General features: G+C 37.9%; 1 long non-coding RNA gene across 1 annotated transcript; it reads left to right on the top strand.

Moving 5' to 3' along the window:
* Window positions 1-31736: 31736 nt before the first annotated feature.
* LOC123379194 lies at window positions 31737-61893 on the top strand. The gene is made up of 3 exons (XR_006583375.1): window positions 31737-31919; window positions 59698-59896; window positions 61407-61893. It is a non-coding gene; the product is annotated as an uncharacterized LOC123379194 (long non-coding RNA).
* The last annotated feature ends 10196 nt before the right edge of the window (window positions 61894-72089 follow it).

Raw genomic sequence — 72089 nt, 5'->3', positions numbered from 1 at the left:
TATACATTTATTTTTAAAAAAAGGTTCTAACAAGTCAATAAAATATGAAGGATCACTTAAGAGATAAAAGTCTCTCATATTCTTTGCTTTGTGTGTGGTGGGATGGATATGTGAAAGAAAACTTGTACTTCAGTCTAGTAAAGAAATATTAACTCCAACTATTATTCACCTTATATTACATTAGACAGCTTCGCATAAGACAACCTCAATTTCTCAGCCTTTCCCAAACATAACCTCATTCCTATGGCTCATAGAATTCCAATCAAGTCAAAAGAAGAAAGTGGGGACAGAAAAGGCCCCTTTTACATAGAATGACTCTGAGTGGCTGAGAGTTCATGAGTTCTGGTCATGGTCTGAAGATTGGCCAGGAATACAAAATTCTCAGGTCCCCCTGGAGCCACCCCTGATGGCCACATTGGGACAATCACACTGTGAGACTACAGAAAATTGCTTCAAGTAAAAGTAGAATTGGAATATACATTACAGTCAGAGGGCCAAGGAACATTTGCTTTAACCACATGACAGAATATCAATTATAGTCACACTCTCATGTTTTCAATTTCCAAATGTGAAAGAAAGATAATGATTGCGCAAAAGCTTTTGCTTCCCAGAGAGTCTGACACTTACTGAAAAGCACAATGAAATATTGGAGACACTGTATAGCGATAAAGACAAACCAAAAATAATTTAACAAATTAACATAATTTTTTAAGAGGTGGAAAGAAATACATACATATTCAAGCCATATTCAAAATCTATAAACTTTTTAAGATCATGGTTTGTTTTTTCCTCCAATGAGTGCAAGAAATTACAAAGCTTCAGGACCCAGTTTCCAAAATAAGCCTAAGAGATGGAAGAAGTCTATTGTAAAGTTGTAGTGGTCTTCATTTGCATTCACAGACTGTTGTCTTAATCCACTCTAGCTGCTATAACAAAACACAAGAGACTGAGTAACTTACAATCCATAGGTTTATTTCTTACAGTTCTAAAGGCTGGGAAATCTAAGATCAAGTTGCCAGCATGGCTGCATTCTAGTGAAGACCTGCTTCCTAGTTCATAGCCTGTGCTGTCTCATGCCGTTCTCACATGGAAGAAGGACTAGAGATCTCCCTGGAGCCACTTTTATAAGGCATGAATCCCATGCATGAGGGTTCCACCTTTCTGGCTTGAGAACCTTTCAAAGGTACCACCTTCGAACATCATCATCGCGGTGGGCATTAGGATTTCAACACGGAGATATGGCAGAGACACAAACATTTAGACTATAGTAACTATATTCCTATTATATTTTTCTTCAACATTCTAGTATTTTCAGAAAAGGTGGATGTTGAAATTTGCATTTTTTACCACTGGACAAACTGAGTCAAAGAGAATCATGGCTTTCCAAAAGCCACAAGGGGGGTTAGCGCCACAAAGAAACCAAGAAGTCACATCTCCCAAATCTTACTGGCCTGCAGTTGGGCAAACTTCTTTCTGTTTCTCTTGTGCTAAATAAGTGAAAAACAAATCAACAACAACAATGAAAACAAGTATAATTCCAATAGTACATCAACTCAAAGCTTCTTTAAAAAAAAAGAGCTATAAAAGTACCATGTGATCAGCCATTTTAATTCTGTGTATATATAATCTATAAAAAGCTTATGAAACTAGTTACCAGTCACCTCAACCCTTTCTGTGTGTCCTTATGAAAAAATTCCCAGATGTCACAATTGTCACACCTACTTGTTAAATTGGAGAAATTCTTGAACCACAATAAGCAGATGCTAGAACAGATGGAAAATTTCTTTTTGGGCTGAGAAAAAGAAATTTCCAATTAAGAAATGCCTGGACACTATTTTATCTCCCTTCTAGTTGACTGAACTATGAGATTTCCTTATGTCACCATTTAGAATTTTAAAAAAACTTTCTATTTCCTCCAATATTCTTTATTTCTTCATTATATCCATAAGCATTAGCTTAACATCTGCTCATTTTTATGTCCCCCTCATAAAACTGCTACGGTGCTTTCCAAAAAAGTAGGAAATTAATAAAATATTTTCATGTGATGTTTATATTTAATGCTTTTATCCTTATGCACGTTGTATCAAGTTTGCCTCATACATTTTCTCTCTGTTCGTGTACAACTGTATACAGTATCTATTAAGTGCCTAACACTTGTTTCATCAGTATGTTATCCCCAAGCTACCCCAAAAGAAGCATTACAAAAAGCAAAATATTTTCCTTGAACAAATAAGGAAGCAGAGGTCAGCTTTTCTACCAACTATCATCCCAGCCCCCCAGATGCAATCTCCAACCAACAGTTACCTTCCTTAGTATCTTTCTGGAGGAGAAGTGAGCTGGTTGACTCCTGAACCAACCACCTGGCAACTGCTTCTCTGACAGGTACTCTCGCCATGCCCTGATTCTTCTTGTGAGGCCTTTCATGCTTCACTGCTGGCACAACCCGAAGCTCTTTCCTCCCCCAATTTACCACTAATCAGAGGATACAGAGAGCAGCCTTCCTAGAAGGTCTGTGGCATTTAAATGTCCCCAGCCATTTCAATGTGCTTAATTTTGTAGTGCAGTTTTACTTTCACAGCAAAACTGAGCAGAAAATAGGGAGAGTCCTCCTATACCCCCACTCCCACACACGCTTGTTCCACTACCAACACCAGCACCACAGTGGTATGTTTGTTAAAAATCAATGGACCTACAATGACACATTACTCCGAATATATGATTTACATTACGCTTCACTCTTGGTGTTACGCATTCAATGGACTTTGACAAACACATAAGGACATGTATCCACCATTGTAATATCACACAGAATAGTTTCACTGCCCTAAAAATCCCTTGTACTCTGCCTATCCGTCCCTCCCTCTGCCTACCCCTGGAAACCACTGATCTTTTTACCATCTCCATAGTTTTTTCTTTTCCAGAATGTCATATAGTTAAAATCATACAGTATGTAGCCTTTTCAGTTTGGTTTTATTTTCACCTAGTAATATAAATTTAAGGTATTTTCATGGCTTGATAGTTCATTTCTTCTTAGCATTGAAGATTATTCTACTCTCTGGGTGTACCACAGTTTATGTATCCATTTACCTCCCAAAGGGCAACTTGGCTGCTTCCATGTTTTGTCCAGTGTTTGGTGTTGCTGGTGTTTTGAATTTGAGCCATTCTAATAGGTATGCAGTGGTATCTCACTGTTGTTTTCATTTCTAATTACCTAATGACATATGATGTTGAACATCTTTTTGTATGTTTATTTGCTATCTGTATATCTTATTTGGTGAGGTGTCTATTCAGGTCTCTTGCTCATTTTTTAATCGGGTTGTTTGTTTTATTGTTTTATTGTTTTCAGAGTTCTTTGTATGTTTTGGATACCAGTCTTTTATGAGATGTGCCTTTTGCAAATATTTTCTCCTGGTCTGTCTTCTTGTTCTCTTGACATGGTCTTTTCAGGAAAATTTTTCATTTTAATGAAGTCCAGTTTATCAATTATTTCTTTTATGGATCCTGCCTTTGGAGTTGTATCTAAAAAGTCGTCACCACACTCGAGGTTGTATAGATTTTCTCCTATGTCATCTTCTAGGAGTTTTATAGTTTTACATTTTACATTTAGGTCTAGGATTAATTTTCAGTTAACTTTTGTGAAGGATGTAAGGTCTGTGTCTAGATTCATTTTTCTGCATTTGGATGTCCAGCACCCTCAGTCATTTTTTCAGTGACTGCACTTCCAGATTCCCTGTGCTTCCCAAATTCCTGTTTTTTTTAATTGTAAAATAGTTTTCCTATTTTTCATCTCCTCAGTTCTTCCAGAGGGTTTCATTTTTATAACCAAACACACTGATCCAAAGAAGCAAGACACTCCCTTACGACATGTCCTCCATTAGCATGTTAGGGAACATGTGGGTAGGAGGGATGTGCTCACTGACTTTGCCATAATTTTGTTCCAACTACAGATAAAACAGATCCAATGATATCATATAAAAAAATAAGAAATTATTGTGCTGGCATATTTCCAATTTTCATCTTGTGCTTTTTCATTCTTATCTTTCTTTCTCCTCTTTTTCAATGTTTTGTGAAATAAAACCACAAAGAGCCTTGATAATTAAATCCCGATTAAAGAATTTAAGAAATGATGGGGCACCTGAGTAGCTCAGTCAGTTGAGCATCTGACTCTTGATTTCAGATCAGGTCGTGATCTCATGGGTTCATGAATTTGAGCCTCAAATTGAGCTCCACACTGATGGTGTGCGGCCTGCTTGGGATTGTCCCACTCTCTCTCTCTCTCTCTCTCTCTCTGCCCCTCCCCCACTCTTTCTCTCTCTCTCTCTCTCTAAATAAATAAATAAACTTTAAAAAAAGAATTTGAGAAATGAGATTACTTGCTGTGTTTTACTTACATATATGGTCTCTATATTTTATATTTTATGTATCTGTTTGCCAATATTTAATAAACCCTCTTAATTATCAACTTTCAAATGTTTACTCTTGTGTCAGGATTCTGGCATTTCTTAGCATCATGTTTTCTAAGATATATTTTTTATATTATTTTATTTGAGAAAGAGAGAGAGAGAGAGATGGCAAGTGGGGGAGAGGGGCAGAGGGAAAGAGAAAGAGAATCTTACCCAGGCTCCATGTTCAGCACAGAGCTTGTTACGGGGCTTGATCCCACGACCTTGGGATCACGACCTGAGCCGAAATCAAGAATCACATGCTCAACCAACTGAGCCACCCAGGCGCACCCTAAGATATATTTGAAATAAGTCAACACACTGTAGGAAATCTTTTAGTAAGTGATAAAGCACCTTCTTCCCACTTGCTTTCCAACTTCAAGAGAGCCACTGTAAAGAACAATTATTACATTTCTTATACAATTCGAGAAAAGATTTGAGGTGCCAACTATTGTGATTCATTTGCAAGGTATAGTAGAAAAGTTTCTTAAGAAATTATATGTCATTCCTATCCCTGATGACGTCATAAAACATATGAGGAAAAATAAAGTAGTGAGCGAGAGTAAGAAGTGCCCACCACACAGGAAGTGAACGCTGGGAAATGTGAGGGAGCGTTACAACAAAGTATCTGTGTAAATAAGGAGTTGACGATCAGACAGCGGGAGGCGTTTTCCTGGGGTTCCACCTGTGTCCGAGCCCATTAATTTTGGGTAAATGAAGTTCCGCTCAAGTTCCTTAGAGTCTTCAGCTTTGAGCTTCTATAAAAATATGCCTTAATTGATTTTGAAGAGTTAGGAATATTTCACAGACACTAACACTTATTATTCATTTGTGTTTCAGCCTTTACTTTCACAGGCCTTATAACAACTTATTGAATAAGTTGTTATAAATATTTATAAAGACACTTCTCATATCCTGGAGTAAATTTGGTGTTCTCCTGCCTTCTATGAAAGCAGGTAAACAGAAACAGAGAGGAATTAAATGAATTTTTTTTAAAAGATAAGAGAAGCTTGAAGATACACAGGCAATCATTCTAAACTATCTTCCCTAGAAACTATTTCCTTTCTACCAAACTTCTGAAAATGAAAGGATTTTCCAGTTAAAAAGGAGGAAATGTCTAAAATCCAACGAGGGTCACATATAAGCATCAACACATAATTTTCCTCTAACAATTTAAACATTAATTGCCAAGGATCTATAAGACTGGTGATAAATTAAGATTTAATACCAAAGAAAAAGTTAAAAAATAAAACTTTAACCTCATTACAGAGTTAGGCTTTATATATTTATCCTTTTTCCTCTTTAAATTCTGTTTAATTTTATATCTAATTTGTAGGTTCTCTGCTATTTTTCAATAATGCCTTTGTTTTCCCAAATAAAAGATGTAATGATCTCATGAATTCGCTCTAAATGAAAGTTTTACAGAGACGCCTAGTTGGCTCAGTGAGCATCCAACTTTGGCTCAGATCATGATCTTGCAGTCTGTGAGTTCAAGCCCCGCGTCGGGCCCTGTGCTGACAGTTCAGGGCCTGGAGCCTGCTTCTGATTCTGTGTCTCCCTCTTTCTCTGCCCCACCCCCACTCATGCTCTGTCTCTCTCTCTCTCTCTCTCTCTCTCTCTCTCTCTCTTAAAAATAAATATTAAAAAATAATAATAAAAATAAATAAAGCTTTACAGTAAAACTCGTTACCTCTTTATGTTGTTCGTTGCTTTTCTTCAGAAAACAAGTTTGAAAGTTAAATACCTCCATCACAAGCCAACAAAATATGATCAATTTTTTTTTTTTTAACTACTGCCCAATGCTGCATTTGGGGCCTCTTTCGCAAATGTGTGATTACATTTTTATGCAATTGAAGCAATAACAATTTCTCCTCCAAATTACTTTGTATCCCCCAACCAAGTGGGCTTTAGTGTATAAAAAACAAAAGTGTACTGAGGTTTGAGAAGACTGTCCGAGACTGTCCTACTCAGAGACTTGGCTGATTTAATCTGAAATGAGTGCATCTCCATTTTTTACTCACTGCAAACAAAGAGCTCCCAGCTTTTTGGTAGCAACAATGAGAAACAATTAAAGACTGGTGAGTCACTGTTCAAATCATCAGCCCAGCTGAGGAATTGGCCATTGACAGCTGGACTGACGGAATATTATGAGTCGTCAAAGGAAGCCCATAAGAACCATATGGAGTGACATACCAACACTTTTAATGTGCCCATCAGAAACTCCCACAGCTGATGGCGTTCACACAGCTGTAGGTTATTAGGAAGGAGCCTTAAATGAACGAGGGAGCCCTCTTTAGGGTCATTCGCTATCATAATAATGTTAACTAAAACCTGCTGGTGGCAAAGCAACTTCATAGAGAGGAACCATATATCACAGTTTTTTGACACCTGACATAAGCTATAGGGAGTTCTATCTTTTGTGTGTTTTGAGAAATTAATTTTATGTCGGAGTTTTATAGCGATCTCCTAGGGCTAATAAATGTAGCTTTTTTACCTGACTTGCAGAGCTCTTAAAATTTCAAAATATGCCTTTATCAAATACATAAAATTTTACTTAAACTACACGTAAAAAAAAAAAGAGCTAAAAAAAAAAACACAAAGAGCCTCTAAATAATTTCTTGAATATCTCAAGTAAATAGCCAAATAAATTTTTTGGTCTACAACCAACATGAAAGTTTTGAAATATTATTCTGAATAGCCAAGGCTCCATTTGAAGGGAAGATATAGGAGTAGGTGCACTTCTCTGAAAATTATTTCTATAATGTTACTGATAACAGGTTAAGGATATATTACTTATTAGTAAAATCAATCACTAAGTAAAGAGTAGTTTTAGGATAAACCCAACCTGTAACTGTCATTCTACAGTGGAGAAGCCAGGTTCTTTGCCCATTTGAATTTCAAGTATGCCAGAGTTTAGAAAATTATGGTAAAATAAGTCTCACATATCATAGTCCAAAAACATTCTGTGACTCTCTCTACCGTTCTTTCAACAAACACTTAGTAAGTACCTGTTATGTGTAGGATCCCAAGATCCCCATAATTAATAACTCTGACTCAATTTAAGAGCTTCTGTTTCTGGACATGGCCAAGAGAAATGAAGTCAAGAATTAGGCTAAACATATTGGCCTCTGCCAATAAGGAAAGCCAGAGAACCACTCATGGCTCATTATAAGATAATGATGAGATTTTTCTCATATGTATAGATGCTTTACTCAACAAGGTTAATATGGTTGAATCAATAAAGCACTTAATCAAAAAGCACCACCAAGAAACCTATTAACCTAAAGAAAAAGAAAGTTTTTAAGGTTTCCTTTTCCATTATAAGGCTTCTCTATAGACGAACAGCACCTGAATTAGGACCAAGGCTAACAGAAAGCGTTACTTTGATGCAATACCATTTTTTCTCTTTCCTATGCACAGCTGTCACTTCATCCACACACCACCGCATGTGGCATTCACGTAGATGAGAAGCTGCAGCCTCAAGCAGGTTTAGCTGCTGACAATCCAACGAGCAAATGTCTAAGAAGCACATTCAGGAGAGGCTTGGTGGAAAGTGATTCCCAACTCCAGGACATTCCCTTGATTCCCCTCTTGATTTTTAAGTTTTTCCGTTCTCAAATTTCTGTTTTGTATTATTTTATGACGTGGTCAGGGATGGCCACAGGAGGAGACAGAGGAGGGACTCGGGAAAACAACATTCACTGTACTCACAGGTGGTAGAGACAGGAGGCACGGCAGGGCAGGGCACGGTGTGCAGAGCCACAGGGAAGCTCACCAGGTGGCCAGGAGGCAGAAGACAGGAATGAGGGCAGAGCTTGGGGCTCAGCATTTACTGGGGTTTCTGCAGAAAAAGCAAGCCAGGGCAGATAAACGGTTTGGGATTGGCTTGTTTGAATAATTTCAGCAGTCTGTGGACTATGGAGATGCTTCTCCAGCTGTTCAGGACCCGGCCCTGGGATGAGTAAGGCAAAGAACTGTTATTCCCGGGGTGTAGGAGCCAGATAGAGATGTGGCTCTGGGTTGGATGGTTTGCATATAAAGGCATGCTCTGACTGGGCCCTCCGCTATGCTCTCTCTTAAGAATTCTCTAGTCCCAAGAGGAACAGAGTCTCCCCAGCCAGAAAGATTTTTGTTAAGATGTCAAAACATCATAATATACAGAAGATATATATATATATATATATGTATATATGTATATACATAGATATATATATCCACAGACACACACACACAACACATTGCCTTAGAATGAACTCAAATAAGGAAGAAAACCCTTACATTAATTTATCTTTACACAAAAACAGTAAATGATGGCCATTTATACATTAGGCTTTTCGGGGTGCTTTAATCAGACTGATATTGATTTCTTTCCCATCCACCTTTTTTAAGCAGCAATTTTTTTTCATAATTAAGCAGCAATTATATCATAATTCAGCAGGGGGCGCCTGGGTGGTGCCAGTTGGGTGTCAGGCCCTTGATTTCAGCTCAGGTCATGATCTCATAGTTTGTGGTATGGAGCCACCCATTGGGCTCTGCGCTGATAGCAGACTCTCTCCCTCTCTCTCTGCCCCCCAAAATAAATAAACATTTTTAAAAATAATAATCAGCAGAAAAACCAAATACTCAGAAGTCCCATGGTCTTAACCTCACTTGTTCTCTCACCTTTGAGCTGTGTTTCCAAACCCCATTTTTCTTTCCTTCCTCGTACACTACATGAAGACTTGGATACGTAATGTTTGTTTCTACCTAAAACGGAGCACAGCATAACAACCAACTCTTTTGACACACACAGGTTGAGCACAAAGTGTTCTCTGGCTGAGACTCAGACTTTGATGGAGAAGACAAGCAAGGAATTTTTGAGGCCCACTTTGGCGAGGCTCCAGGCTCTGGGGAAAATGTGTGAATAAGTGCTCAAGGCTGAAGAGAAAGGGACTAGCTGAAAATGTTCACATCAAAGGATGTAAAGACCCACAAGAAATAGATGATGTCCGTTATTTCTGAAGTGATAAAGACTCTGGGAAGATTTGCCTTCTCTATGCTGCATGGCTAGGTGGTCACATATCTTGCTGGCCCCTTTCCCTGCCGGTTTACACCTGTTGTTCCCGGGGAGTTTGAATAAACACTCTTTTATTTTCGAAAGTGTCCTGATGCTTTTAATTTAGACTCTAGCTCCACTGTTTTCTAGGAAAACTGGAGCAAGTTTCTTGATGTCCGTTTTATCATGTGTAAGTGGTAACAGTGGTACCTCCCTCATAGGAGGCTTATGAGAACTATATGAATGCCTGTGAGGTGTTCACAATAGTGTCTTGTACTTAGCAAGTACTAAATAATAGTTATGATTTTCTGTCGTGGCATTTTTTTTTTATGAATCAAGAACTATTATGTGGTGGTTTCTTACATTTTGGAGTGAATCATCATGGGTTATCTGCCTGTAAATGTGAAATAAATATCAGATTTGGTTTCTAGAAAGAATACACATTCCCATGGTATATAATGTGTAATTTTTTGGCCAGAGGTAAATAAAAATATATATATTAGTTGATTCTTTTTTTTTCAAGTTTTTATTTAAATTCTAGTTGGTTAACATGTTAGTTTCTCTGATTCATCACTTACATACAACCCTCAGTGCTCGTCATATGAGGTGCCCTCCTTAATACCCATCACCCATTTAGCCCATCCCCCACCCACCTCCCTCCATCAACACTCAGTGTGTTCTCCATAGTTAAGAGTCTGTTTTATGTTTTGCCTTTTTTTTTCACTATGTTCATTTATTTTGCTTCTTAAATTCCATTTATGAGTGAGATCATATGGTATTTGTCTTTGACTTTTTTCACTTAGCATAGTACTCTCTGACTCCATCTACATCATTGCAAACAGCAAGATTTTATTCTTCTTTGTAGCTGAGTAATATTCCAGTGTGTGTGTGTGTGTGTGTAGGTTGATTTTTTTAAATTGGAGTTTTTGTATATAAGTAAATGTAGAGTATGCTATTCAATATGAAGATGTATTTTTCTTTCAATAACTCTCAATTCAGAAAATAGCTTGCAATCAATGTATATAAAAGTGTGGTATTCCCTATTCCATAAATTTGTTTTATAATCATGATATTTAGAATCATGAAAATAATGATATTTGGAAATATATACACACACTTATATATATGTATATATTTATATTATATGTGTGTACATATATCAAATATCACCTTCTCATATGTGTGTGGATATGTGTGTGTAAAGTGGCTTAATTAATAAAGATACTGACACATTTGACCATATTAAAATTAAACGACATTTTAAGAAAGTGATAAAACTAGCCACAAAATGGGAGAAGGTGCTTGTAACACATATAACTGAAGGTGATAGTATCAAGAATATATAAAAGGCATACATATCAACAAGAAAAAAAAAACAGAAAAAACAGGGGAAAGTCAGGAATAAGTATATCATACACAAGAAATACATTTGGCCAACAAACAGATGAAGTTGGTCGCTGTCATGAAACACCTTGACAATGTATATTAGACCACAATACAACATCATCTTTCAAAATATGCAGCCAAAATTAAGAAGTCTGACAATACTTGGGGCGCCTGGGTGGCTCAGTCGGTTAGGTGTCCCACTTCAGCTCAGGTCATGAACTCATGGTTTGTGAGTTCGAGTCCCACATCCAGCTCTGTACTGACAGCTCAGAGCCTGGAGCCTGCTTCAGATTCTGTGTCTCCCTCTCTCTCTCTGCCTCTCTCCCTCTCATCTGTCTCCCTCTCTCTCAAAAATAAACATTAAAAAAAAAGTCTGGCAATACCAAGTGTTCGAAAATGAAACTATCTCAGCAGTCTTATGAAAACAACTTGTAAAGTTGTAGGTCTTGTAGATTTGAACATTTGTATCCCCAAGGCCAGCAAGTGACTTCCAAGGCGCACATGCAGGGTAAATGTTTGCATGTGTGGACCAGGCACCAACACGAGAGAGCTCCTACACCGCACTTCAGGGTGGCAAAAGCTTTGAAGATGCCAAATGTCCATTTGCAGGAAAATGGGCTCATTGTGGTGCATGTTCATGTGGTGTATGTTTGTTATAGACTAATTTAAAAGTGAATGAATTACGAATACGACAACATGGATGAATCCTAGTTACATACATGTTGAAAAGAAGCAAAAGTAAACAGAATCAAACAATGCGTTGTATAGATATATGCAGATCTTCATGCTTATGTATTTATGATGAAACTATTTGCTAAAGGGGATAAGTTGGGGTGCCTGGGTGGTGAAGCATCTGGCTCTTGATTTTGGCTCAGGTCATGATCTCATGGTTACTGAGATCAAGCCTTACGTTGGGCTCTGTGCTGACAGGGCAAACCCTACTTGGGATTCTCTCTCTCCTTCTCTCTTCCCTTACCCCGCTTATGTGTGCATGTGTGCATACTCACTCTCAAAAATAAATAAATTTTAAAAATAAAGGGATAATAAATAAATATGGGATATTGGTTTCCTCTGAGGCAAGCGACGAGTGTCGGAAAAGAGTGTACGAATTAACTTAAGATAAACATAATATTCCAGTTTTGGGCTTAGGTTGTAGGCTCATGGGCATCTTTACATTATAAAACAAACAAAAGAAGGTCATGCTTATTCAAATGATGATGGTATATCCTGGAGCAAAAAGTATGACTAACTCAATTCCAAGCATTTTTTTGTCATACTGAGTATCTTATGAGGGTCACTCCACATGTCATTACTTTGCCTTTTTGTAACCAAGGTCAAAAGTTAGAGTTTTACAGAATAGGAAAACATGTGCTTTGACATTTTACAGTATCTACTATGGTGATCACTGCTTGACAGGGTGTGGAGAGCAGAGGTGATGACTTCAAAACTGTTTGGGTAGCATAAAATAAGACAGAACAAGCAAACAGACTAAAAATAATCTAGAAAAGTCTTTATTTTTCTTCATTTTTCTTGCCAGTCACATTTATTTGGCAGATCTTTGGGTGCTGCGGCTGCCATGTTTCCGTGTTCCCAGTGAGAAGCACAGATTAGGTGGAGGTGAATAACGTCCATTGTCAAATTTGAAAATATGAACGTGAGGGGTACCTGCGTGGCTTGGTCAGTGAAGCAACCGGCCCTTGATCTCAGCTCAGGTTGTGATTTCACGGTTCGTGAGACTGAGCCCCATGATTGGTTCTGTGGTGACAGTGTAGAGCCAGCCTGCTTGGGATTCTCAGTCTCTCTCTCTGCCCCTCCCTGGCTCTCTCTCTCTCTCTCTCTCTCAAAATAAATAAATAACCATTTAAGATACAGGTTTATATTTTCTTCCCCCCCCCCCCCCACGTTTTGGTTTAAATTCCAGTTAGTTAACATAGAGTATAACATTAGTTTCTGGTACAAAATTTAGTGATCTATCACTTAACATAGAACAACCAGGGCTCGTTACGAAAAGTGCACTCCTTAATACCCATATGTAGGTACAATCGGAGAGAAAAATGTATGGCACAAAATGGTTCTAAAAAGACTCAAGGAGAAAGAGCTTTTGAAATTCATTAATCTTCTAATTATTACTCCCTACATTCAGAATAAGATGTTACAGAAAAGCACAGCTTTAGACACATTATGTTTTGTACTTGGTCATTTAAAGTTTAAAATTAAAATTCGCTACTGTGATCAACTGAACTCCTGGCAACAGAACAAAGAATACATAATTTCGAGGTGTCCTAAATGTAATAAAATATCGTAGGCAGATCAATGTACTGAAGATAAGAACGTAAAACCCTGAATTCGAGCCAACCTAACAAAACCCATTCATAAACACCTAATTATTTACTCTACATAGAATAATCTTGACTAATTCCAGAAATGAAAAGGCAGCACTTTTCTCAGAACTTTAAGACTATGACAACAGACTTGGCGTTTGATCAAAATCTCCAAATTGGTGATGTCAAAAAGTTCAGCTGAGGAGCACATGTGCATCTGTTTCCTCACATGGTCGCTTCCGCGGCCACGCTTCACGAGTCATCTGTGCTTAGCCAGAGAGCTTTCTAGTTCAAGAGGAGTTGGGAGTGGGGATATAATGAGCAAGAAGGGGGGAAAGACCTGTGTGGCATTCCTTCATTTGTGCAATAAATATTTATTCTGTGTCTTCCACGTGCCACATGCTGTGCCGGTTGCTAGCAACACCGGCTGAGCAAAAACAGCAAGCCCCCTCCCCCCCCCTCCGCCCTGCAGCTTACCATGGGGGGGGGGGGGGGCTGCAGCCCAGAGAAGGGAGATGCAGACTTCGGAGACACGTGGGCTGTGACAGAAGCACCGGGGGCTATAATGCTTGCAGCAGTCTGAACTTTAACAGTCCACAAACACAGGGGTGCCTGGGTGCCTCAGTCGGTTTAGCATCTGACTCTTGATTTGGGTTCAGGTCATGATCTCATGGACATGAGATGGAGCCCCACATAGGATTGATTCTCTCTGTGTCTCTCTCTTTCTCCCCCTCAGCATCTCCCTCTCTTTCTCTCCAAAAAAAAAAAAAAAAAAAAAAAAAAAGAAAGAAAAGAAAAGAAAAAGAAAGAAAGAAGAAAGGAACCCACAAACATAGTCTCAAATCCAAGTGTTCTTGTGTAAGAGTAAACCAATGTCTGCACATTAGGATCACCTAGGATTGTTTATTTATTTATCTATTTATTTATTTGAGAGAGAGAGAGACTGTGTGAGCTAGCGGGGTCTGGGGGTGGGGCAGAGAGAGGAGGACAGAGGATCTGAAGCAGGCTCCACACTGACAGCAGCTGTCAGCACAGAGCCCGATGTGGGGCTTGAACTCACGAACCTCAAGATCGTGACCTGAGCTGAAGTCGGAGGCTCAAGTGACTGAGACACCAAGGTGCCCTATCTCCTAGGACCTTTTTAAAATTGCAAAAGCCAGGGTCACCCTCCAGATTCACCTAAATGATAAGCTCTGAGGATGGAACACAGGCATTGGCAAATTGTTAAGTCCCCCAAGGGATACTAATGTGTCCACAAGTTTGGGAATCGCCAATCTAAAAACAGGAAGATAAACAAAAGCCAACTGGAAATGAGCTCTGCATAATGGACTTGGTGTCATTTTCAGACTACGAACTACAAACTCTGTGTAAATGACTGCAACTTCTCTTTTAAGGCCCCAATTGCACAAGGTGGCTGAAGTTTCTCTTACATCTTCCCTTTGTTCTCAATTCACTAGGGCTGGGGGTGGGGAGAACGATGAAATACCAAAGCAGCAGAGAGGAGTTGGCAGTGATGAGGTTCCATCTCACCTCCAGCTAACCTCCACCCATGTTGACTCCACTGGGTCCCCTCAACACACATCTTCTCCAGTGTCACTTTCTGAGACCCTCGTGCGGCTGCTAGGGTCATGCCATCCACAGGGATTCTGGGGCCCCTAGGTCTGCCGCTCCCAGCCTCACTGCTCCTGGCCAAGGCCCAGACATTCTGCTCCATCCCACTTTATACTGATGTTCAAGGGGGCAGGGTCGCCTTTAAAAACAGTGTAGGAAGGAATTACTGGGAATGAAAAGCACTGTTTAATAATATATCAAAATAAATCTTGATTCTTGTTTCTCCCTATCCTCCATTGATTAGGCAAAGAAACTTTTACATTAAAATATGCTTTGTCTGTATTATCAATATTATCTTCAACCCTCTGCTTCTTGCCTGAACTGTTTTTTAAGCCACTTGTCCATTTGGTCAGGGTTGATTTTTTTTAAATTAAAAATACAATCCATAAACCTCCTTAATTGAATGCACAAAGCTGCAATACTGTGCAATATACTGAAAGTTACCAAGCTGGGAGGATGGTGCTATCAGACTGTCCACTTCAGAGAACTCCCAGGATGCCCTCCAGAAACCTCCTGAATCCCAGGTGACTCAGACCTGGTTAATAAGGCAACAGTGTCAATTCCTTGTTAAGAGCAAATTTTTCATAAATGCAGGTTAAGCCCATGTAAAGATGAATACTGGCCAGTTCCCGTCTCACAGTACTTTAGTTCCTGTGTGAATCTCTATTTTGCAAACTCGTATCAGGATTGTGTTTCCAGCATCAGCAAATAATAAATGATTGAAGTGAGAGCCTGTGTCTGGTTGGCAAAATTATTGTTGATTTGTGATTTTGTGCTATTTAAGCTTTTAATTTCATTAAAAGAGGCAACAATCCACTGGAATATACCAGGATCGTTTTTGTTAGGTGAGGAAATATTTAACATGAAACATAATAGCAGTTCAGCAAAACTTTTACCAAGTATGCTTACCACTAGGTAAAAGGTGTCTGCAGATTTGGAAAAATACTAGAAGGAAACAAGAAATCAAATTAGTGATTATGTATAAGGTAGCGGGGAAATGGGCATTTTTCTTTGAGGTGTCCTTGAATCCTTTAGTGATTATGATAACACTCCATATTTTTAATAGTGTCTTGATGCTTATTATGCTAGATATAAACACAACTACAACTCTGCTCACTAGAATATAGTTTAGGGCGTGTCCAGGCTTGAGTAAAGTTTCTTAAAGTAGACTAAAACTCCCAAACTGTTTATAGTCTGTGGTACGAGAATTATGATAGTCCTAAGCATCAGCATTGTAAAGGACTACTGCTTTCTACACAGGCTTGTCTACATCTGAGAAGTAAGGGTTCAAAATGGTAGGCTTATTTTTAAACCGCAATATGGTGCTAGGGCATGCCAAAGCATTTATCATTCATCAATAAAAATTGTGCTCAGGCTGAGTGCTTTTAAATATGCATGACTAAGTTCCCAGTGTACTCTGTGGTCGTTTATTTGCTATGTGGCAGCTTGCCTGATTGCCTGTTATCTGATCAGAAGCAGTCCAGAACACGAGGTGGAATAGCAGAGAAAGTTCAGGTTCAGAACACTAATTCTGAAGAGTGAGTGCTACTATATGGTGTCTGAAAGAGGAAATAAAAAGTTCTAGGTGAGAACAAGAATGAGCAAATCCGTTGCCTTTGCCTTTTTACTGAGAAAGGAATGGGAGAATCACCCTGGCTAGGATCAACTTTCCAGGAGCATCACCCTGGCTAGGATCAACTTTCCAGGAGCATCATCCTGGCTAGGATCAACTTTACATCTCCCAGATCTTCCTGTACAGTGATGCTTTTCCTCCTTGAAATAAGCAGATTCCAGGTCACAATCTGAGCCACAAAAGTGAGTTTTTGCAGACATTGTGGATGTAGTATCTGGGCGGTGAGAGAAAGAAGAGGGTTGGATGGCCCCACCTTCTTTTGTTAAGAAGTAGATGGACTGTAAGTTCTGAATGAAATGAAAATACCCAAACACAGACACTCTTTCTTCCCTCTCTTGGCAAATCAAATCAGACCAAGCTTCAGCTATATTTAGGTGCTATTGACAAAGACTGGCGAGTCCAGAGACAGTCTGACCTCATGCATCTTCTAGTCAAGTAAGAGTATATAAGTGTAAACAGCTAATGTACAAGGGAAAGTTAAGGAATGGGCCACAGAAGAGAGGACTGAAAGTTTAAAAGAAAGTAAGGAGGCTGGCCGAGAGAATGAGGAAGAGTTTGGGGGGACATATAATTTGAGGTGGACTACCATGATAGGTAAGATTTCAATAGACTGGATGTCAAGAAGACGTTCCTGGGAATAAGAACTACAAGAACAAAGGCTAAGAGGTGAGACCATGGAGGTCACAGTGGGAAAAAGGCAGGGCATAGAACTTAAAGTCTATATAGGGGAGAAAAATATACTACATATAGAAGGAACACACTTTCAGACCATAAGCTGAATTTAGCTATCTAATGACTTGTTTCACCTGGTCAATATTTACTTTTCTTTTTTAACTGAAAAGAGAGAGAGTTTTGTTTGAATGAGCTACTAGTATTTAAATAATGGGAAGTTACACATAAAACTCTAAATGTTTGGCTTCTCTTGAAAAAATCTAAAGTTCTGGCAGCAATGCTAGGCCTGTATTTCCACATATCAGTAATTAGGAGAGATGAGAAGCAGACCTCTGAACAGGGCCCAAAGTCTGTTGATGGCCACAGTTCCTATCACTTCCTATCACTGCTGCAAATGTCAGTTACCATTTATTATTATGACTAGGCTGCCTTATTCTTGTTGTCATTTGTAGTAAAGACACAAGTTTTTCTTAAACCTTGCTTCCCATATGTCTGATGCCTGTAGGGTATTTGAGTTGTTTTTACCTGCAACATAAAGGGAGACATTGAACATCAGCTGGAAGCATTTATTCTTCACTTGGTAGCCAGCAAAACTTTGAAATATTTGGAGAATTTAAGTGGCTGAATGGCCTGTGCCTTAAGAAGTGTAATCTAGAAAAGGAAAATGAATTAATGGCAGAGGGAAAATCGAGGTGGAAAAAACAATGAGAGGCCAATTCTTCAGTCAACTAAGAGTAAAGAGGGTTGGACTTTGGCAGCATGAGTGGGGGAAAAAGACACACATCAGAGATACTGCAAAGATAGGAGCAAGCAACTACTGAATTGGAAGAAAAGATGAAGAAGGTGCAAGCAATTCAAATGACACTTAGGGGCGCCTGGTTGGTTCAGTTGGTTGAGCACCCAGCTCTTGATTTCAGCTCGGGTCATGATCCCAGGGTTGTGGGATGGAGCCCCACATTGGGCTTCATGCTGAGCATGGAGCCTACTTAAGATTCTCTTTCTTCCTCTCCCTCTGCCCCTCCCCCCCTTCCCTGCACACACACTCTCCGAAAGAAAAGAAAGAGAGAAAGAAAGAAAGGAAGGAAGGAAGGAAGGAAGGAAGGAAGGAAGGAAGGAAGGAAGGAAGGAAGAAAAAGAAAATGACAGTGAGATCTGAGACCACAGTAGAATGGTGGTTCCAATAACAGAAATAGAAGTGAATTAAGTAAAATACAGTTAAGTCTAGAGTGGCTGCTATTTTTTGCCAGGGGAAACTATCACTTGCTTTGAGGAATGGTGAGTTTGTGCTGCCTGCTGAACATTCTGGTACAAAAATTCATAAAGAGTTGGAGCCTTTTCTAAAAGTCAGTACAGCAGAGCAGTTAAAAGCATGGGCTTTGGAATTAGATAGAGCTCAGACCCCGCATCTATAAAATGAGAGTAACATGAGACCCAACTTTCCCTGAGAAGCTTAACAAGAAAATGTGTAATGTACAATGGCTGCTTAATTAAAAAAAAAAAAAAAGTTGTTGGGGCACCTGGGTGACTCAGTCTGTTGGGTGGCCAACTCTTAGTTTTGGCTCAAGCCATGATCCCACAGTTATAAGATCTAGCCCCACATCAGGCTCCACCCTTACCATGGCCTCTGCTTGGGATTCTCTCTCCCTCTCTCTCTGCCCCTCCCCTGCTTGCATGTGCGCTCTCTCTCTCTCTCTCTCTCTCTAAGTAAATTAACTTAAAAAATTGTTAAGTATTTGAGCTGAGAATGGGAGCTATGAGAATGGAAGAAGAAGCTAAAGAAAAGACTGTAGAAAGAGAACACGTGATATGGATGTCACTAAAAAAAGAAAAAAAAAACAACTAGAAATGCAGTGATAACTAAGCCAAGCTTTTGGTGATTTGGGATTCAACATAGCTTGACAGTCCCTGGGTGCAGAGTTAGGGACCAGAAGTCTCAGGAAAATAATATACCTGCTCTTAAACTTCCAGGTGGTCTCTCCTTTTTGATTGTTAATCTGTTTATACGTGTATGACTGGAAGACTTATCTCCAGAAGTATCTACTGGCCTCATGTCACATCCTTCCTCGATAGACAGGACTGTGACAGAGAGGGGAGATGGATTGAATAGTGCTGCTAGAAATTAAAAGGATTTTGTCAAAAGATCTTAGCCTAAGTTACAGATACAGTAGACTCCTGAATTAGTAAATTTAACCTTTTCATTTTTAACCTCTCACAAAAGTCAGTAATACTCAGACAAAAGAGAAAACTGGCTAGTGAATAGGCCTAGTGAAGTGTCGCCTTTTATCTCAACATGTCTCTCTTGGCAGATAAATAAGTAAAATAACAAACAAACCATTTCCAACTTCTCTTCCCCAAGATCTTTAACCCTAGAGCTGGCAATAGAAGGAAAGGAGCCGATGAAAGTAGGCTGTGATGAAAGGTTGTCTGTAAGACTGGAATGTTTGATTCAGCAGTGACTTAATGTCTTGGATTAATACGAACATTTCATATAGAAGCAAGTTCAAGCAGTCGAAGAGCAGTCTTCACCTATACTCCAGCCAGAATAAATGTTGTTTACTTAGCAAGAGAGAAAATTTCATTAGAAATTGGAAAGGTGGTTAAAATGTGGTAAGTGGCACAAACATTCACTTGTTAATTTGGGAAATCAGGAGATGTCCTGGGTCAAGGGTATACAAGGGTATACAAATAGTGGTGAAGGTGAAGGGGTTAAACTGAATGACCTCTAGTTTTGAGACCTTCCAGCTCTGACAATTCATGACACTCTATAGAAATAGGTTCTCCAGTATATACTGTGTTAGTTTTCCACTCTTTTTTTTTTTTATACATCTCTAAATTGTATGTTTGGGATGCATAAAAGAGCTTCATCTGCTTCACAGAAAACATTGATTTTTGTTAATTTCCTTCAGTACTAGGTTCCAGAATGACTATAAAATGGAGCCATTAGATGAAGGCAATTTTCCAAGTGAATAGTTGGAATAGGGTAGCCCACAGATCACTTCCCAAAAACAAGATATGTTTGAAAGAATTTCTAACCAACAGAATCACAAGGGACCTCTCTTAGCTTCTCTTTGCACATAGTTCAGTTAGACCCTTAGCCTCCTATTAGTTCCTCAACAGAGCCCAATATCTACCTGGACTCTGCTCTGCTTGCCAAATTCCCTTATTCAAGCAAGAGGCAGTAGTGCAAAGTTTCAAGGCACTCAAAAGTGCCTCAAATTAGGATATATAATCTAATATTACATATTTTAAGTTTATTTATTTATTGTGTGTGTGTGTGTGTGTGTGTGTGAGAGAGAGAGAGAGAGAGAGAGAGAGAGAGAGAGAGAGAGAGAGAAGGAAGGGCAGAGAGAGAGGGAGACACAGAGAATCCCAAGCAGGATCCTCACTGTCCATGCAGAGCCCAATGTGGGGCTCAAACTCATGAACTGTGAGACCATGAACTGAGCTGAAACCAAGAGTCAGATGCCTAACCGACTGAGCCACCCAGGCAACTCAATCTAATATTATATATTTAATGGCTCAGTTATGGTTCTTGACCAAACCTTGTTAGAGTGAGGGCAGCACAGGTTATGGGGCCCAGTCTCTAGCTTCCTCACACGTATCTGGATTCAGCTGGAACAGACATATACAAAACAAAATCATCAGAACGATTTTTCCTCAAAAGATACACTGATTGTTCTTCTCTGAATTCTGTTCATCTTGATATACTGAAAAGCGATTTGTAGTAAGAAAAAATACATATTTCTCAACAATATTTTTATAATAACTTTTACAATTTTAAGGTTGAAGAATTTATTTTGAAATATTTGACCTAAATCAAAGTTTGACTGGTTTTAGACTATGCATTCCCAGGGCAAAGCTCTGCTCTTTGTGGCTTTCATTATAAAAACAGTCCCAGTCTGCAAAACTCCAAACTGAAACCATTCTGTATCAGACTCCGAAATCTGTTCCACTTGCTGGATCTGACTGCTAAAACAGAAACGTATTCAAAACACAAAAAAACATTTCATCGGCGCAATGTGGGCAAGGACCCCTTAAAGAGATCATAACGCATGCCAAACAGATCACAGTAAGTATGTTCAGATATGTTCAGAATATCAAGAACTTATGAGCGAGTTATAGTATATCTGACAACTTTATGGTGTGTACTTTTCACGAGTTCTAGAAGCTCTTCCTTGAATAAAATGATCACAACAAAACTGGATAATCAGAGTTACTCTCAGCCTCTTTGCCTGGGTCACACGGTACTTGTCATTATTTTTAGAGTGGCATCTGAAAATACTGATGCTACGAAATAGTCCCTTCAGTGTCAGAAGGTCAGAGTCTTCTAATTTTAATACTAATCAAACTATAAACCCTTTGGAAGCGCCCTGACTTCTCTTGCTTCTGTAGCTTATTATATTCATTACCTCACTTCCATCAGGTTCTGGATGACTTGTTTCTATTCTAGGCAGATTCCATGTAAGAATGGTTTAATCATACTAATAAGGATTGGCCTGATTCTCCCATCCCAATGCTCATGTAACTTCCATAAAGCTACAATCCCCTTCAAAGTGCCTTAATCTTGAAAATTCATGTGTTGCCCATATGGGAGTATCTGTACATCTTTAAGATGATTGGAGGTTTTTGCCATTATTATCTTCTCAAAACAAATAGAACAAACAGTGCATGTCAGGCCCATCTTTTTCAGACAAGAAATCTCCATGAAGCACTTAATGGGCCAACTGGAAAATGCTCTAACAATACAGTCTTTCCTGGTTTTTCAATTTACTACAGGTGGATAATCTCTGAAAAACCCAAGACAGTGAACAGATTGAATCACTTTTAATAATTTGAGTCTTGAATGAATTCCAAAGTGCTTAGAGTCAAGCTGTTTTTCCTTTAACTAATACCTCAAATAAAGATTAAATAATTTTTCTTTGAAAATTGGCCCAAAGTACCGGAAAACTGTATGCTTCAGAAAACCACATTCATTATAAAATGAGCATTTGGGCATTATCATTACTCTGATATTTTAATTGGTGTTGCCATAAGTTCTGGGGCAGGGAGTATCTCTTCACATTTTTCTTTGGTATGCTGAAGTTTTCTAAAAGAGACACAATCCTAATAAATTGAGAATTAAAACATAACTGGGAGATTTTAATACATAAATATTATAATGGGGCTTTGAAAAGAAAAGTGGCAGACTTTCAATACCAAATACACTAAAGGTATTTTTCAACATTTTAATGGGCCTCAGAATTCTAGTTTTGTATAAAGTCTATCACCAGAATCATAAAACTACTCTAAATTTAGTACCAACCAACATTTTAGGCTGAACTTGCCATCAGCTGAAAAGTAAGGTCAGGAAAGCAAATGTATGTATGTATATGCCTTAAAAAAAAAGATGGCGTAAAGTCCATTCAATTATAATGCATACAACAAATCAAAATATAAAGCTTGACCAGCTAGCATGCGATCTCTGAGATTTAATTTCAGAAAACCTGAAAATAATCTCTTTTCTAAATATGTATATTTCGATGTCTTCAAAATTCACTTCAATTTCCATTGTTAATGAGTATGGCCAGAACTACCTTTTACTTCCTTGATTTAAATATGGCAAATGCTAAAGAGAAAGATAGGTTACTGATTCTTGACATAAATGAAATAGCCATTAGCAGATTTATCATCATGTATGAAGAAAATATACTTTTTATAGTCATCCTGTGTCAAGAAAAACCTTTCAATCAAGCCATCTCATTCCCCCATATGCACAGGAAACATTTATCGTCATAATCACAAGGGTCAATGAACAGTGTAGAAACCACACTCAGAGGTTAAATGAGCATAGACTTTGCCATCACTTTAAGGCTGACAAATGTGGCCAAACTTACATTGATTCTGGAAGAATATGAGATATTGAGAAGGAGACATAAAGATAATTTATCCTAGCAGTTGCTTTGGAGTTTGAACATTAGAAAAAAATGAAGTAAAATAAAATTTGGCACCTGTGTTGTCTAAAATGCACAGCTACATAAGAAAATCTCATCTTTTTGTAAAAACTTCTGTTTCCCCAGTTGCACTGCTTGAAAGTGAATCTGTGTACCAGAAGGTTGTTCAGGATTATGAAACTTAATGCATTTTACCACAAGCAAATATAAACATTTTCAAGGAAAGCACAAGGCAAGAGACGTGAAAGACCATATGTTTTCAATGCTCTCCATGTCAAAACAATACCAGTCTCCAAGAAATCACTGCTAGTCATATTGAATTATTTTGCCAGATATCTTCCAAAAGTTACTTGGAAGAAAGTGCAGGGCACTCCACATACCGTGTAATAGATAAAAATAGATTTCCCCAGACCAAACATATTACATTCATGAATTATTTTATTGGCCATAATACTTGAGAAGATTCTGCAGTTCTACTGCTCATGGGTTAGTGGCAAGGTAAAAATGAGATAAGAGAAAACCGAGACTTAATTCTTTGGAAAATGTTTCTTAATAAGCTGTGTAAACTCCTTTCAGATAAACTAATGTTCTTAACACACAATAACAAACAGAGCATTTTCCTCTCTCTTCCAGAGTCTAAAATTATTTTTTTTTTCTTCCTGCTGAGAGTCTACAACCTTTAACAGGTTCACGCCATTCTTGCCATGCTCCGTTTTGAAGTTCAAACACATACAGAGGACAAGAACAAATCAACCTGGAAATGGAGGGGCTGAGGTAAAGGTTTTATAACACCTTCCAGCTCTAACATCCCCTGGGCTACCTTTTAACTGGTATCAAAATACCACTCAGGTGAACGGATAGACAGGCACCCCAAATGAGGTGTTCAGCCAATCATCCTTCCTCACACCGCTCTAGAAATGGCCTCTTAAATTGCAAACCACTTTCCAGATAACGCTATCAAAAGCTTGGGGAATGAGTCCTCAAGAACAAAAACTCTATTACCAAAGGAGCAAGCCATGCCCTAGAAATGGTCACTGATACTGAAGATAGGGAAAGAGGAGGGAAAGCAAAATGGAAGGATTCTTCGCTTGTGATTCTGGTAGGATTATTTGTTCCTTCCAGAATTTCCTTTCTCATCTCTTTATATTTTGAGCACACCCCGATTTGCTTCCTAATCCTGCTACTTATTGAAAGTCTACTATGTATCAGACCCTTTGTGAAATGTTTACCATATCTTACCACATCTAATCTTTTCAGCAACCTAATGCACACCTTGACACACAGAACAGACTAAATAAATTGCGGGGCCCAGTGAAAAATAAAAAATGTGTGGCCCTTGGTTCGATAAAACAGGTAAAGAGTGTCATTATAGACACTAAAATCGAAGGACTTCCTTTCATTTGTGGTCTCTGTCTCAGGTGCTTTTGTTTGTTTTTGTTTTGTTTTGTTTTGTTTTGCTATGCAATGTTAGTTCCCTTGGGCTGAGGCCAGTCAGCACAGCAGCTCACAGAGCTGTGGCCTCACCCATCGTGTGGAGTGTGTGCACATCTACAACATGTGGACACTCATCAGCTGCCAGGTGTCCCTTCTTGCCAGTCACTGACCACAGACACAGTACCCCAGTTGGGGTCAAGGGTACTGAACCAGGCATCTTCATTATCCTCCCCTCCCACAAGCTCAACACCCCAGCCCAAGACAGATAGGTTATACTAGTTACTTAGATCAGGAGTGAGCAAAAGGCCAGTCCCCATGTGTGCAATGCACCAAGGCCCAGCTCTTAGATACTGTGGGATGGGCAAGACCCTCTCCTCAGCTGTGCCCAGGACCCTGCAGAGGGAGGAAGATCTGGGAGGCCAGAAAGGGTCCAGGGATCAAAGGAGCCAGCAGCTAAGAACCACCTCAGGGTGGCAGGGCATCAACTGGGAGGTCCTCAATTCTTCTCCATTGTCATATCCAATTTCACCTACAGATAACACAATTAAGATAAAATGACTAAGAATCTTAGGATGGTGGCCATAGAAGCTTCAATCAAGTGGGAGATCCTGCTGACCATGGAGCCCTTTGCAACTGCACTGGTCACATGCCCATGAAACCAGCCCTGCTGATGTAGAGAAGACAACCCCTATGTACCTGTTCCTGTCTCTCCCCCAAACTTTCCCTCACTCTGAGAACCCCAAAGGAAAAAAAGAATCATTTTTTTGCTCTTATCTCCTTTTTTTTTTTTAAACAAATGAAAAGAGTGATGCAGAGAAAGCTTAAGTGACACCTAAAACCGATGCTCCTTGTGGTGTGTATGTAGTAGACCTGGATCTAAAACCAAGGTCCTTGGCCTCTTCCATTATGTGGAGCTGCTGGGGTAACTAAGAGGGAAAAATGCATAACAAAGGCTTTCTAACAAATACATTGATATCTGACAATGTTACAACCCTACTTATATGATTGACTTTTAGCGAAAAAATAACCAAAATATCCTGACACTTTCAGCAAACATTTGTGAAATATTCTCCTTTTGTGTGTTATGGTTTTAATGTGAATGCAACATTTATTAGAAGAACAAAAGTATCTTTGAAGCTGGCCATCATTAACTTGTTAATTACTCACATATGGTATAATTTACAGATGCTGTCTCACTGATTTATACTTTAGAAAGAAGACATACCTAATTGCAATCCTATTCTTGTGATAGTCTTGAAACGCACTGTAAAATTAATCTTTTAATGGTCTTGAAATACACATGTGTGTCATTATATATTATATAAGCCAATGTATTTTACATAACTTTTGTTTTATTCTTTAATTCATATTAACCAAAACATCAAAAAAGTCATATTACAGAAAATTTGGAATATAAGGAAAAGCAAATAGGTTACCCATGACCTTTCCAGTCTCACACAACCAGTTTTAATTCTGGAATATGTTTGTCCTAATACTGTTATATAAGCAACAATAGTAGCCATACTGTAGTGCTTTGCTTACATAAAAGGAAAATCTAAAACCAAAGGTAAATGCCCCTACATGATTTTATTATTTACCTAAAGACAGAGACATGGGCTAGATCTTTTAAAAGATACTTTAAATTATAACTACTTTTTTTTAAGTTTACTTATTTAGAGAGAGAGAGAGAGATTGAGAGAACGTGTGTGTGAGTGAGAAGGGGAGGGGCAGAGATAGAGGGAGAGAGAGAATCTCAAGCAGGCTCCACTCTGTCAGCGCAGAGCCTGACATGGGGCTTGATTTCACAATCATCACGAGATCATGACCTGAGACAGAATCAAGGGTCAGACACTTAACTGAAGGAGCCAACATGGTGCCACCCAGGCACCCCTAAAAGTGAAATTATAATTTCTTAATTTGAAAAATACTAAAGAGAAAAAAAAAGTAAAAATCTCCCAAAGTTCACCTTAGAAGTGAAAGTTTCTCTCTGTTCCACCCACCCAACTCCATCTCCTAGACTCGACTCTTCAAGTTTGGTATACATCTGGCCCCAAATTTTCCAAACCTAGATAGACACATATCGATGTACATGAATATACACATGAATTTTTATAAAATATGAATCATACTACAAACTGGTCTATAACTTTGTTTATTCAACAGGTTATAACGTGAGCTGGTACTAAAATGTTAAATCACAGGTTTTTTAAATATTTATTTTGAGGAGAGTGCAAGCAGGGGGGTTGGGGGGGTACAGAGGATCCTAAGTGGGTTCTGCGTTAAGAAGCTGACAGCAGTGAGCCTGATGTGGGGCTTGAACTCACAAATTGCTAGATTATGACCTGAGCCGAAGGTGGACACTCAACCGACTAAGCCACCCAGGTGCCCCCTAAATCACAGTTTTGACCTGCTTATGTTTATTAATGTCTATCTAAATAAGCCTAAAGGGCTAAGATATTTTCAGGTCAGAAAATAACATTTCTCGCACTGACATACCTAGAGGTTTTTTGGTTTTTTTAACATGAAGACTCTTTTATTAACTCATCATCAAAACAAACCTAATGTATCTTGTTTCTCCTGTAGTTATTAGAACAGTGCCTTGTATAAAATATGCCTTGTAGTTAATGTTTGTTGCTCAAACAAGTGAATGAATGACAGATGTGATTTACTTCAAGTTGTTTCACTAACAGTAGTATGCTTTGCACTCATCAGTCCAGATTCTCATGTAGTCTTTGTCATTAACCAAAATTTGACGTGACAATTCAAGTTCAGTAAGTGAGAACTACTGAGACAACCAATAGACCCATGTAACAACTAAACTTGAAGCCTTGTTCTCTATCCTGATCATGAACAGGGGACTTGCATTAGGCATTATAGCCTTTAAAAATATCCTCTTACATTTGATCATCTTTAACCTATTTGACTAGCTCAAGAGAGTAACAAGCTTCTAAAACCTTGACTCTTTTTAATCTCTAGGAATAAATAATTATTCAAATAAACCTTTTTTGTAAGATTTGAATTTACAGTCCTATCAAATTACATACATGTCTTTATTTATTAATGAATACATATATACATGTCTTTGTGTCCATTTTAAGTTCTCTATTCTTTTTTTAAAGTTCATTTATTTTTGAGAAAGAGAGAGAGCATGATCTGGGGAGGGGCAAAGAGAGAGGGAGACACAGAATCTGCAGCAGGCTCCAGGCTCCAAGCTGTCAGCACAGAGCCTAACGCAGGGCTCGAACTCACGAACTATGAGATCATGACCTGAGCAGAAGTTGGATGCTCAACCAACTGAGCCACCCAGGCATCCCTTAAGTTCTCTATTTTTACACAACCCTGACCTTATAAATAGTATTTTCCCTTGTTCAAGTCCCTGTTTTTTTTTTTCAGGTTTTGCTTATGCAGATTTTCAAATGTACGCAAGACAGAATAGTATAATAAACCCATCCTAAAATTTTAACAATAATCTACCAGATGTTTACAATCCCAAAAGTGACATAATTTGTTCCCAGAGAATCAGACAGCAGTTCTTGTCAAGCTCCTTTTCAAGTGCTAGACAAGGCTTTCTGCAAAAGTAAACAGGACAAGAGTCACTTCAAAACAAACGATCCTCAGGAAGTGAAAACCGGAACCACATGTGCACCCTAACTGCAGCTTTCAGTGCAGGACAGGCTTTATGCTTCAGCATGTTGCTCACAAGGTAGAGCAGTAGAACACAGAGTTAGGAGAAGTGACTGCATGTGATGAAGGCTGCTGCGTGCACAGAATTGCCCCGGACCTTCTGGAATGCACTGAGAGGGTATGAAGCATAGTCTTCGCCATCAAGGAACGCATACATTTATGTGTAGGAAATAATAAGCTATCCAATTATCAGAAGAAATGTATGCATGTAATTTGATAAACCAGAAAGAAATTATTGCAACGGTGTTGAATCATTTATACTCTATGTATGTTTTTTTCAATCTAAGCAAAAAATGTCCTTGTTTTCAAATCACTAAGCAACATGTTAGTGATAAACACATAGTTTGGTAGAAAATTCCAAATTTTTTACCTTTAACTATTAACAAAACCATATAAAACTAAAAAAAACTTAAAGAAAATAAAAACTCATGTCATACATATGTTACCAACAATCTTTTTATTTGTTGTAGCCCAGGAATGATCTTAGCATGCTAATATATGATAGAACAGGTACCTTCTTTTTAGTTGACTTATCTGCAGCAAAGTGTTAAAGAAACTACTTCCTCACCTTACTCTGTTGGTATCAATTCACCCTGGCTTGAGTAGATTAGGTCAGCCCACTGTTGGGAGAAAAGAGAGAAAAATGGAGTGGAATCATGAGATTTACCCCAATCTCTCTTCCACATTATGGAAGTGTGGTCCAAGGACCAAGAGCAGAGGCATTCCCTGAATGCTTGTTAGATATGCAGTAATGAAGGCCCACTCAGTTCTACTAAAGCAGAATTTACATTTCTATAAGATCCCCTGCTGATTGATATGCCCATTCAAGTTTGAGAAGTATTGTCTTAAACTTTATCTCTAGGCAGTGACTATGACACCACAATACAACTATCAATTGAGTTATTTTACCACATTTCTGATAACATGGTCTCTCTCTTGATTAGAGAATCAGGTTTCACTTACCTTTTTTGAATGATATATATGTTCACAGATACATTTGATGTAGTAATATTTTGTGTATACATCTCAAGCTAAAAGCCTAGCCCTTTTCCTGCCCCCCACTTTAAAGTTAATACTTACAGTTCAGACCTTTGATTTCTAGAAATCAGAAATCTAAGCTAGAAAAGAAAATTATTTTACATTTCTTTAACAATCAAAAGATTCATCCCTGGGTGCCTGGGTGGCACAGTCGGTTAAGCGTCCGACTTCAGCCAGGTCACGATCTCGCGGTCCGTGAGTTCAAGCCCCGCGTCAGGCTCTGGGCTGACAGCTCAGAGCCTGGAGCCTGTTTCTGATTCTGTGTCTCCCTCTCTCTCTGCCCCTCCCCGTTCATGCTCTGTCTCTCTCTGTCCCAAAAATAAATAAAAACGTTGAAAAAAAAATTTAAAAAAAAAAAGACTCATCTATGATGCTCTGTCTCAGCAAGAGAAAGAGTAAACACTAAAACCAAATATTAGATTGAATAAATGGAAATATTGCCATTAGCATAATCTAACTCAAGACATTATAAGAACACACACACACACACACACACACACACACACACACACACAATTTCATGGCATCTTTCATAGCCATTTTGTATAGAGAAGATAAGAATTTAAACTTTAAAAGATTTTAGTTTCTGAATATCTGCAAATTACTTTTAACTGGAGAAGTATGAGAAGGCTAAAGTACTTCCCATTTTATTACATTGGGCCATTTAGAAAACTCTGGCTTTGAAAATTATTTGAAATGTTAATAAAATATTTTTATTTATTCCTACATACATTTGACTTAAGCAACATTATAATACAGATATACAATTTAGCTTTGTCCTTGTATGTGGGTTAGAATACATGTGTCACAAATGTCTTTATGAATCCACAGAGTATTTAACAAATCTCTCCCAATTTACTACTTTTATTTATTTTAATTTTTTTTTAATGTTTTATTTATTTTTGAGAGAGAAAGAGTGCAAGTGGGGGAGGGACAGAGAGAGAGGGAGACACAGAATCTGAAGCAGGCTCCAGGCTCTGAGCTGTCAGCACAGAGCCTGATACGGTGCTCAAACTCAGAGATCATGAACTGCGAGATCATGATCTGAGCTGAAGTCAGATGCTTAACTGACTAAGCCACCCAGGCACCCCTTTACCACTTTTATTTAAACATACATACACACACACACACACACACACACACACACACACACACACACAGTCTTATCTCAGTAAACTAACAGTTCCTTTGGAAAACTAATTTGGAGTGGAAATGAGATTAAGTGGCAGACCAGAGAAGAGTTTGGCTTGGGTAATGGCTAAAAGGACAGACCCAAATATTGGGTATTTGGTTGACTCTAGGATGGGGTATCCCTCTTCTTTCTTCTCTCCACATTCTCCTCCCCTCTTCCCCCTCCACCATCAGGGCCAGGTCCTATGCTCATCCCTTCACAGATCAAGGACTCCTCTCCTCACCCCTTAGGAAAGGCCAGAAAACATCTTTAGACTGTTCCCAGTAATTTGCCATAGGCAGATTATTAGGGACTATCCTTGAAGACAGAAACACCTAGTGGTCTCAGCTTTAAATTAATTATATCCATGATTTTAACACAGGTCACAAAATAACAGGTATGATCTTAGTAGTTAAGAACCTCCCTGGGGGTGCCTGGGTGGCTCAGTCGGTTAAGCGTCCGACTTTGGCTCAGATCATGATCTCGCGGCTTGTGAGTTCGACCCCATGGTGGGCTCCGTGCTGACATCCGGGAGCCTGCTTCAAATTCTGTGTCTCCCTATCTCTTTGCTCCTCCCGTTTGTTCTCTCTTTCTCTCTCTCTCAAAAATAAATAAAAATTTTTAAAAAAGAACCTCTCTGAAGCTTTTATTATAAAACACGTCTCCTTAGTATGTTTGATTCATAAACATAAGAGCAATTCAGCATTGGACTTGCCAAAACTTAGGCTGCTTCAGAAAGGGAAGATTCTGGAATTAGGCAGACCTAGGACAAAGAAATGAAACTAAGTTCATCATGGTTCCAGAGGACGTGGGCAGAAGTCTAAGCAAGACCCTCCAGAAGGGCCATGGAGAGGCCCATTTTAGCCTCCATGAACAATGGGATCCAGACCTGGGTCTGGCAGCAGTAGGCAGCAGCAGGCACTGTGATCAGGGATAGTCCTCGAGGACAGCCAGGTGGTAGCATTCTTCTGAAATATTTGTCTTATTTTGGTAAACAATTATATTTTGGGAATTAGACATTTGAGGCTCTTATAATAGTGTCTAATAGTTTTTCCTAAGAAACACTTGGCATCTTTGCTCCTTTTGCTTTTCTTATGCCAAAACCCTCTTAAATTTTAAATTCTCTTCTCCAATCTGAGATCATCTTGACAGACCCACAAGCTGTAATGAGACATTTCCTCCTCCTGACAGACCCATGTGTTTTTCATCATAAGCAATGGTATCAAAAAAAATCATGTTCTTCAACATTATTTGTGAAGTCAGTGTTTCACTTCCCTTGTTCAACTTTCTGTTCCAAACTCTTGACTTTCAAAAGCAGGAAGAATTTTTTTTTTAATTTCTGCCCATATACTCAAACCATTCTGTTTCTATATTTGAATTAAAATTTATAAGAAACACATTCTACTTCTTTTTCTCAGTGGTATCATTTTCTTCTTGGTGTATTAGTAGAAGCATGTAGAAGTTGGTAGGCGGTAAGAATCTTGACACATCTCGCGATTTGCCATGGACACCACGTCAAAGATCACTATTATTCTGTAGAATGTGGTTTGCTTCAGCAAAAGGTAAGAGTTCATATTTTATGAGAAAAGCCTTATTTGACTCCAGAAGTAGTTTCTTCTTCAACCTTTCCTCTGTGACATAACACGTGCATTCACTTGCCAATATTTTAACCTTAATATTTGTTTTCCTACACCTCCTCAAACTACTTATTTTGTGTCTGGTTTTTTGTGGGTCTTAATGGTTTGTCTAGGAGCTCTTCATCCTCCCAAATTAGTTAGAGTAAACCCAGTCCACTCCTCAAAACGTTTTTCAACATTTTGTTGTGTTTTTCTCTATCACGTAGTAGCAACATATTTTACATACTCGATCACGTCGTATTGTCAAGCTTTCCATATGTCATCAAGCTTTCTTCTCTCCCAAAGGACTATATTCTCTTCAGAATGTATTAATTTCTTTTTAACCACCACCACAACCAGCATCACCACTACTGGGCCTCACACACTGATGACATCAAATAGAGATCTAGCAGTGTTTACTGAATTACAAAATGAACCAAGACCTATTTCTGTTTTGACCATAATTCTTTTAACTGCAAATGGATTATAAACTCGTACAGTAGAACACTACTGCAAATTCTTGAGTAACAGGGGGTCCCTTTGAAATCTGTCTCCTTCTTGGGTCCAAAAACTAGTAATCTTCTGTGTAGTTATCAATTAGCACATCGTCATCCACTGAGCCCAAACTCCTTCAATAACCACAATAGCACCGTCATATTTTTACCAGCAGTGAAACAAAATATTTCACTCACCTCTTCTTGCCACTATGTATATATCTTATCGCTTCCTGCTTTGGGAACATGAGAGTTTTAGGAATGCCATTTTAAAGCCTTGTCTGGCTATTTTACCATCCCTTGATTCCTCCAGTGAGAAATTTTCTTTTCTTTTTTCGTTTTCTTTTGAAAGAAAGAGAGTGAGTGAGCATGTGCATGCATCCAAGCAGGGAAGGGGCAGAGGGAGAGGGAGTGAGAGAATCCTCAGCAAGCTCCACCCATGGCCCTTCCAGGGGCTCTGTCTCACGACCTTGAGATCACCTGAGCCGAAATCAAGAGTCAGATGCTTAACGGACTGAGCCTGAGCCACCCAGGTGCCCCTTCTGTTAGAAATTCTCTATTTCTAATTTAACAAAATATTAGATTCCGAAGAATAAATAAATTTATACTCTACATTTGCATAATCAAAGTGAAACAGAAAACAAAATTATAAATCCTGTGTAACATTTTGGTCATTTTACCTTGGTTTCCAAATATCTTTAAAAATCTTTTCATAATTGCATAATAACAACAAGGGAAAAAAGATTAACAGATTCTTAAATGGGCGACAGAGATATAGCATGTAAAGTGTTACAGTTAGAATTGAAAATCAAACTCCAAGGCAACCATAATTCAATAAATGCTAAATACCAGCAACATACTGTTCACTGAAAGCTACTTGTTATCCATAAATCTTTACAAAAATTATTCACCCTTGAACTTGTAGGACCTAGCATGGTGCCTAGCTTGTAATATGTCAGTTTAGCTGAATTATACACAGTATTGAATCAGGTACTAAGGAGAGCTGTGACAAAAATTAAGGATATTTACTTTTAAGAAATCTGCAATTTAACGTCTGCAATATATAACAAATGTAACATAAGTATTGGAGCTTATACTAATAAGATTGGATAAAAAGTTAGTTTCCTTACTGAAAAAGTTCTTAGAACATTTAATACATTCAAGTGCACTAAAAAAGATAGATATAGGGAGCAGAATGAACCGAATTTAGTTTACCGTGAATTTCTTTCCCTACACCTCCGAAAGAACACTTATTGATATCTTTCAAGAAAACAGTGGTCCCTAAAAAACCTTTCAGAAAGTGATGAACTAAGATAACGGCACTGACTAAACAAGACATCGTTAAGCAAGGGAAGATTCCTAGACAGAAGTGCTGAATTGAATTTTGACACGTTTGGAAAAGATGGGGAAAGACATCAGAAGGCAAGACTAACACAGGGTCTTTCACTCCCATGGAGAAGGGTTGCAAAGAATTGAATATAGACTAGCTTAACTGTAGTGGTATCAGTAAACCAAAGCTAACAAGGAAAGAGTATTTAGGTAGAATTTACTAGCGTAGATGAAGAGCAGACCCAACCTTTAAAACGGAGGTTATGCAAAGATGGTGTTTGCAGGTACATTGATATTGATGTGATCATTGGCACACGTTCAAATTATAACAGCATGAAAATGAAGTCTGTTACTTAACCTAAGTAATAGTAATCTACTCCCATGTCTCGCTACTTCAAAAATAGCTTCCCTTATCTGTTTGAGAGACTAAAGTCCTCTTCCAAAATTGAGGGTCCGCTTGGACAAATTGAAATGCATTCAAGCTTTTGTATTTCCTCACTGAAAGGAGGAAATAGGAAGTATGTGGGAGTTGGAGATTGGAAGGACCTAGGGAAAACCAGAGGGAAAAAAATGATAAATAATGTGATGCCCTGGCATCCTTCTGCCAGACAGTTCTAAGCATAGGTTTTGCAGCATATAAGGAAGAAAAGTTGGATTCAGAGCTAAAGCTTCTATTTTCCAGTCAAACTCTGAGATCATGGACTCTGGCACCTAGATAAAACTTTTAAATGAATATGGAAAAAGAAGCATCCCCACCACTGTTCTGAATAAGACTGGAAACATCTGGTGAGGGCTGCAGAGCAGTGGCCAAGCACCCCTGAGGCCAACAGAGACCAAGGAAGCTGCTTTCCCAGAAAGGCATCAACTGCAGGGGTTGTAATGCGATACCTACTCCAAATGACTTGGTGGCAGCATGGTAGAAAACATGAGTGATTTGTTTTTTCATGTGCACATATGAGACATCATGGAGATTTTAAGAAATAGGTGGTGCTAAGATGTGTAGTCAGGTATATAGAAGAACCATAATTATTTAGCAATAATGTTAATGAGACTTTATTTGAACTTGTAGGTTGGTCAGACCTGGCCATATTTATGTAAGGTAAAAAGATACAGTGTTTTTATATGGTATCAGATGCATACATCTAGATCAGGAATTGCAAACAGTAATGTCTTTGAGAGCTGTGCAATGAACATAAATAGGAGTAGGACACCAGGTATGATGCAATGCGTACAAAACAGATAGTATCCAATCCAGCATCACTCTTGCTGGATGTTATGTTTTAAAACAGTATCCAGGCATAACATGAAGGCTGTATAAAGCTAACAGACCTCTGTTGTTTCAGCTTGCTCTCAATGCTTCTCTTGACCCTTCCATTACTCCCCATGTCTTAGAAATAAAATCTACTTTCATTGGCTTGTCACATAAGAGTCCATCATAATTTGTTCTATCATTTTGTCTTCATTTCTCATCGGCCCTCATATATGCTCTAGTGTTAGGCTGAAAATACATGATGAATAAATAAATAATAAACAAATTTCCTATCCAAAACACTACTAAAAGCATGGTTGTGGGGCTCCTGGGTGGCTTAGGCAGTTACGGGAACCAACTCTTGATTTCAGCTTATGTCATGATCTCACAATTCGTAGGTTCAAGCCCTGTATCAGGCTCCATGCTGACAGTGCAGAGCCTGCATGGCATTCTCTCTCTCTCTTTCTCTCTGTCCCATCTCTCTCCCCTCACTCTCTCTCAAAATAAATAAGATAAACTTTAATAAATAGATAGCCTGGTTGTGACAAAACTTGCCTAACTTTTCATCAAGAGTCTGAGCCAACATTTCTCCATGACATGGGCAGAGACTATAGGACAATAACATGAAATAATTAATGTCACAGAAAAAGAATAGTTCTAATTCATTTGCGGTATGCCATTATTTGGATGAAAGATTTCTGTATACCAAAATTCCTGCTTGCAATTGCTCACAAAGATGCAAAACCTTCCTGGTACCAAAATGGTTCTGCATTCTTTAGTCCTTTCAAAGCTGGAGAAGCTGAAGCTTTCCCATAAACTAGGCTTGTGAACACATCCCATAATGTTGCCATCATTTCAGCATCACCCTCTTCAAAGGCCCTAAGATCCAGGACACAAAACTTCATTCCGGTAGACCCTCTCCATCCTATCTAAATAGAGATACTGAGGGAAGTCACCACCCACAAATCACCAATTTCAATGAAGGCTTTCCTGCGATGACACTGCTACTCATCTACAGAAATAATTACTGCCAATGTTTCTCTGCTTTGCCTAAATTAATACTATTAATCACTTCTGACCCCTGTCCTTTGGACTACTCTGTATTAGTCATTGAAATAAAATCTGTATGCCATCAAGAAAAGACCATAGATCCGAACACATTCTTCCTGAGGACTACCCATCACTGTAGTTAATGGATTAGTTGCCTCCCAAGCTCTCTCTCATCAAGATGCTGCAGATAAACTACTCCACTGACATATAGCAAATGTATTTGGTTTGGTTCACTAAGACTCACATGTTTCCACAGTAAAAATTGCTCTTCTGGGTCCCAGCCTAGGATAATTCAAAGTAGGATTTTGAAACCTCATTTCTGGTCACTCTGCTTTCTCTCACAATAATAGACTAAAATATAGTATTTTCCTTAAAATCATTTTTTTTGTCTAAAAGTATTTTGAGTCTATGGTTATGTTTGAAGAAAGCCAACAATGATGAAAATATAACTATTTACTAATTGAGCCAGGTAACTAAAAAGATGTTATATGTAACTTCTTTAGGATACAAATTGTCTTCAGCAGGAAACTGTTGAGACAATCACTTGGTCAGGCTCATCTTCTCTTTTTGCTTACGGTAAGTAGGCTCAAGAACCTTCCTAGCTCTCTGGTGCAGATGCTGCCTCTTGATAAAGTGTCTTCCTTCTCTGTAACTGCCTTGGGAGACATGCCAGCTACATATAGTTAGTGCAAGGATGAAATTTCAGATTCTTGGAACTTTAAAAGCACTACCACCTGCAGGATTTGAAAAGGTTACACCATAGTAACCCCTCTGATATGGCATAGCTGATTCCTCTCCCATTTAAAAGGTCATTTCAAATCCTTCATATTTTTATGTCCCATAACCAACATCCATTTTACAAGCCAAGTGCACTAAATCTAAGACTTCAAAGAATCGCAGGCTTCAGATGGAGTTTGAGGAATTACTGAAAACAAATTCTTGCTTACAAGGAATGCTACACTTAAGCCATCCCAGAAAACTACCCTATTTTTAAAGACCATCACACAAAGTTTTTCTCAGTTTGCATAACTATCCTATTACAAACCCCTAGCAGTCTTCCTTCACAAGAAGTTCTTAGTCACATATTATCAAAATCTTTCACATCCTAGCTTAAGTATGTTTTCCCCTACTCCAATCCTTTGCTAACTCACCATCTTTCCTACCAACTTCCATTGTTTATTTCAGTTGATGGAATTATTCTCTTTACTTATCAGGGGTCTAAATTGTAGCCATCTATCTTTTATGACTGCCAAGTCATCACTTGACTGATCACCAATCAATCCTTCTTCTACAAACTTCTCTGAATCCATCCACATTCCAAGAGTCTCCAAGCTACTCACTATGCTGTCTAGTAAATGGGATAAAATGGAAAGAATGCTAAACAGAATCCTGGAAACATCTCCAGCATCGGTTCTGCTCAAAATAAATTAATGATCTTGGATAAGTCTTTGCATTTTCTTGAGTAAGTCCTCCTCAATAAAATGAAATAATTAAATTTATCAGGTTAGTTTACCACTTACTACTCTGTAAGTTTATGATTCCTCAAAACTTGTTAATGGGTTCTCTGTTTTTGTATTCCCCTCATCTGCACACTGTCATGAAATTAAAATTCTCAAGATGCCATCATCTGTTCATGAGGAAACTAAGGTTTAGAGAGAGTAATTTACACCTCCAAGGCCACATACTTCATAAGCGATAGAACCAGGACATGTTTCGGGCCAAGACTAGGATCAGGCAAAGTACACAGGGAACAAAATTTAAAGTAACACTTACTCTCTGGCTAGTGCAAATGCAAAGTTGGCACCTAAAACTCTACCCTGAGTGCCTTATTTGCTATATTCTAAAGAAATATATTCTCTTAGCTCTGGAATTATATGATCATCATGACCTTTAAATTTTATATTACTATTATTTATGCCATATTAGATAAGAAATGACATAAAATTTTGTTCAATAAAGCACTTCCACTATTATTCATCTTAAATAAAATAAAGAAACATGCATCCTGTTTTATTTTAAAATAAAAAATTCCAGAAGAGAGCAGGAAGATAGCAATGGACTAGGAGGAGCCTAGGCTCACAAAGCTAGATATCCCAGAAATCAACCTGAAGACTGTCAGAATAAACTCCACAACTAAAGGGAGAGAAGAAGCCACATTCGGGAAAGTAGGAAGATCAGAGACATGGTTTAGGGGAGGAACCAATCATGGGTGCTGTGATGGGGAAGGAGACATAGTCACAGTGAAGGGCAAGAGAGAGAGGAACACACAGGTGAACACACAAGGGAAATGTTTCCCCAAAACCATTGGCTTGGAAAATGAGAGGGGCTGAATTTCTTATGTTCTTACAAGAGGAATCAACAAAAGCAGGCCAACATCAAGACATATAGTAATTAGATTTGCAAAACATAATAATAAAGAAAAATCTTAAAGAAAGTAAGACAAAGAGGTTATTAACTTACAAAGGAAAATCCATAAGTTTAGCTGGTGATCTTTCAAAAGAAACTTGACAAGTTAGAAGGGAGTGGCATGATATATTCAATGCACTGAATGGGAAAAATCTGCAGCCACTAATACTCTATCCAGCAAGGCTATCATTCAGGATAGAAAGAGAATTAAAGAGTCTACCAGACAAACAAAATAAAGGAGTTTGTAACCACTAAAGTAGCCCTCCAGGAAATATTAAAGAGGACGCTTTGAGGGGAAAACAGAGACAAAAAGTGACAGTATAAAGGCAGGAAACACAAAAACAGTAAAAATGAACATTTATGGAGAAGTCAATTAACTCACACACCAAAAAAAAGGATGTAAAATATAGGGGGCCTGGGTGGCTCAGTCAGTTAAGTGTTCAACTTTGGCTCAGGTCATGATCTCACAGCTAGTGAATTCAGACCCCACATCAGGCTCTGTGCTAACAGCTTGGAGCCTGGAGCTTGCTTTGGATTCTGTGTCTCCCTCTCTCTCTGCCCCTTCACTGCTCCTGCTCTGTCTATCTCTCTCCCAAAAATAAATAAACATTAAAAATATTTTTTTATAAAAAGGATATAAAATATAATAACAAATACCTAAAACATGTTGATGAGAGGAGAAAAGAATGGGTTGAAACTTGAATAACCATCAACTTAATATAAACTGCTATATGCAGAAGATGTTATATACAAACCTAATAGTAACCATATATCAAACACTGCTAATAAACATGCAAAAGAGAAAGAGAAAAATCCAAACATATCACTAAAGAAAATCAGCAAAACATTAAAAAACAGAAAGACAAGAATGGATCAGAGAACATCTCCAGTAACAAACACAAAACAAGTAATAACATGGCAATCAATACATGTCTATCAATGATTACTTTGAATTTAAATGGACTAAATGCTCTAATCAAAAGACATAAGGTATCAGAATGGATTAAAAAAATAAGACCCATATATATGCTGCTTACAAGAGACTCATTTTAGACCTAAAGACACCTGCAGATTGAAAGTGAGGGGATAGAGAAACATTTATCATGCAAATGGATGTCAGAAGAAAGCTAGAGTATTATATTGGACAAACTAGACTTTAAACAAAGACTATAACAAGAGACAAAGAAGGGCACTATATAATAATAAAGTGGACAACCAACAAGAATATATAGCTATTTTAAATATTTATTCACCCAAACATGTGAGCACCCAAATACATAAAACAATTAATAATGAACATAAAGGATCTAATTGATAATAACACAATAATAGTAGGGGACTTTAATATCCCACTTACATCAATGGACAGATAATCTAAAGAGCAAATAAACAAGGAAACAATGACTTTGAATGGACCATATGGAGTTAACAGATATATTCAGAACATTCCATCCTAAAACAGCAGAATACACATTCTTTTCAAGTGCACATGGGACATTCTCCAGAATAGATCACATATTAGGCCACAAAACAGACCTCAACAAATTCAAGGAAACTGAAGTCACACCATGCATCTCTTTTGACCACAACACTATGAAATTAGAAGACAAACACAAGAAAAATCTGGAAAGACCACAAATACATGGAGGTTAAATAACATGCTACTAAAAAAAAAAATGGGTCACGAAGGAAATCACAGAAAATAGAAGAACAGATCAATGAAACAGGAGCTGGTTCTTTGAAAAAATTAATAAAATTGATAAACGTCTAGCCAGATTTATCAAAAATAAAAGAGAAACAATCCAAATAAAGTCACAAATGAGAGAAGGGAAATAACAACCAACACCACAGAAATCCAAGCAATTATAAGAGAATATTTATGGGGGCGCCTGGGTGGCTCAGTCGATTAAGTGTCCAAATTCGGCTCAGGTCATGATCTCACAATTCATGAGTTCAAGTCCCACAGTAGGCCATCAGGCTCTGTCCTGACAGCTCCAGTCCTGGAGCCTGCTTCAGATTCTGTGTCTGCCCCTCTCTCTGCCCCTCTCCCACTCACACTCTCTCTTTCTCTCAAAAATAAACATTAAAAAAATTTTAGAAAGGAGAATATTATGAAAAACTATATGCCAACAAATTAGACAACCTAGAAGAAATGGATGAATTCCTAGAGACATATAAATTGTCAAAAATGAAACAGGAATAAGTAAAAAAACTTGAAAGATCAATAACCAGCAAAGAAATTGGATCAGTAATCAAAAAATTCCCAAGAAACAAAAGTCCAGGACCACATGGCTTCATAGGCACATTCTATAACACATTAAAGAAGAGTTAATACCTATTACTCTCAAACTATTCCAAAATATACAAAAGGAAGGAAAACTTCCAAATTCATTCTATGAGGCCAGCATCACCCTGATCCCAAAACCAGATAAAGACAGCACTAGAAAAGAGACCTATAGGCCAATAACCACAATGAACATGGATGCAAAAATTCTCCATAAAATATAAGCAAACTGAACCCAACAATGCATTAAAGAATCATTCACCAAGATCAAGGGGATTTATTCTTGGGTTTCAAAGGTAGTTCAATACTCACAAATCAATCAACATGATATATCGCATCAGAAAAGAAAGGATAAGAACCATATGATCATTTCAATAGATGCATAAAAAGCATTAGACAAAGTACATCCATTCATGATACAAATTCTCAACAAAGTAGATTTAGAGGGAACATACCTCAACATAATAAAGGTCATATATGAAAACCCCACAGCTAATAGCCTCCTCAGTGGGGAAACACTGAGAGGTTTTCCTCTATAGTCAGGAACAAGACAGGGCTGTTCACTCTCACCACTTTTACTCAATGTAGTACTGGAAGTCCTACCCACAGCAATCAGACAACAAAAAGAAAAAAAGGCATCCAAATCAGCAAGGAAGAAGTAAAACTTTCACTATTTGCAGAGGACATGATACTCTATATGAAACCCCGAAAGACTCCACCAAAACATTGCTACCACTAATAAATGAATTCAGTACAGTCACAGTACACTAAATCAATATACAGAAATCTATTGCATTTCTATATACCAATAATGAAGCAGAAGAGAAAGAAATTAAGAAATTGATCCCATATATAATTGCACCAAAAACAGTAAGATACTAGGAACAAACCTAACCAAAGAGGAGAAAGACCTATATTCTGAAAACTATAAAACACTCATGAAAGAAACTGAAGATGACACAAAAATGGAAAGACATTCCATGATCATTCATTGGAAGAACAAACATTATTAAAATGTCTATACTGTCCAAAGCAATCTATACATTTAATACAATCCCCATCAAAATACTCACAGCATTTTTCACAGAAAAAACAATTTTAAAATTTATATGTAACTGCAAAAGACCCTGAATAGCCACAACAATTTGGAAAAAGAAAAGCAAAGTTGGAGGCATCACAATTACAGACTTCAAGTTATATTTCAAAGCGGTAGTAATCAAAAAAGTATGGTACTGGCCCAAAAATAGACAATAAAACAGTATAGAAAACCCACAAACGAATCTCTAATTATATGGCCAATTAATCTTTGACAAAGCAGGGAAGAATATCCAATGGGAAAAAGAGAGTCTCTTCAACAAATAGTGCTGGGAAAACTGGACAGCAACATGGAAAATAATGAAACTGAACCACTTTCCTACACCATACACAAAAATAAATTCAAAATGGATTAATCACTTAAATGTGATACATGAAACCATGAAAATCCTAGAAGAGAGCCCAGGCAATAACTTCTTTGACATTGGCTGGAGCAACTTCTTTCTGGATACGTATCCTGAGACAAGGGAAACAAAAATTAATTATTGAAACTACATCAAAAGAATAAAGCTTTTACACAGTGAAGGAAACAACCAACAAAACTAAAAGATACCCAATGGAATGAGGGAAGACATTTGTAAATGATCTGATAAAGGGTTAGTATCCAAAACATATAAAGAACTTATAAAACAACACCCCAAAAACAAATAATCCAATTTAAAAATGGGCAGAAGTCATAAATAGACATTTTTTCAAAGAAGACATACAAATGGCAAACAAACACATGAAAAGATACTCAATATCACAGTCATGGAAATTCACATCAAAACTACAATGAGATATCACCTCACACCTGTCAGAATGGTGAAAATCAACAATACAAGAAACAGCAGGTGTGGCAAGGATGTGGAAAAAGGAGAACCCTTTTGCATTGTTGGTGAAATTGCAAACTGGGGTAGCCACTCCGGGAATATAGTATGGAGGTTCATCAAAAAGTTAAAAATAGAACTACCCTATGATCCAGCAATTTCACTACTACGTATTACCCAAAGAATACAAAAACACTAATTCAAAGGGATACATGCACCATGATGTTTATCCTAGCATTATCTACAGCAGCCAAATTACGGAAACAGCCCAAGTGTCCACCAATTGATGAAAGGATAAAGTAGGTGTGTTATATACATACAAGAGAATATTATTCAGCCATAAAAAAAAGAATGAAATCTGGGACACCTGGGTGGCTCAGTCGATTCAGTGTCTGACTTCTGCTCAGGTCATGATCTCATGGTTCAGGAGTTCAGACCTCGCGTCAGGCTCTGTGCTGACGGCTCAGAGACTGGAGCCTGCTTCAGATTCTCTGTCTCCCTCTCTCTCTCTCTGCCCCTCTCCCACTCACGCTCTCTCTCTCTCTTAAAAATAAACATTAAAAAAAAAAGAATGAAATCTTGCCATTTGCAACAACATGGATGGAGCTACAGTATTATTATGCTAACTGAAATAAGTCAGTCAGAGAAAGACAAATGTCATATGGTTTCACTCATATGTGGAGATTAAGACACAAAACAAATGAGCAAAGGGGAACAAAAGAGAAAGAGAGAGAGAGAAACCAAGAAAAGACTCTTAACTATAGAGAACAAACTGACAGTTACCAGAAGGGAGGTAGGTGCAGAAATGGGTTAAATAGGTGATGGATAATAAGGATTACTTGTGATGAGCACAGCATTATGGAAGTGTTGAATCACTATACCATACACCTGAAACTCATATTTTAGTGTGTGTTAACTGGAATTTAAGCAAAAACTTTAAAAATTAAAAATGGCACAGAACTTGAAACAAAATAAAGAATTCCAAGATAACTATATGATTATTCTATATTTCTTCATTTGCCTACAAATAAACAAACATGATTTACACATGGATGTTCACATCATAATTTTGACCATCATACCATCATAAGATGTAAAGCACTAAATTTTGAGACCCTCCTCTGCAACCTTTGAACTAGAAGCAGGCCTATTACTTCTGAGAGGACAATGAAGTTTCTCTTCAAAGACCCAGATGCAGTTGTTTATTTTATAATGTATGATGGTGGCATAAATTCTTGTCAATGAACATGTCGCAGACTGAGATTCAACTCTGCTGACTCCAGGATTCAAGCCTGAGTGGACATATTAGGGAACTGTTAAAACCCTACGTCCTAGCCTCAGGCACTAAGAATCTTCTCATTAAACAATCAAAGAGAAAAGATAGTAGAGCTATACATGTTTTAAGAACAGTAGGTCAGTTTCAGAGGAACCAAAGTTTCTAAAATAGCATTCATTCAATAATCATTTGTTGATCCCTTATTTTGCATCATGTGTCATGAAAGGTGCCAGACATGCAAAGGTAAACAGGACCCATTGCTGCCCTGAGTACTTCACAGTCTAGAGTATTGGGAAGGTTACCGTGTGTCATGTCATCATACGTTTCATGGGTTTAGAGGCCAGGCGAATGTGCTGTGAGAGCACTAGGGGAAGCTCTCCCCCACACTGGGGCAGTCAAGGATGCTTTCCTATGGGAAGTGACCTCTGATCTGAATCTTGAAAGGGAATCAAGAGTTATCCAGGCAAAAATAAGTATGAAAAGCATCTCCAGCAGAGGAAGCAAAATGTGGCAGAGAGAAAAGACAATAGTTTCTACTATTGGGAATGCCCTCTGTGTTGGGGCTATCGATTCACATAATAAAGTAATAATCAGAAAAAAATATAATCAGTAAGAAACAGAGAACTACTTCTCAGAAATCTCCATAGGTTACCAAGAAGACAGAGTGTCAACTCCATCAGTACCAATTGTCTCTGCAATGACAAGAACACAGTGCCCTGAATATCCTTGAGGGATTAATGGGTATAAATAGTTATCTTAAAGTTTTTAGCTGACATTAATAACAAACATGTAAAGAATTTGGCCTTGCCTGAAGACAAGGGTTGGCCTTTGGTAGGTAATCTCAAATTCTGGGAGGTGGTCTCTCCTGATAGGAATGACTTTAGTTACCTCAGGACCTCAGGTCATGCTGCATAGTCTAAGGAAGTGATTTAGGGTGGGAAAGGGCCGCACCCAATGGTATTTAGGGTGGGGGCTGACCACGTGACTGTGTCTGAACAACCAGCAATGCAACCTATGGCTGGGGTGGGGAGGATTTGAGTCATACATACCCAAACGGGCTAGAGACTAGAGATTGAGATCAACCACATGGGCATGCCTTCATGGTGGAGCCTGCAGTAGACACTCTGAACACCATGGCTCAGGTGGGCTTCCCTGGTTTGCAATGATCTATGTATCCGGTCACACACTGATAGCAAGTAAAGCATCCTGACTCCAGAGGGAAAGACCAATGGAAGCTTTGTGCTTGGTGCTTCTTCTAGATTCTGCCCTATGTGCTTCTTTGGCTGATTTTAATCTGTATCTATTCCCCATAATAAGCTGTACCATAAGTTTTCAGTGAGCTCTTGGTGCCTTTCTAGTAAGTTATCAAACCTGAGGGAAAGCCCTAAATTTGCAGTTGGTCCTGGAGTTGAGGGTAGTCTCTTGTGGGAACGGTTTCCCCTAGCTTATATTGGACCAAAGTTCTCACAAAAGATATAAGTTATAGCAAGCCAGAGAAGGAGAAAAGAAAATGGGAGACACTGTTTATGGAGAATAAATGAAACATCCACTGACGACTTCTAAATAATTTAGTAGAAAACTGACAGGGGCTAAAATTCTCTCTGAGTAGGCAATGGTGTGGCTGAAAATTTTTTCTTAAAACTACTGTTATGATTGTATTTTAACCCTTTATCTAGTATAGCCTGAGAAATACAGGATGCATTTTACTGTGAACATTCTATTTCCTGTCATGGCCAAATAAGCTCCTCTCAGGCAAACCCTTTTGTAGAACTACAAAACTCTACATAAAATGTAAAATAAAACTACTTGAAGACACTGGAGACTGAAAAAAAAATAGGATTCAACACTTACTAAGTGTAGAGGATTCAAAACTTAAACTAAGGAAAGGGCGTAATGTGCTTCCTATTTTTTTTTAAATGTTTGTGGGTTTGTTTGTGTCTTTTTTTTATGTTTATTTATGTTTGAGGGAGAGAACATGAGCAGGGGAAGGTCAGAGAGAGAGAAACAGAGAGAGGGAATCCCAAGCAGGCTCTGAGCTGTCAGGGCAGAGGCTGATGTGGATCTTGAACTCATGAACCATGAGATCATGACCTAAGCTGAAATCAAGAGTCTGACACCCAACCAACTGAACCACTTACACACCCAGGTCTGTGGGTTTTTTAAACCCAAATGTAGGATGGTGCTATGAAGGACACGTATATGGGATGGCTAGAACTCAGATAGAAAGCCATGGTCTTATGACCTAAACCACAGGCAAAGTTTAGGACAATTACAACTGCTGGACAATGGGGATGGATTAGGAGATAAAACCCTCATTTTGCACGGGGAACAACAATTAAAATGAGTGTCTACATCTCAGCAGAAACACTGGGAGCTAAAACACCAACAAACACCTCTCACGAGTTGAAAGGGAAAATAACTGGTCAACCTAGAATTCTATATCTAGTGAAAATATCTTTCAAGAATGAAGTCGAGATATACATACAGGGAGACGCATGCCAATGAAAACCGTGTAAGTACAGAATTATTTGCTGTTTTATCCCTGCTTTTTCATTCCTATAGAAAATGTGTTTCCTAACTTGCTTCAAAAACTCGAGATTTATAACTGTTCACATAAAGCACCCTCTACCCTCCACTCAGTATTATAATGTTTACCTGCTGGTTTACCCATTACATCAACATGTTTTTAAACTTTATGGGATTGGGGATATACCTTTTTATATCTTTTCAATGTCTTCCATGGTTATATCATTGCCTTTATGAATGTGAGACATGTCATGACCCTCAGCCATCAACAAGAAAGCTGACAATACCTCCCTTAAAGAGTAGGCCAAGAAAGGGTTTGGGATTACATCAATACTTTGAGAGCCTTATGCAAAAGGATATCAGAATGTTGTTTACAGCAATATTAAAAAAATTAAACTGTTTGGCACTCAGATGTAAACACAGATCCTTAAATTTATATAAAGTGTTTTGAATTTCTCTGACAAAATAACCATGTAAACAGAGCATATTCAGATAAAATGATCCTAAATATTCCAGATGTCCTAGATGATAAACATCAATATAAACATTGCTGTATCCATTTTTTTCTTTCTGTTTCTTAAACCTACCAAGTTAAAATGTTTCTTGGAGAAACCTGATACAGAGAGATTTTTGTTTTCTCTTTGCACGAATATTAATCTTTCATGAAACAAAATATTGAGTGTTGTTTATGTTTAGAATATTGGTTAAGACTCCTGAAGACTATTTTCCTTTCTTAAACATCTGGTTGTCAAACAAGAAATGTCAACAGACTTCCAAGTTTGAGAAGCCAAATAAGCAGAAATTTTTTCACAATGATGCTCGTTTCAGAGACTCTCCATTAGCCTTTCTGGTGGGAGTTCTGACGGGGGAATTGAGAAAGCCATGTGGAAAATTCTACTGTTAACTGCAAAGTTCTCAGCCAAATACTGTTCAGGGAGCTTTGACTTTGTGGCTTGGTTTTATACATCAACCTTCTCATGTTACATTCACTAGCCTTAACCCTGATATGAACTCTTGAAAACTGAAGAGTCATTTTAAATAAGCATTTTCCCACCACACAAAGTATTCTGTAAGAATTCTGCCATCACAAACCACACACTCCAATTGATGTGTTTGCAAATATTCCCTCACATTGGTCATTTTCATTCTTCAAAGTCTCACTTGCCCTGAGTTATTCAAGAAATAACCACTCTCTTCTTGTGTGAGAACACCAAATTATTTTTTTCTCATTTTAGAATTTTTAAATCCACGCTCTGTGTTTGAAAGTCAAGTTATACGTTATAAAGTAATTCAGCGTGGTTACTGGAATTGTGACAATGCGAGTGAATATATGAATACTCGTAAAGCTGCATCTTGCTGCTCTGAATGCCCCCTCTCTCCTTTTCTTTTCTACTGACAATGTATTTTATGCTTACCCAATACCAGCTATGCCAATAAGTTTTTGTATGCATTCCCTGACCTCATACTCACAATTGTAAGATGGTATTATTTTTCCCATTTGAAGTTGAAAAAAACAAAGCATATTTAACTTGTGTTAGTGAGTAAGGGGCAGACCTAAGATCTGAAACATCAAGTGGAGTAGATTCTATTACTTATGCTACACTGTTCTCCTATTGTCTCTCTTTTAATCAAATATATTTGAATTACTGTATGTATGTCACAAAACTACATAACTATATATGTTTACATAATTACACATTATAATTATACATTGTAAGTATATGGTTATTTTATATATTATACTTAAATAACATATAATGTATAATTATGTATGTTATAGTGTAAATAATATGAATATGTATTAGAAAATCATATAAAATATATCTAATTCGGGGTGCCTGGGTGGCTCAGTTGGTTGGGCATCTGACTTCGGCTCAGATCATGATCTCACTGTTTGTGAGTTCAAGCCCCACATCAGGCTCTGTGCTGACAGCTCGGAGCCTGGAGCCTGCTTCAGATTCTATGTCTCCCTCTCTCTCTGTTTGCCCCTGCTTGTGCTCTGTCTCTCAAAGATAAATAAAGATGTTTTAAAAATTTAAAAAATACATATATATATCTAATTCATGGGGCACCTGGGTGGCTCAGTTGGTTAAGCATCTGACTCTTTGTTTCAGCTCAGGTCATGATCTCACGGTTCGTGGGTTCGAGCCCTGCATCAGATGCTTGGAGCCTGTTTGGGATTCTCTCTCTCTCTCTGCCCCCACCCCACTCGTGCTCTCTCTCTCTCTCTCTCAAAATAAACTTTAAAAAATCATTTAAAAAATAATATATGTAATTCAATACATACATTATATATGCAATACATATGTGATTATAGCATCAGGGTTCCAAAAAATTTGTAATCTATAAGTATAAAGTCACGAGAACCAGGGTGTTCTGCAGATATAACTGAACAGGAGTCAGTACATTTTAGTCCTATCTCATACTTTGAAAACATCCCTGTTCCAGACCTTTATAGCTCTCAAATTATGATTGCCTCTTCACACAAGCCAGTCTAATAATGGCCCCATAAATTATGCCACTCTAAAAGAATTATGACTATTTCAGCCAGGAGTGGATGTGGCAATAGTTTTTGTTAAAGCAGCTTGTATTCATTACAATGAACAAGACTTTATTTGTAAAACTACTCATTCTACTGAAGATCATGTGAAGCTATGGTTTGGTGACGTAGAAAGAAAATAACCTGCTGGCAAACGTGTTGCTGTGTTTCTTTATGTTGACAAAGATCTAACAGTATCCACCAGAAGAGTATATAGCAAAGGAACATGTGTCTGCCATGATTAGTTGTTTCCTGTGCTATATTGGTTAAGTACTTTTAAAGTAACCCTAGATGCATAATAAACACAGCTTGAATTTTCCTGTGCTTGTGTGGTAAAGATAAAGATTTAATAAATGGCCCTAACACTCATATTTTAGGCATTTGGTTTAGAAATAACAGCATACATTTCCTTTGTGGTCCCTTTAACTCATTTTCAATCTACATCAGTAGATTTGGGCTGGATAAACTTGTTTCTGCCAGATAAAAGTACATAGTCTAATGAAACATAATATTCAAATAAAGGAGACTGAAGGCTATTTTTTACTCAAGAACAAAATTTCAAAGGACTAAGATCAGCTTTAAATGATCATTTGTTTTTTTTATACGCATGCACCAGTGTGGATATCCACATATATGTCTCCATTTTCTGTGACAGCAAAGCAGATTTAAAATGTAAAACTGACAATTTGAAACTTTTATTGGATAAGCTGGTGCTTGGTTTTGTTTTTGCTTTTGTTTTTTGTTTTTTGTTGGTTTTTTTTTTGTGTATGTGTGTGTGTGTGTGTGCTGAGATCTTAACTTGCCAAAAATAAGCTCTTTATCTTATCTTTACCATTTCTTAATAGTATGGTATATACAGCAATGATTTCAAACAGAAATATTTTCTACTTTGCTTTTTGGTAGAGCAGGCTATTTCACTGCACATAAAAGAAGTGATATGGGCAGCATATAAAGGAGCTAAAACTAATGAGCTCTAGTATTTAAGAAAAAAAAAAGTGTGAAGCCAAGTTAGAAGTGGGTGAGAAAAATGTATACAAAGTAACTACAAGGGCAAGCCTGAGAAGTTATGCAGGCATTAGTTTACGAATAGGTGTGAATATAACTTAAAATGCTCGCAGAAAAAAAAAGTGTAAAACAGGGTGTAGAATAAATTAAGTGCATGTTTACAGCTGTGATGCCTAAAAAAAAACAAAAAACAAAAAAAAAACTCTCACCAACCAGACTAAGAATCATGGGGCCTTAAAGATACTGCCTGGTCAGAAATAATGTAATTTCCATAGAGATACTAATAGTTGTCTTTGAAAGGCTGTAAGACATCTATAAAGACATCTACGCTGGGTTACTGACTAAGGATAGCTTGGAGTTTCCAGCTGGGCAGTTTTGATACTCCTAGAAATCGGCTCTCTTTGACTTACAGTTGAACTACAAAGAATCTCACTATGCATTTCATTCCCAAGAGGTAGAAAGTGTGTCTGAGTGGGAAGACACAAATTAACTTGTTATCTGGAAGGAGTGTGGGACATAGAATTTTAAAAGATGGGTAAATACCTGAAATTTTTTAATGCTTTCATTTCTTCAGTTTAGATTTGCCTTAATTTTTATTTTTTTAAAAAAATTTTTTTTCAATGTTTATTTATTTTTGGGACAGAGAGAGACAGAGCATCAACGGGGGAGGGGCAGAGAGAGAGGGAGACACAGAATCGGAAACAGGCTCCAGGCTCTGAGCCATCAGCCCAGAGCCCGACGCGGGGCTTGAACTCACGGACCGGGAGATCGTGACCTGGCTGAAGCCGGACGCTTAACCGACTGCGCCACCCAGGCGCCCCTTGCCTTAATTTTTAAAGTAAGCCACGGTTAGACACATTTTCATACAGATTTTAGGTGTTTGCCTTGACATTCTTTTATTCCGTGTTAATTAAAACATTTATGATATGTGTTCTTTGTGAAATAAAGATCATGGGATTTGGAATCAGAAAAAGTCAGTTTAGTTCTGGCTAAACTCAAACAAATCATTTATTTTGCCTGAGTCTAAGTTTCTTGGGGCTATTAAAATCTTAAAAGCATTGAGTAAGTCAGTCAAATGATAGTCACTATTTTTTTTAAAAACAGAGTAGGGGGGCGCCTGGGTGGCGCAGTCGGTTAAGCGTCCGACTTCAGCCAGGTCACGATCTCGCGGTCCGTGAGTTCGAGCCCCGCGTCGGGCTCTGGGCTGATGGCTCGGAGCCTGGAGCCTGTTTCCGATTCTGTGTCTCCCTCTCTCTCTGCCCCTCCTCCGTTCATGCTCTGTCTCTCTCTGTCCCAAAAAAAATAAATAAACGTTGAAAAAAAAAACAGAGTAGGTACTAAGGTAGATGCTTTAAAATTATAATTCATTTAACCCTCATACTTCTCAAGGAAAGGATTATTCGTTTCATTTTTCTGATGAGAACTAAAAGCGTAAAGAGGTAACTAATCAGCCTCAGCTCACACCGGTGGTAGGTGTGGGAGCCACAAATTAAATCCAAGCCTGTGTTCTCTCAAAGACCGTGTTCTTTTCGTTATGGCGCCTTACCCCCCCCCCCCAAAGGATATGACTGTATTTTATAAACTGAGAAGTTTATTCAATGTTATTCCAATTGAATGCAAGGTTAGTGATTAGGATTTTTATCACTTAATGTAATCAGTTAACCCTTTGCTTCGTATTTTGAGCATGTCATAATACACTGTCGCAATTTCTTCTTTCCACTTTCTATCCTGGTTGACATGTAAACGAAAGCTCAGGAAGAAACCTGGGACAGATATTTTCTCTCCCTTCTGGGCCCACAGCCAGACCACCTTTCCCAGCCTCCAATTCAGTTACAGCAGGCAATGTATTGAAAGTTCCAGGTGATGAACCATGGGCAGAAGTAATGTACAGAGCCTCTGGGGCTGGCCCACAACACTTTCCATTTTTCTTTCTTCCCTTACCAGCTGTTTCAACGCCAAGGTCCCAGAAGGGGACTCCAAAGCCCTTGGGGATGGTAGAGCCATTAGACAAAAGGAATTATGTCCTTAAATAACTACATAAAATAGAGCTTCTTCTACTCCCAGACCATGCCATCCACACTCTGCTCTAACTTGAGTAATCCACCTTTGCTGTCTTAAACCACTCAGATTTGGGAGTAATTCATTACATTCGTTAGTCTGCCCTGACTCATTTAAGAGCATACCTAAGAAATGGTTTATTGAACCTGACCTGTGGCCCATTTAGCTCAGGTGCCTGTCTCACCTTTGCACAGGGGTACATTACATAAGAATAATGAAGTAACAACGGCCGCTACAATTCTATAAAGTACCTACTATGTGCTAAGCTTATAGTTAAATGTTAAGTACAAGCCACTGACCTCAGCTTACATATTTTATTAAATCTTCACCCTATGAGAAGGGCACTATTCATTATTTTCACTTTACAAGAAAAAAAAAGATTCTAATTCAGTTTAAGTCACTTGCTCAAACTCTAATACAATTCATTCTGACCCCTAAACTATAAGTCTGTATCCATTATACAGGAAGGTTTTGTTGTCCTGGATTCCTTAAATAATCTAACCACAATGTATCATTATAAATTTACCTAAACATTTAAGCAATGTATGTATAGTTTCAATTTGAACCACCAATATTTAGACCTTTCCAATCTTTACTAATTTCTTTACATGTCTTCGAGCTTCTTGCTTGGAGCTGTAAGAAGTGACCCCTCATACTCTGCAATTCACTGGCTTTCCTGATGCAAAACCTCCAAAATATAGCTTATCATGTAGTTTTTGAAACTCCATTTTTAAAATAACTTCATAAAAGTATTTTGGTTGACCTCAAAGAGGTTTTCTACTAACTTCTAGGATTTCCTTTTGGTCATGAAAGAACATTGAGCCAATTTTTTTGAAAAAAAAATCATCTATAAGTTGTCCATTAGTTCTGAAATAAAGTTCTAATTATTCTCCGTCAAGACAGACTTACCCTCGTCTGTATCAAAGTTAGTGGCCATTTTCTGCTCACTCTCAGAGCCTGCGGTTTTTTCTCCTCTCAGATTTTACTGGCCAGAAAAGACTGTATCATATATAAACTTGAACATTTCCCTCTGCCTTCTTTACTCCAATACTCAATAAAACAACATCACCGCCACTAATCTGCAATGGACACTAGTGGCAGTGCTTTATGTGGTAAAATAACTGTTCATCATTAGTCAGTTCTTGGTTTAAAGCCAGTTCCCAACCACTGATGTATGTGGAGGCTGTCTGTGCCTGCACAAAACCAGAGGAATGATGGGGAGAGGGGAGGAGAGAGGAGGAGGAGACTTTGTCATGACCATTGAAATGGGTAATGAGAAAGATACAGAATTGTATATGTTTATCTCATGTAAGTGAGGACTCTGCATAAATTGGTTTGTTTATAATGAACTGTTAGTAACAGGATTCATACTTGCTCTTAATGCAACTACTTTTTTTTTTTTTTTTTTTTTTTTTTTTTTTTTTTTTTGCCAATAGGATAGTTTACGATTCTTTGTGGGCAGTGAAAAAAAAAGTGTTTCTTATCTTACACTCTTCTACCTTAATTTTACCACTCTGTACATTTATCCTTTTTAGCTCTTCACTATAGATACTGGAAACATAAATGATAAAAAGTAAAGACTGGATTACCATATCAATTAAATTAGTGACCTCTAAATAAGTTACCCAAATCAAAATTTTGCCTCTAAAAAAGCTCCAGCGGTAATTTTTTTCACCTCTGTGGCCCCCAAGGAGCACAGTGTCCATTTTTCCTTGATTGCAGGTGAAGGCTGGGAGCAAAGCCTCATTACTTCCCCTACTACTCTTTTCCCCTCTCCCTGCCCTGCCCCCTATAAGTTTCTCTATCTACAGGGAAGGAAAACATTATCATACAAAAAGGACAAGACTAGTTTTAGACTCTGCTCTTAATTTTCTGAAGATTTTCCATGAGGAGATTCTAGATTGCCCTAGAAAATAAGCATTCTCTCCGTTTCATGTATCATGTCCCTCAATTCCACCCTCTATAGAGATAGCAGGATAACCTCTCTAAGACATAAGGTGCAGGTTTGGGGGCGCCTGGGTGGCTCAGTCCATTGAACATCCAACTCTTGACTTCAGCTCAGGTCATGATTTCACGGTTGGTGGGTTCAAGCCCCCCCGCCACCAGGCTCTACGTGGACAGTGTGGAGCCTGCTTGGGATTCTCTCTCTGCCCCTCTCCCACTCACTCATTCTCTCTCAAAATAAATAAATAAATACAAATTTAAAAATGTAAGTTGCAGGTTTAAAACTCTAAAATGACTTTCCCCTCCCCCTCCAGAATAAAGTCCCAGCATCTCCACATAGCCACCGTGCTCCTGCACAGTGTCTACTCCCGGCCGACCCGGCCGGTCTTCCCATCTCAGAGATTGTGCAGCCACAGCACAGCCCTAACACAAGCAAGCAGTCTGCAGTCTGTCACTTCCAGGGCTTGGTTTATACCTCTCTCACCCTCCACTCTGCCTATTGCCCCCACAGTCGCACAATTCCATGTCACCTCCCCAGGAATCCTTCCCTGAAACTGTCATCCCCTCCCCTACCTCCTACACTGACTTCCCCTTGGATGTCATAATAACCTGCGCCCAACACCATCACTGCTTTTGCCCCGTTATGTTTTAATTATCTATGTACCTGTCTTCATCATTACACTGTTAGCTGGAGGGCAAAAACTTTGTCTTTTGTTTTTACATCTCAAGGTCCTAGCGGATGTTCCAGCACATAGCAACTGATATTTCGCAAATGAAAACATTAAGTGTATTCACAGTAAGCTCATGTGACCACCCAAATTAAGTTCTGACAGACTTCACTGATATGCATGTCTATGGACGCTGCTGCCTCAAACCTGGTCTTCCAGCCTTCTTTTTAACTGAGGACCTCTTTTAACTGTATAGGGATTTTTGCATTGTTTTTTTGTTTTTTGTTTTTTTCCATGTCTATAATCCTGCTTCTTTGAAGTTTTTTTTTTTTTTTTTTTTTTTTTGGTACCTTATCAAACATTGTCTAGGTTTTTTCTTATTTTTTTCTCTCTACGTTCTCATACAGTATTTTGGTTACTTGGTAATGGAGTGAAGTGGTTGGCAAAAATTATACTACAACTTATGTGGTTTTTTTTAATTATCCTTAACTAGTTGTACATGCTATGACATTTTGATAACAAACTATGATTTAACCAACTTAAATTATTTCAAAGTATGTGCATCTGCACCCATTTTGACCATCTGTAGATTCAAAATTAATATCGGTCTATACAGTAGCTTTACTGATTATTGGTTTCAGATTATGCTAGTCCATGGGTGTTTCAAATTTCTGCATTCTTGAAGCTGAGGGTTTCGTCAACTTCCTTTCCTCCACCTCAAATTTTCATAACAAATTTTGCTGCAGTTAGGACATACCAACAAATATACCTATGGGCAGAACATTTTGATTGTTTATAATGCAGCAGAGTAAAAAGGTACTTGATTTTATGATTAAAGTAAAGCTAAAAATGACTTCTTGTGACAGTTTTTAGCGTCTAAAACTTTTCACCTCCCAAAGTGCAAAGTAAAGACTGTGCATATGTTATGCTACAAGACACACAAAACATACAAATAAAGCAGGAAAAACTTTGCCTTGTACAAATAGAGTAAGTCTATTTACTCTACAAAGAAATTGACAACAGTGACTTAAAGAAACATGGCTTGTTGGTACACTAGCAATACGCAAACATTAAAGTAAGACATAATGGATATCAAAATGTATTTCCAGTAAAACTTAAATGATTACATCAAGATGTTAACAGTATCTCTAAGTGGATGAAATATAGGCTTTTTTTCTTCTCGATTTTCTGGATTTTCCAGTTTTCCAAAATAAAGATCTGTTCAAATAGGAAAATTACTTCTGTTCCAAAAAAGAAATAAACAAAGACAGTATCTCTGCCTTTCTATAGCTCACATTTCTAACCATAATCTCTACTAATTTGCAGGTTTTAATGTATTTTCACATTTAAAATGTCATTTGATTCACTCAAGAAAAGAGAGTCCTACAAATGAGAAAAATTAGGCTCAAAAATTAAGGAAACTTTCTTAAGATTGCCCAGCTAGCTATTAAGTGGCAGAGACACTTTTTAAACAAATTCTGATTCTATCTTGAGTATCGACTATTTTGTTGAAAAAGGTAATCATAGACATGTGAAGAAGGTACAGGAGGGAGAGAGCCACAAACCTGGAGAACAGGAGGGGTTATCAGGAGGAAAACCAAGAGCTAACATTCACTCATTGTGGACCACATGCCCCACACTGAGTTAAAAGGGCAGCACAGAGAATGGCCTTTAATCTTCTGTGAAGTACTTATTATTACCATCTCAGTTCTACAAAAAGGGAAACAGAAGTACAGAGAGGCCACGAAATTTGATCAGTCACGGAGACGTAAGTGGCAGGGCCAGGATTCAAACCCACACATTCTGACACATTCTGGGTCAACACATTCTGACTCCAGGGCTGCTCCATGCTAGCTAGTGGCATAAGCATAGAATCACCAAAAGACCTAGTCAAGTTTCAGGTTTCCTTGAAAGACCAGAATGATTAGCAATGAATCAGTTTTCAATCAGTTCAGCAACCTATGATCTTTTAAAACTCATCATTTAAAAAAAATATTAGTTTTTGTTGCTTTTTAACAGATGAAGGGAAAGCAAAAGATTAAACAGCAAAATGTAACCGTGATTTAACAATCTTTTTAAAACCATGACTGTAGGGCACCTGAATGGCTCAGTCAGTTAAGCATCCACCTGATGATCCGCCAAGATCATGATCTCATGGTTCCTGATCTGGAGCTCCGCTTGGGATAAAACATGAGCCCCGCTTCTCTCTCTCTCTCTCTTTCTGCCCCTCACTCACTTGTGGCCCCTCTCTCTCTCTCTCTCAAAAAAAAAAAAAAAACAAAACATGATTATGGGAGAAAAAATGCTTTTATTGCATGAAAATACAAATCAACTGGTTGTATTAATCATGAAGCAGATTCAACAGCAGAATCGACACTAACAGAATAACCATCTGATTTTCAGGTTACAGCATCACTTCAACCTTCCCCGTTTACTTATAAAGCTAACATCCTGGCTTTGGTTTTCCTCTTGCTCAGAGCCCTAGCTGTCACCATTTTAAGTGGGAGAGCAAGGATATGTGTATATGTATGTGTCTGAGTGTATATTTGCGTGTGTATGTAACAAATACACATCGACAGAAAGAGAGAGACTTTTTAAGGGTCTTGCCTTCTCATACTAAACCCACCAATGGAGTATTTTACTTTGGACTTTACTAGACTTTGCTGAAAATAAATTTTCTGACCCATGACGCCTCCTGAGTCAAAAAAGAATTTTTTTTTTTATCTTTGAGTTCTATAAAATTAGATTTGAATTTAACCACTTAGCCATTCCAGATTACAAGTCTGGTTTCCTCCTGGGTATAAACCCAATGAATATAAATCATTATCTATTGCAATCCCACTTGAACATGGTACACTTCATAAAACAAGCACAAGAAGAGTGCAGCTAGATTCTAACGCAAACGCCAAGTCTCAGGTTTATTTAATTTCCTTTAGACTTTCTACATGGAATTTAGTGAATCAATTATTAAATATTAGCATCACTCCTGGCATTAGATAATCTACTAGCTTTCCTGACCTAAGTATTACCAATTCACTTCCTTTGTCTGCACTGATTTTCCAGAGAGAGAGACCCAAGATAAATTGCCTGGTAGATTTTAAACTCTTTACCTTTAGACATTTCCTTTGCTGTTTTTTTTTTTTTAATCCTTGCAAATTTAGACACGACAGAAAACTGTTATTTGCCTCATAATGGCCTCTTCAGTGTGTTTCACAGTCTTTTGTAGAGAATAATGACATAATGATAGTGTTCTCAGACCTATATTTTCTACTTGATAAACTAGCAATTATATGATTAAAGCATTTTTAGAAACTCACATTAAGTATATGATACCCTAGAAACCAGTCCATCATGTAATTACACAGTCAGGAGAGAAATAATTTACATAACTAAAAACCATCTGAAACAGTATTCAGGACCAATATGTGATTTTTCTAGCAGATTAAGTATTTCAAAAATATTAAATAATTTAATTATAATATACTTTTAATGTTAGGATTAAAAATTCTGAATTTTATAAACTGTATTTAAACTTTAAATTTTTGTACTTAGTGAAAGGAAACTATGCGAAACTCTGCTGAAAACGTGCTAATGTGCTGGGTACATTAGGACCAGCATAGAGAAACCTTATGATTTCTCTTCACAGAACACATACTTACAACAGAGAAGGTTCTGTTCTAAGCAGGCTATGCCTAGGTATTCAAGCTCTATGATGAACATCAACTTTGCCCTGGACTTTTCTTAGATATAGCTTATAGGCAAATTTGATTAGATCTTTGTGATTTTTTTTTTTTTTGAACATCAGATTACTACACCTACATTGTGTTGAGTTGGAGGAGATATAAACATATTCATACATATCATTTTCTTTAGAAAATAGGAAAGACACTTAATGGATGTCCAAGAGATTCAAACACCATATACCATAACCAAAGGATATAAACACCATCCTTAAAACATCAAGATAATGTCTCTTTTCAGTTTTTTGCTCAGCTTCTGGAAGAACCAGTTACTTTGCTTTTCCCAAATTCACTGAGGAAAACTATAAAAAATTATAGAAGTATATCCTGAGGTCTAGCCCTTCAAAGGTATAATTTCATACACATAATCACAGCAGTGAGAACTACCTCAAAAAGTAAGCATGCATTATTAAGTAAAAATAAGGGTGCCAAACTCTGTGTATTAAGACACTGTGTGTTTAAGAAAAACAATGTATAGTTATATATTTGCATGGGGTTATAAGCATAAAAAATTATTTCTGTGAATGTACACAAGAAACTTATACCTGGGTTATCTTGTTCATATCCATGGCGGGGAAGGATGTGTGTGAATTAAGCATGTAGGCAGGAAACCAAGCATGACTTTTCCTGTGTATTGTATACTTTATGATTTTCGAATCATTTGAATGCATTATGTACTCGAAAAATATGTCAATCTTAAAAAAAAAAGAAAGAAAAGAAAAAGGAAAAGAATGCAAGGGGTCTTGATCCGTGTGTGGAGATAAGAAATATAGACCAAGTGTGTTCTTAACTATGATACCAAGTGAGTTTTAAGAGCAAAAAACAGCAAAATTAGATGCCTCTTGTTACTAGTTTATTCCACCACCACTACCAGCCCTCAGTGAGGTTGGCTTTTATGTTTTCTAACTCAAAAAGAGTTATGTTAACATTTTGTGTTAATAATGATAGCAATAGAATCAGACCACCACAAGGCGTTTGGGTATCCATATCTGATGATCAGCAAAATCGTAAACACCCTTGACAGTTTCTGAGAGATATGATGAGGAAATCAGCCATGGCCAACAACTAATTGCCACCATCGTATATAAAGCTTACCTTGACCCTCAGTAATGTAATCCATTCTCAAAGCCTCTGCTATCTAAAGCACTACAATGGGGTGGAGATAAAAACAAAGATAGCGAGGAAGTACATAAATACCATCACAACATCGCTGATCTGACCAAACTTATGTGCTGTTATCTGTTTTTTCCAGATCTACACTTCCTGAAACATTCGCTTTACAACTGAGTAACCATCCCCTCTGATATTAGGAAACAAGAAAAAAAAGAATTGTTAATTTGTCAGTCCTGTGTAAAGAATAATAATGATGGAGATACCATCTGACATTGGCATAAAGCTTCACAGAACTATCGCTTACAGAACCTCATGGCCCCATCATCTCTGGGAATTAGGTAGGCTTGGCATCATTAACTGTACTTTCGGGGGGGGGGGGCGGGGAGGTGGTGGGGAGGGGAGAGCCTATTTCAAGGCTAGCAAGTGGCAGGCCTAGGACCCATCCCAGGTCTTCTGAGCTCATGTTCACTGCCATTATATGCTGTGTGTCTTCTCAGCATCTGGGTTTTCTCCTTCCCTAAAGAGCAAAGGCTTTCCACAGTTGTGGACAGTTTGATACATAATAAAGTTTACGGCTCCATTGAGGAAGGAGGCCAACAACATGCTGTTGTCTAGGTCTCTAGTGAAATTTCTTTATAAAGATCAAAACTGTTAAAAAGGAACTGCAGTATTTTGCAAAATGAAACAAACATCGATTGCAACATTTGAGCTTTCAACTGGGACTTAAGAACATCGTGTCCTGTAATTTTGATTTTAGATAACCAATTGTAACTACTGATACAACTCCTGGCTGACCTTGTCAGTTTACATCTAGGGATGCATGAATGGAAAAAATATTGAATTGTTTCTTTATTCTATTTCTGCCTGCTCGTAAAAATCCCATCTTCCTAGCCACAATGGAAGGCAATGTGGTAGCATAGCAATATAATACACTACAGAAATGAATCAAAACTTGATGGGAAATCTAAATCACATTATACTTTGGGCTATTCAAATAAGAAAAAAAACAACCTTGAAGAAGTCTGTTCTGAGTTTATTTGCACTGCCCTTTGGTATATGCTGGTAGAATTTCATTGCACCCTCTAAGGTCTTCAATGTAAACCTTTAGAAGTCTTGAGTTCAGGCAGGCTACGCTGTTGTCACTAATTTCTTGTGCTAATGTTATACTGAAGAAATTTTTAATCTTTTGGTATAAACAGAGCAAGATAAAAAAGAAAGCTTTTCAAAACTAGACTTTCAGAAAATTAAAGACAATAATTATGACATTAAAAAATGTCACCATTTGTGCCTTGATAATATGACCTATCACAAAAATGCCATTTTAATTGTTTTACCATATATTTAAACATTTTGTGTTGTTTTTCCCAGTAGGGCCAAGCTTAGTTTAAGACTATTTTTAAAAATTTTTTTAACGTTTATTAATTTCGAGAGAGAGAAAGCACCAGTGGGAGAGGGTCAGAGAGAGAGGGAGACACAGAATCCGAAGCAGACTCCAGGCTCTGAGCTGTCAGCACAGAGCCCAACACAGGACTCGAACTCACTAACTGTGAGATCATGACCTGGGCCGAAGTCGGATGCTCAACTGACTGAGCCACCCAGATGCCCCGAGACCATTTTTTTTACTAGAAATCATGATACTACTGAGCTCTAAGGAAAACGCTATCCATCACACTTCTGTTGCAGTCATAAAATAATTACTAACGCTTACATATAAAGTATATATAACGTAAATATGTGTATGTGTATAACTTGACAGGTAAACTTTTTAAATAAAAAAATAAAACACTTTAGTTTTTCTCTTTTCCATAAAACAAATCACGTCTAATGAATTTCACTTAAATTTTACAGATAGATGGAACAAAAGAGAACACAATGCAGCAAAGAATTTCAGTGTATGTTGAACAGCACTCAGGTCCTGTTGATAAAGACACCTATCACAGGAGCAGATAATCCTGGGATTTGGGGGCAGGTACGTGAAAGGCTCTATGATAAGGCTGCTGGTGAGTGCTCTTGGGGTCAGAAGATGTGGATGCCAGCCCTGACCTCTCCCGACTTAGCCATCCACTCTACGCTTGAGAGCTGAATTCTCACCTTCACATCTTTACAATGGAGATCACCATTCCTGTTTTAGGTGGTATTTGGGAAAATTAAATTCAGCATCTAAATGAAAATACCTAATATACTGTAAAATGCCACATAAATGTAAGATAGCACTATGACTAATAATACCTGAATTTTAATGCGAAAGACCATGCTAAGATTGCAGCGTACAAATTCAAACAATACAAAACGTTGTAAAAGTGAGTAGCAAGAATAAAATAGGCTATCATTTTAATTTTTATTTCATATGTTTTTAAAAATACAATACAGATGCTATTTATACTGGGGAAGCAGCAAAACATCTGTACCTATTCTTAAAGATTCATTTACATCTCCTACTCCTGCTTCTCAGGCAAAACACAAAATGTTCATCTCCTACTTGCTAGACGGAACACATAGATGTTAATAGTGTTATTTTTTTTTAATGTTTATTTATTTTTGAGAGAGCAAGAGAGAGAGCACAAGCAGGAGAAGGGCAGAGAGAGAGGGAGAGAGAGACAAGGAGGGAGGGAGAGAGGGAGACACAGAATCTGAAGCAGGCTACAGGCTCTCAGGTGTCAGCACAGAGCCCAAAGCGGGGCTCGAACTCACAAACCATGAGATCATGATCTGAGCCACAGTCATAGGCTTAACCGACTGAGCCACCCAGATGCCGCAATAATGTTACATTTAATAAGGCAGTATGGGAGCTGGGGTCTTGAATCCTACAAACCTCCCAAAGTCCGCTAATTTTGTGAGCGTGGGTACATAATGTGTTTCTGTTTCTTCGGTTACGAAAAGCAGTTAACAGTCGTACCAAGGCCTCAGAAGACTTAGGGATATAAATGAGTGATCAAAGGTTTAGAGCTTAGTACACTGTCTGCCACATAGTAAGAACTAAAACATGTCTGCTGTTTCAATATGATTATATATTTCCTCATATGGGCATTTCAGACATGCCGACCACTTTCCAAATTCTATTTATAAACACCAAGGAGATAGGAATGCAACCCAGATTCACTTTCTTTCATGAGTTGGGGCACTTGCCCTATAAAGTCCATTCAGATGAAATTTAAGTGATCTTGCTTTCAAGTGTAGCTAGTGAACTTGATAACCAAGATCAACTCACCAAAAAAAGTTCTAACACACTCTAATAGCTTAACAACTGTATTTTCTAATCTTTAAATTTTTTTTTAATGTTTATTTATTTTTGAGACAGAGAGAGACAGAGCATGAACAGGGGAGGGGCAGAGAGAGAGGGAGACACAGAATCTGAAACAGGCTCCAGGCTCTGAGCTGTCAGCACAGAGCCGATGCGGGGCTCGAACTCACGGACCGTGAGATCATGACCTGAGCCAAAGTCGGATGCTTAACCAACTGAGCCACCCAGGCGCCCCTGTATTTTCTAATCTTAAATGATTACAATAGACTTAGTAAAGTTTTTTTTTCAAATTCTTGCCTTGTAGTTTTTATTTCTTCATTTATTTATTTTAATATTTATTTTTGAGAGCAAGAGAGACAGAGCATGAGCAGGGGAGGGGCAGAGAGAGAGGGAGACACAGAATCTGAAGCAGGCTCCAGGCTCTGAGCTGTCAGCACAGAGCCCGACATAGGGCTCAAACCCACGAGATCATGACCTGAGCCGAAGTCGAACACTCAACTGACTGAGCCACCCAGGTGCCCCCTCTTCACTTATTTAAAAAAAAAAAAAAAAAAAAAAAAAAAGGTATTTATAGAGCCCCCTATGACATTCTAGGTATTGTATTTGGTGGTGGGATACAAAGTCAAGCAAAAATACCTCTGCTTTCCTATTTTAAGAAAGATTGACATGGGGCCCCTGGATGGCTCAGTCAGTTGTGCGTCTGACTTTTGATTTTAGCTCAGGTCGTGATCTCACAGTTCCATGAGTCTGAACCCCACAACAGGCCCTGTGCCCTGGCCAGTGTAGAGCCTCCTTGGGATTCTCTCTCTCTCCCAATCTCTCTGCCCCTCCCTTGCTTGTGCTCTCACGCTCTCAAAATAAACTTTTTTTTTAAAAAAAAGATGGATATTAATCACAATCACTCCACAAAATGAATATAAAATTACAACTGTAAAAACTACTATACAGGAGGAAAATCTAGCCCTAATGGGAGTAGGTCATTAAAAGGAAATGAACAAATTATGTCAATGGGGAAAGCTTCCCTGAGGAAGTGAAAATTGAGTTAATATCTGAAGAAAGAGTGGACTTAACAGGATAAGAAGTGTAGAAGTGTAAGCTACTGTGTTACAAGATTTACGATCTGGGTACCGGTAGGAAGGAACTTGGCCCCTTTCGGGCCTAAGGGAAGGCCAGTGAGACTGGACCTCAGAGAAGCAGCAGCCGGGAGGGCATGGATGAGTCTGGTGGACTGAGCCACTCCCTGAAAGCGTGGGTAAGACTGTTTTCTTATCCTACCCGCAAAGGAAAACCACTGAAGAATGTTAAGCCTGGGTACGTGAGTGGTTTTGAGAAGAGGAAGAGGTTGACAGGATCCAATATGAATTATGTGTATAATCAGTTTAGCGGGGATCAGAGTGGTTGTGGAGAAAACAGTTAGGTGACTGCTGCTGGCGTTCAAGAAAGAGAATGTGAAAGCTTAGATTAGGGCAGTTGGGCTGGATGTGCTTATAAGTGATAGAGCAAGAGCTTGGTTTTCCATAATGCATGTATTCTTCTCTTTGATTGCACAGGCCTGTTTTTCATGTAAAGACATTTTTCTCTTGAAACGTTCTCTTGAAAGGCTAATGGTGGGTATGCCATTTAGAAATGCCAATTTCTAAATAATCAGAACCACCTCCCTTTGGTGAAAGCCTGGTCCTGTATTTCGGTAAAACATGGACTGAGAATGAACCAAAAGAAATAAGGTCCATTGAAATACTCTTTTTAGTGTGAAAATGCCACTGATTAGCAATCACTTAGGAAAAATTAGATCAAAGAGCAGTAATATCTTTGAAATGAAGCCGAAAGACAGACAGACAAACACATCCCAGAAAGGAAAAGAGTCAGAGGAAACAGACTCTACTAACAGTAGTAATTCTAAAATAAGCAATGGCATCATCTTTAGAATCTCCCCCAAAGACTAGCTGCTGCAAAAGTACCTCCCATATTTTGGCCACTATTCAACCATACCTAATACATAAAAGTGACACACAATAGTCAAGACACCTTATAGTACCACACACCAACTGAATGCAGAAATACACACACATACACACGCACAGCACTGAAATGAAGCCCACACATATCAAAGGATTAAGCAGAAAAGCAAAAAGGATAGCACAAAACATACCTTCATTTTGCAAACCAGACACACGGAAGCATCCATTACAATTGCCTCTAAGACAAATTGTATCTCTCAACTGAGAGGGAGAAAAAAAAAAATGAAATCGTTGGCAGCCTAGTTCTCCCTGAGTAGAAGTGAGACATTAATTTAGATCATTGTGCACATTGAAAAGTTATTGCACTGCAGGGATTTCCAATTACATAATGCAGACTCGGAACTCTGTTTGGGTGTCACTTGGCTGCCAGCATCCATGGGTGAGCTGTGTAACACTCCTCTGTCATGTAGCTCATGTGAGAAAAGAATTCTGCAGTTCCAAGAAATGGCACTCATCTTGGAGACCTTCCCAGTTACACAAAAGAACATAATTTCCACATTATCCCCAGGCATACTGTCTAGGATGATAACTCTATGAGAGCTTTATGTGTAAATTATACACACAGTTCTACTAACGAAAGGCATGCAGACTGCCTTTTGGTGGTGGCAGGGCCGAGATGCAAAACCAATTTGTTTTTCAATTTTTTAAAAATGACACCTGAGCTCTCTAATAATCGAGCGAGACCGTGAGGGTTAGGTGGTAGATAGGGTAATTGCACCATGGTTATGTAACAGATCAGAACTAGAGCTGACAAGCAATGTCGAAAGTGCAGACCTAACAACCACCTCGTAGCTGGCTTATTTCAGTACTTCAGATTTAAGTCCTTCAAACTTTTAATTTCATACTAATCTCAATTTTTCATCAGGAACTGCACTCTTGCATTCTGGTTTAATTTTTCTGAAAAAAATGGAATGAAAGAACACTTACGAAAAAAAGAGGCCGGAAGTTAAAAAAAAATAGAAAGATGGATATTTTCATATTTATTGTCTATTTGGTGACAAAATTCCACATGTAGTACACAGTGTGTGCCAGACATGAGATAAACCGGAAGACGAGACCGTGTTCTTTTCCTCTAGCACCTCACACCTCCCTTTCTAAGAAGTCCAAAATATGAAAGCTTCTGTGTACTGCTCATCAGTACCATTTGGAGGACTTACTTTCTTGTACTAAATTCAATCATTTTAAACCAAATGAAGAACAGAGATTAGAAAAGTGAGGCAGGCTTAAGAACACTGAGCATTTGTTGAGAATTTTCTATATATATGTAAGCTTTGCACATATTTAAACCTACTGATGGTCTTGCCATTAGATCATTATGTTCGTCATTTTAAAGATGGGGACACTGAAGTTTACACGAGTTAGAACACAAGATCCCAGATCTAAGAAGTGTAGTGTGAATTCAAACCAACGTGATCTGATTCCACAGTGCTCTTTTAAGTAGGTGACACACAATGTTACATTAGTTTCAGGTGTGCAACATAGTGATTCGGCAAGTTTGTATGTAATGTTGTGTTCACAAGTGTAGCTACCATCTGTCATCATACAACACTATTACAATACCCCTGGCAGTTCTCAAGTTTTGTTTGTTTAAGTTCATTGCTTGATTTGGGAACTTTTTTCCCATCCATTCTCCCTTTTATCTTATCTAGAAGAACTTATGGAGGAAATTAACCAAGCCTTTTTCTGGGTTATTTCATTATTGTTGAATATATAACCATGCTGCTCTCTCAAACTATTCTTCTCTTGCTTTCAGGCTAAAATTAATTTACTCAGCACCTGTCATCTGACAAGCACTGTGTTATATGCTTTATGAGTAAAGATATGGTCCTTGCCCTATACTTACAGGAAAATCAGAATTAAGGTAATAAATAAATATCCAGTAAGTGATATGGTAAAAAGAGTGCAGGGTGCTAAGGAAGCAATGGCCAGCAGGGGGCTCAGGTGAGGCTACCTGTAAGAAATGGCATTGGAACTGTTGCCTGAAGCTTGAGGAGTACCTGGACCAGGTTCAATCTTTATGTCTCCCACCTTGACCTATCTCCCAGAATGTGGCTTTTCTCCATACTGCTCAACTAAATTTGCATTTTCATTGGCCTCCAAGCATCACCTAATTTTCCAACAGAAACTAAACAGCTAAACTCTCCTGAACTCTTCTCCCTTATTTTTTTATTATTTATTATTTTTATTTTATATCTAGCATTTGCCTTTATTTTTAGTCTTTCATTCAACATAATTATTTTTTAATATAATTTCTTTTTTTATTTTTTTTAATTGACATCAAAATTGGTTAGCATATAGGGCAACAATGATTTCAGGAGTAGATTCCTTAGTGCCCCTTATCCATTTAGCCCATCCTCCCTCCCACAACCCCTCCAGTAACCCTCAATTTGTTCTCCATATTTAAGAGTCTCTTATGTTTTGTCCCTCTCCCTGTTTTTATATTATTTTTGCTTCCCTTCCCTTATGTTCATCTGTTCTGTGTCTTAAAGTCCTCATATGAGTGAAGTCCTATGATATTTGTCTTTCTCTGACTAATTTCGCTTAGCATAATACCCTCCAGTTCCATCCCCATAGTTGCAAATGGCAAGATTTCATTCTTTTTGATTTCCAAGTAATACTCCATTATATATATGTACATCTTTTTTATCCATTCATCCATCAATGGACATTTGGGCTCTTTCCATACTTTGGCTATTGTTGATAGTGCTGCTGTAAACATTGGGGTGCATGTGCCCCTTTGAAACAGCATACCTGTATCCCTTGGATAAATACCTAGTAGTGCAATTGCTGGGTTATAGGGTAGTTTTATTTCTAATTTTTTGAGAAACCTCCATACTGTTTTCCAGAGTGGCTGCACCAGCTTGCATTCCCACCAGCAGTGCAAAAGAGATACTCTTTCTCCGCATCCTCGCCAATATCTGCTGCTGCCTGAGTTGTTAAGTTAGCCATTCTGACAGGTGTGAGGTGGTATCTCATTGTGGTTTTGATTTGTATTTCCCTGATGATGAGTGATGTGGAGCATTTTTTCATGTGTTGGTTGGCCATCTGGATGTCTTCTTGGGAGAAGTGTCTATTCATGCCTTTTTCCCATTTCTTCACTGAATGATTTGTTTTTTGGTGTTGAGTTTGATAAGTTCTTTATATATTTGGGATACTAACCCTTTATCTGATATGTCATTTGCAAATATCTTCTCCCATTCTGTTGGTTGCCTTTTAGTTTTGCTGATTGTTTCCTTCTCTGTGCAGAAGCTTTTTATTTTGATGAGGTCCCAGTAGTTCATCTTTGCTTTGGTTTCCCTTGCCTCTGGAGACATGTTGAGTAAGAAGTTGCTGCGGGCAAGATCAAAGAGGTTTTTGCCTGCTTTCTCCTCGAGGATTTTGATGGCTTCCTGTCTTACATTGAGGTCTTTCATCCATTTTGAGTTTATTTTTGTGTATGGTGTAAGAAAGTGGTCCAGGTTCATTCTTCTGCATGTTGCTGTCCAGTTTTCCCAGCACCACTTGCTGAAGAGATGGTCTTTATTCCATTGGATATTCCTTCCTGCTTTGTCAGGATTAGATTAGTTGGCTATATGTTTGTGGGTCCATTTCTGAGTTCTCTATTCTGTTCCATTGATCTATGTTTTTGTGCCATCTTCTCCCTTTTTTAAATACCTGATTTAAACTATTTCCTCACCTTTTTTTGTTGATTTTCCATTGCATATATGATATTCTTATATATTTATATATAAAACATATAATGTGGTATATTAAATTATGTACTATATATGACATTAATAAAAAATTATAAATTCAGTTAAAATATTTAAAATTGTATCCCTATCTTAAAAAATATTCTGTTATAGGAATCATTTTTGTATTATATGTGGAATTAACATATGTTAAGATTCTTTTGAAAAGCAAATAGATTACCTATGCTTGGAAATAACAAAAAATTACAAAGAATAATAAATACGTATTCATACCCAAAATGCCATTGATCCCCAGATCTTCCTTTTGATTTATCAAGGGACAGAGATATTAGTTTTTTGGATTGGAGCCGGAAGGAAGAGTGGGATTTTTTTCACAATTTCTAAAATTGAGAGAAATGTTACTGTCTCTTCAGATAATAGACTTCATGTAGAAACGGCTATGGCTTTCCAACAGCCCTACCATTCAAAAGTATCAGAAACATGAGTGAAACTCTATACTGAATGGGATAAATCAACAACATCTTTATTTTGTCACAAAGATGAAAACCCAAGTATTTCATGAAGTTAGTTGAAAACAGACTTCGAAGCTGGGAATGAATAAATGTATCTGTAGGAGATTACATTTACTGAATTTACTATGGAAAATGTAATCATATGATTGACATGAGTTAAAATTGCATCAGCTTCCTAAATTTGTCATCTTTGTAGAGTAAAAGAGAACACTCAGAATTAAGAATGTTAACAGTTCACTAAAAGGTTATGGATAGGTCTATTTTTAGCACTTTGAGGAACCCCCATACTGTTCTCTAGAGTGACTGCACCAGTTTGCATTCCTGCCAGCAATGCAAGAGGATTGCCCTTTCTCTGCAGCCTCGCCAACACCTGTGGTGTTTCTTGTGTTGTTAATTTTAGCCAATCTGACAGATGTGAGGTACTATCTTATCATGGTTTTGATTTGTATTTCCCTGATGATGAGTGATGTTGGACATCTTTTCATGCATCTGTCAGCTGTCCATTGACTGATGAATGGATAAAGAAGATGTAGGATGTACGTGTGTGTCTGTATACACACACACACACACACACACACACACACACACACAATGGAATATCACTCAGCCAACAAAAAGAATGAAATCCTGCCATTTGCAATAATGTGGGTGGAGCTAGAATATATTACGGTAAGCAAAATAAGTCTATCAGAGAAAGAGAAATATCATATGATTTCATGCATATGTAGAATTTAAGAAAAAAACAGATGAACAGGATGAAAGGGAGGAGAGAAGAAAGAGAAACAAACCATGAAAGACTCTTAACATTAGAGAACTGAGGGTTCATGGAGGGAAGTGGGTGGGAGATGAGTGATGTGTATTAAGGTGGGCACTTGTGATGTGCACCGGGTATTACAGGTAAGTGATGAATCACTGACTTCTACTTCTGAAATCAATACTGCACGTATATTAGTTAATTTTAATTTAAATTTTTTAAAAAGGTCATGGAATATATTCTATATATGAATAAATTTTGTCTTTCTCTCCTTGCCTCCTTCTCTCCTAGTAAGGTAGGAGTTGATGAGGGAGTGATAGGACTGTAATGGCCCAGCATGACACATGGTACTGTGGTGTTAGAGCCCAAAAGGGATTAGGAAGTTGATTAGGAAGTTGATTAGTTGATTAGGAGAGATGGTGGGCAGAAGCCTGGAGCATAGTTGGAACCTGAGCAGGATAAGGAAGGTACCTATTTAGGAAGCAGTGGTACTGAGGCATGGAGGCGGAAGTTTTACATACAGGGGAGGTCATATTAGTATAGGGAACCTATACTCACTATACATATGATTTCTTTATGGAAAGGCAGAACACTGAAATGAACTTCATGGTATTGGATCAGAATTGTAGTATCAGTGTAAATTCAAGGTTTTCATTACTCATTAACAGATATAAAAATACAAAATAAGTGTAAATTTATGTATGCATATACTCCCTAACACTGTCTACCAGGAGAACCTCGGAGCATTGACACTCCAGCAACAATAAACACATCTAACACCCAGATGATGGTTTCTAAATGCCATCCTTTAAAAAAAGAAACAGAGACACTTGGAGAAAAAGCCAGGGCAGAAAAAGTACAGCCATGTGCCTTCTTGTGCCAGAAAGTAAGAAACTCCTCAGTGAATTAAGGAACATGCTAAAAATACACAGAAGCCAGAATAAACTCCCACTGGCGAATCTGGGACAAAATAAGTATCAAAATAAGTAATGATATTAGCAAATGATAAGTCATTGGATAAAACAGGAATCCATGAATTCATACCAATAAAAATAAATAAGTGATTAAATGGGGAGAATAGAAGGATTTTTCTTACAGTAGACTACAACTAATAAATGCAGAATGAATGATAGAATTCAAAAATCACCATTTGTCAACCACCACAATAATCCAGTCAAGAAACATGAATAAATGTTAAAACAAGGGGAGTGAAAGTTTGTAAGAAATGAGATATTTGCATGGTTTCAAATTATCTCCATACAAATAGTGATTAAATTATGAAGGGAAATGAGTAACTTTACAATGGAGAAACCTAACAAACATAACCTTAACCAACAGATCAAAGTTCCATCACCAGTACTGAGATAAATAAAGTGAAGCAGCGGGCTATGTAATATCCTGGAACAGGGTACAAAAAACATAACATCTCTTCTGTAATATTCACACCACAATTGCAAAATCTAAATCTAATATTGAGGAAACTGGAAACATACTTAAACTGAAGAACAGTCTACAAAATAGCTGACCAGTGTCTGGGTTACAAAAGCAAGGAAACACTAAGGAACTGTGCCAGACAGAAACTTTAAGAATCACAGCATTGCAATGTCACATTATCCTAAACTGGATCCTTTTGAGACAATGGGTGAAACTTCAATAGGTTCTGTGGATTAAATGGTAGTAATGTATCAGTGTTAATTTCTTGACTTTGATGGTGGTACTGTGGCAACGAGGAAGAATATTCTTGTTAATCGGAATTATACACTAAACTATTTGGGGGTGATGTGGCAACTTGGTATCACCTTACTCTCAGAAAATTTCTTTGTATTGGACTTGTCACTTCTCAGTAAAACTGATGTTATTTCAAAATAAACTTATATACACATTTGTGTGTGTGTGTGTGTGTGTGTGTGTGTGTGCGCGCGCGCGCATGCACATTACACACACAGGAAATACGTGAAAGTCAATTTTCAACCAGTCTTTTTTTCCTCTCACAAATTTTTTCACTTAACATGTGCAAAATGTGTAACTTTCTCTCTATAGTAGAAAACCAGCATTAGTTTTTGTCATTTGCTAAGGATGTTTTCAGTTCTGAAGAAAAGCTTTATCCACAAAAGAATCCCATACAAGTAACACTAATGTAGAAATATACGGATATTCTTACTCTTTTATCTAGCATCTACTTTTCTATATGGCACAAATGGGTATTTCTTCCATTTGAGCAGGGAAGGACAGCTGCTGAAAACTGAGGGGAAGCTCCACAGTGCGAGAAAAAGAGGAATTTTCCTAAGGACAAAACTGCTAATTGGCTCTGGAG

Source organism: Felis catus, chromosome C1, assembly GCF_018350175.1.
Source record: "Felis catus isolate Fca126 chromosome C1, F.catus_Fca126_mat1.0, whole genome shotgun sequence".
In the NCBI taxonomy this organism is placed as follows: Eukaryota; Metazoa; Chordata; class Mammalia; order Carnivora; family Felidae; genus Felis; species Felis catus.
This window is presented reverse-complemented; position numbering and strand designations above follow the sequence as displayed.